Source organism: Macrobrachium rosenbergii, chromosome 7 (genome assembly GCF_040412425.1).
Source record: "Macrobrachium rosenbergii isolate ZJJX-2024 chromosome 7, ASM4041242v1, whole genome shotgun sequence".
Lineage (NCBI taxonomy): Eukaryota > Metazoa > Arthropoda > Malacostraca > Decapoda > Palaemonidae > Macrobrachium > Macrobrachium rosenbergii.
The window spans coordinates 27224107-27296195 of NC_089747.1; the positions used below are offsets into that span (position 1 = coordinate 27224107).

Here is a 72089-nt window from a genome sequence, read left to right on the forward strand (position 1 = left end):
AAATAGCCGGTCTGGACCCCTGGGACGTCACATACCATCTCAAAGAGGCGAGCAAAATACCACCATTCTTCCCACTTTTTATGGGCTTTGGTGAGAAAGACACCCCTTTCTGGATTACGGCAAGTCTAAACGGGGAATTTATCACCAGTAGAGTATTGTTGTGATGCACAGAAAAATATTTGGTAAAGATTGTCTTAATATACATATATATTTAAAGATTGTCTTAATATGCAGAGGTAAGGTATATATATTATCTCACAAAAACACACGAATTCACTACCACAGGTACACACGCATTTCACACACAGCTGCCACAAACATGCAATATAAAAGGTTATCAAATGAGTAGAAACTTAGTTCGCCACACTACAGACTTTTGCGTAAAAGGATGTCATTCATGCATTAGAGAAATGTATATCAGACATAGTAAAGTAATAAATTCTGCGTTAGGCTAGCTTTTAATGTCAAGTTCCCTTAATAGATTAGCCTTCCATTGCTCACATTCCCTTTATAGTTTAACCTTTCATGTTCACCACATGTTCGTTACATAGGTCAGCCTTTTAAATTTACATGCCATAGTAGATTAGTCTTTCAATTCCATATTTCCTCAGTTGGTTAGTCTTTCAGCGTTACGTTCTCGTACTAGGATAGCCTTCCGATTTTACGTTCATAATGGGTAGCCTTTATATTTTAGTATATTAGCTTAAATCGTAGGTCTGACGTTAATCAGTCAATTTGACATTCACTTAGATTATCTTGTTGATATAACGTTGTGTGTTCTTGGGGATTGGCATGGGGTTAGCTTAGCCTCTCAAAACAAATTAGGCTTTTGATCTCACATTCGTTTATTAGCCTTTTAATTTTATGCCCCCGAGTACACTTACAAATTGGCTTCCAATTCAGCTTCTCTTGGTAGGGTAGCCTTTCAATTTTATGTTCCCTTTGTATATTAATCTTTCATGTTCCTGAAGTACATTAGCATTCTGAGTAGTCGTTTCCTCATTAAATTATCCTTTCGATTTACACTCATGAGCCCTTCATAGATTAACCTTCAATTTCTATTTGAAGTTCCTTTGGTAAGTACTCTTTCATTCATGCGTTTAGGGAGTAGACTAACCTTTCAGTTTACGTTCCCATTGTAGACTAGCCTTTGAATCTTTTACTTTTTCATTTCTTCATAATATGCGTGAAGTCATCAAACACATTAGTCTCCTCTTCGTAATACCTCCTGATCTTAACTGAATTTGGCCTAAGTTTTAAAGCCGCTGATTGTTTTAAAAAAGTTATGAAAGACACCGTTACAGTATCTATCTATATCTGTCTTCTCATGGATGTTTTATGATGGTTTGTTTACATCTTAAATCGTTTATTTTGGTCTACATTATTCTAAGTCTCTCTCTCTCTCTCTGAGAATGTTGCTATTAAATTCAGCTTTCACGAATTGGACAGACATTGTGATTACCACGAAATCCCTGGGTAGCAAGATATTTCAAATTACTACAGCAGAGAAATTAATAAAATCTACTTTAAAAGTAATGACATATATCATTGATTGCAGTTCAGAGTTATGATTTTATTTCAGATTTTGGCAATAATGCTATGTTGTATGGCTCTACCTTACCTGTATTGGCACCTGTTGATTGCTAAGTTTACGCCAGTACATTACCTCCAGCATTACGCCCACACATTTGCAGATGCCTTCGAGAATTCTTTAAGAAGATCAGTATTGTTTGAAAGGTAAGTGATATAGTTTCCGTTTTCTTTAAGTGCAAGCAGATGAAAATGATAAAACACTCATCTATTTTGTATTATTCCTATTGTTTGTGCATGCAGTTATTGTTTTGTGAGTGTTTAGCTGTTTCCGTAGATTTTCGCTTGGGTGTTCGTCATCCAGATTCAAATTTCTCTTAAAATGTAAAAAAAAATTTTTTCCAAATGCGAGGTCTTTAACCTTTAGTCAAATTTTTACCAAAAATTAACATAAACATTTTGTGCAATGGAGGCAACAAACAAACCGAACCAAGAGCTTTTTTTAATGTCATGATAACTTTAATGCAGTGCAATTAATAGTTTTCAGCTAAAAATGATTCCCGCATACATAAAAACCTGTAAGATGATGTCGAAAGCATTATCGAACATATAATAAAATTACTTTTCAGCTCGTAGTTTTTTTTTTCTCAGAGGCCAAAACAATTCAAATGTGACGTCAGGTACTGATGTCCCTGGAAGTAATGACTTCCCAAATTCAGAGTACATGAAACAGGATGTCATCATTACACAACCATTAAACAATGCAAGCAAGGACAAAAAAGAAGACAATGGTGCAGTCGATTCAGATAAGACTGGTACTGCTGCAAATGGCAAGAAGAAGGACTCAGCTCGTACTCCGCTGAAGAAAATTCTCATTTGGAATAAGGTACAATCTTTATTTTCTGTTTGTTGAAATATTCCACTCAGAAGACAAAACATGGTGGTTTCCATTTATCTTGGTACGAGTAACTTCGATAGTCAATGTACAATGAATCCCAGGTTTAGACGCGCCGTTAACGGCCAGCCCCACGCATCAATGGCTTCTTTATATGTACATAGGATGAACGTGGGCTTGGTCCGAGGTTCGGGACGGTACTACCAAGATACTGTATATCATTGGGGCCGGGACTTGCAGCAGTCTCGACCCTCTTTATGACCGTAATTTCTGGTGGTTTGAGTTGTTTCTTTTTTCATTTTACTCGTTTTAGTATCAAGAAAATTTTTCACTTCATTTGGGTTATGTGGGTCTCAAGTCTGAGCAGAAGCAGTCAGATGGGAAGATGAGAGCTTGGTATTGGTAGCTTGGCGGCCAAAGAGCGAAAGAGCTCTCGTGGTCTTAGCGGACGGGAAGGAAATCAGGTCAGACACTTTCTGCTTTTTCTGTGATCAGTTATAGTCTTCTTGTTAATGCTCGTATAAAGTTAGAAGTTATTCGGAGTATAATACTATTTGCTGTATATACTTTTGTGAGCCTTGTGAAACAATGTTTCCTTAACGAGTTACAACAGCTGGATTTCTACGCCCATCTAGGTATTTTAAGCTTTAAGAAAAACCTTTAAAGCTTACTCTCTTCAAAAACTTTAATACTATTTCTAGTGTACCAGTATCATAAAAAATAAATGCAATATTGAAGTTATTTTGCCACGGCATCTCATTTAAATGATGTCAAGAACATTGTACTGTTCTGCAATTTCTTGTTTGATATTTTGCAATAGTGAATGTTGAGCTAATTACCGATAGACTGTCATTATTAAACACAGAGAAAAATCAATGTATGGGCACACAATCCGTTTTATATCATTATCCTTATTAACATTGCTGGTGTTGTTAGTGTTACTCGTAATGAGCACGCATCATTATAGAACAATGCCGAAAAGGAAGCCATACATTGCTTAGCAAGCCTGCACATTACAAGGACAAAAATTAAGAAAAAAAGAGCAAAGAGAAAAAAGAGGATAGATAACAGGATTTATATGTAAGTACACCCATGCTCATAAATGACGCAACATGAACCTTTTTATATCATCCAAAATCACAGTCTCAGTGTAACAGTTGCCAAGTAGTACTAAACTTCATTTTTTTATTTCCATTGACATACTTGTTGATAAGTTTGCAGTTTCACAGCTACACTATTTTCCTTATGGTTGTATGAATGAGCTCTTTTATGTATTGGTATAATTCATAATCTATATGACATGATTTTTATTTTTTTTATTGCTTAGCTCAAAGCGCGATGTGATAAGATTAGCAGTCTCATCAGTGCCAGCATGCTTAACTTGCTACTTGAAGTGGTCTTCATAACTACCTCTACAACATATAACAGTAGACCTAATGCGGTTAATGGTCACAACAGATTTTTCAAAATAGGAATCTGAATTACAAAAAAAGTTTCTTTGAATTTTGAATTTTTAGGCTATGTTCAAAGTGCCTTTAGTCGTGAAATGATTTATAAGCGTTACAAAATTAATCTAATGTTTCTTAGATGTAATCTCATTGACTATAGGATTTAGATTTACCTTTAGAGATTACCTGTTCTTTGAAGGTTAAATGATGATGATTCTTAAAACTACGCAACACTTTTTTAGCTGACAAATAATGTTATTTTTTTTGAAATCCTACTGTTTGCTTTTGGTGCATAACTGATTCATTGATAACCTAACTCGAAGTGTAAGAATGTATAGAAAACTTCATACGCTTTCTAGCCAGAAATTATTAATGTAGAAATGTCATTACAAAATATAATGTATTTAAGCAAGTAAAGAAAACTAACAGGCCTAAGCATAGGAACAAAGTCTTGGTAGCAACAAAAATATTATTCCATAGGGAATATTTACCAGTAAACCTTTATCTCTGAAGTGGTTAAGAAATCTAACACAAATAATATAAATTTTAATGAAAATTCTAATATTCCAATAACAACTATAAAATAAGAATTTTCAAAATTATTTCATTATCTCTATACATTGTAGACCTATGTTCCAGCTGGTTCATGTTGCTGCCACTCAAATGGTTACATCACACAGGCCACGCCCACCCGTTGATATTGGTGGATGCATTTTAGCTACAGTAACACTTTTGTAATTATTTCTCTTTTTTTCAGTGTCAAGGGGTAAAAATAACAAAATACGTAGGACTATTTAGAATTTTATAGTTGCAACGGAAGCAATATGAAAATGTTATGAAAAATTTTTTTTTTTTTTTTTTTTACTATATTAACATTTGAACCTAATGTTAATGAAGACTTTTCTTTGTTGAACGCATCGGCACTGAATGACCAAAAGTTTTGGGAGTGTTTCATCGCTGTTTTTCTGAAATTTGGCTACACATAATATTTTCTTACAGTTTTGATATATATGACATATTTCACTCTTATAAAACATATTTTGACCTTATTTTATGAAATACTCGTATTTTTGCATTGAAATAAGAGATAAATATGCAGCATGTTAGTTGCCAGTTAGTGAATTTTGAACGAAATCCTATGCAGTCATGTAGTATTACTTAAGGGCAAGGCTGTACAAATGAAAACGGCTAATCAAGCCTACCAAATTAGCAAAAAATATATGCTTGAATATACACTGGTAGCAAGAATGATTTCAAGACTTACAAAATCAACTGACTGTTTGATTGTCAGTTATTGTGAATCACAACCACCAAGTCATTCAAAGTCCAAACCACACGATTTTAATGTTAAGCAATCTTGTGAGTGACATAAAGCAACTGCATGCAGCTTGCATTAGGAATATAGTTTCTCTTCTGTGCATGAGGATATAGTTCAGATGAGAAAAAAACCTTTGCTTCGAAATTGAATCAGCATAAGCACTTCTACTATGGCTCTCATAGTTTTAAGCCCTAGTTAAAAAAGTTAGTGGTTTGCATATCATTACGATACGCGTCTCCACTCTAGCAGTCCTTCTGACTTTGCTTTGAATCTCCATCTGTATAGGCTTTTCTTTGTCACTGTAAGGCTAAGGTATACAATTTGGAAGGATTCATTATTTAATAAATAATAGATTACTGCATGTTCAAATAAATTGAAAGGACCGAGTGTTCCTTTCCCTTACATACACCTCATAATTCTACATGGGTCGCATTCTTTGTAAACTTTTCTTCATCAGTTCAAGCTATATGTTCAAAAGGATTAACCGTATAATAAATGATATATATTTGATAGCTAATGATGTCAAAAAGATACTTTCTCCCATTACTAATTATCAAATTCCATTGTTTAATAAATTAATATCAGCCTCGCACTGCCCTTAAGAATTTTGGCCTGGGCAGTGGACAAACAGCCTTCCTTCGCTGGGGATGCAAGTATAACGCATGCACAGTAACGAACAAACGCAATTTGTACCGGTATGAAGAACTGGATGCTGTTGTATGGCACCAGCGATCCAAGGACAAAAGTTTTCCTCCCTTACGGTAAGTATCTTCTTCTTCTTTGTCTTCAGCCTTTACCCATCTCTATATGGGTCGCTGTTCCGTGTAAGCCTTCTCCATCTTCTTCTATCTTGTGTATCCTGTTCTCTCAACCCTTTTTCCCGCATGTCATTTGCTATGTTATCTTTCCATCTGAATCTTGGCCTTCCCCTCCTCCTGCTCCCAACCACCTCCATGTCCATGACCCTTCTACGCACACAATCCTCCTCTCTCCTTACAGTAAGTATGAGGTGGGCTTATTGAAATGTTTTGGTAATTAAGCACAGCTGTGTTGCTTGTCAGATATATTGTGATATGAATAGAGGAAGTATTTATTGGTTTATGAGAAGGTTCAAACTAGGTGCAAATGCACTCATATATGCCGGGCTTACATGATACCTGTCTTTTTCAGCTAAGACCAGTTATATTGTGTCAGGAATATATGCTATCGTCTATTTCATTCCATCTGTCCACCCATGAATGTAGGTTTTGGTTTTAGGTAGATGTGGCAATGCATAGCTAGCTTGTGATTGGTTGGAATCAATATTTCTGATATTGTAAGCTAACTGTGATAAAGATGCAACCTATTTCCTAAGTAATACATCTGTTTGTATATACTAGAACCCTCACACTTATATAGATAAAAACATGCCGATTTATATTGGTAATATAATATATATATTATATTACTGATATATATATATATATATATATATATATATATATATATATATATATATATATATATATATATATATATATATATATGCTATTTGGGCATATTTTCTCTCTTATGCAATTGCCATTGATGTCAACGGCATTGTTCACAGTCTTGTCAAGACTTTGAATCAGTCTATACTTCTTTTTCTCTCCAGACAAGCTTCTCAGGAATAAGGAAAAGTTATTCAAGATTCTTTCTATTTACTTCTTGTTTTTCCCCACCTCTTGGCAGCATCGTCAGGACTGGATCACAAATTGACATATGAAGTTTTTATAACTGCATGTGGATTTTTGAATTTCAAAAATGACATCATTGGGTGCTGAATTTCTATTGGCCAGGTCTCATTCTCTTACTGGTGGTCTGGGCGGCAGCACGGGCATTCCTGGTGCTCCAAAGGACGCATCCTACGCCGTGGCTTGCAGCCAAGGGTGTGGCAAGGGTGGGATTCCCATCTCTAGCTGTAGTCTTGATTTGCTTCATTGTCGGTAGTTGTGTCAAGGGGTGTTCCGTCGCTCATGTTTCCCTTCAGATTCTCATGGATATCCTGTGGTTTTCTTGAAGAAGGGAGGATGAAGTCTGTGTTCCTCTATATATTTAATGCAGGTCATTGCTATTTGCAGTCTGTGGAACTGTTCTTCTCTATGCACGATCTCTGTGTTTTCTAATAATTCTTCTGGTGTTGGTTTATGGTCAAAATCGTCTACATAGTATTGAAATATTGCCCCTTGGTTGCGGTGAGCTTGCAATTGCCTGCGCAGAGTGGTGGTGGTGCGACCTATATAGTAATTGCTGAGGGCATGACATATCCCTTCGGTGCACTTAAAACTTGTATACTGTATTGGTTGACTCCCACATTTCTCTACAGGGGGCCATGCTATCTTGCATTACAAGGGTGCTGACTAGGTTTGAGCAACAGTAGACATGTAAGGAAATACTCTTGTCCAGATTCATAAGTGTCGCACCGCTGGTAATTATTCTCTTCATTTCATGGCCTTGACCGCATCCTTGAACTGGCTGTGATATGCGGCTTTGTAATACAATATGATGTTTCTTGATGAGGTAGGTGTCGTCACTGGTGTGCTGACATACACGTCCAAATGTTTTCATATGCAACCTTCTATTAGATTACTGTCGTATCTGTTATTAGTTAGGAGCTGCCTAAGACATTTGAGCTCTGCGTGAATAGCCTTCCGTGAGGAAGAATGCATAATTGCATGTCTCAGGTACACAGCTACCACAGAGCACTTGTAAGTGTCCCAGGCACTCCCCACAGGCATTAAAGCACCGACCCACATTAGTTCCCTTTTGGTACATGGTAGTATTGTACCTGTCTCCTTTCTTCTCCACATTTACATCCAAGGGAAGTCGGCCTTTGACACCATATTCAATAGTGAAGTTTAGGCCAGAGTTCCTCTTCAAGGCATACTGTAGGTGGGTGACTTCTTTGTCAGTGGCAATGAAGATATCGTCTATATATCGGGTATATATCTTCACTTTCAGATGGGAATTGAAGGTTCTTTCCTCAACATTTGCCATGTACATATTGGCATATACGACACCAAGGGGGATCCCATGGTGACACCATCTGCCTGTCAAAAGATGTCACCCATAAGTGAGAGGAGGAGGGCCTCCTTGGTGCAGATTTTGAAAAGACATTGAAGGGCACCTTCTGGTATGTCCAGGGGTGTGGCATCCCAGCGATAGACTTCTTAAAATAATATTAATGGTTTCATCCACTGGCATATTCGTGATCCAGCGATTCGATGGTAGATCTTGGAGACGTAGTATTCAAAATATCAACAAACGCTACTGGGAAACCACTGAGTACCCCTAGGAATGTGGGGAGTGATGATCTCATTCAGAATCTTGCCTATTTCATGAGCTGGAGAGTTAACTTGGATGATTATAGGGCACAACAAGTTGCCAGCCTTAAGGGTCTTGATGGTGCTGTAACAATACCCTGGCCTGTAGTCTCCAATGATCGTGGGCAGTTTCATAGCTCTATTATCAGAATTGATCTTCTTAGTTATCGCAATCAAGTTTGTCTTTAGGCTTTCAGTAGGGGCCTTGGTTAGGGGTTGGATTTTTTATCATCCATTTTATCATCATATTCTCATTTCATGATGACATAGACAGTGGTCTTGTCACCTTTTCTAACGATGATGTCCAGATGTTCTCAGAGCTGGCAGGATGATTCCTTCAGGTTAGGGGCGATGATCTTACTCCAGTAATTTTCCTGTTGGCGTCTGGCTTCCCTGGTTAATGTATCCATCAGAAGGCCTGTCATTTCTGATGGGGCCTTTATTCAACCACATTAATTTCTTCTGGATGATATTGAGTGACCCACTTATGTTGCTGTTTTGACTCCTTCAGGAATTTAGAATCATTCTCGATCGTTGTATCAAACAAATCTTCCTTAAATTCTTCCTGCACAGATTCCTGCTTGTTGGTGGCTGTCTGTAGTCTTCCTTCAGCTTCCCAGAGTCATCCTTGAAAAGTATTACTGAAGACATTCCGCGGGAGATATGCCCGGTATATTTTCTCTCTTTTACAATTTCCATTGAAGCTAATGGCATTGGTCACAGATACTATCGTCTTACCAAGACTTTGAATCAGTCTATACAGGCATCATGGGAAGATCGTCAGGGAACTAAAGGACCTATTCCAATGAGTGAGGGAAGCAGCACTGACTATCCATCCTTCAAAGTGTTACATAGGATCCAGGATGCAGCACCACCAAAGACCAAGTGCAAGTGGGATCATCTCTATGTTTGGCAGAATGCTACAGGAAGTTTGTGAACAAGTATGCAAATTTAGCAGGGCCTTTGTATGATCTAGTGAAGGGACAATTGAACAAGGTGAAATAGAACTAACCTCAACAAAAGTCATTTGATGGACTTGAGCAGGCTTGAGAAAATACACCAATACTACATACACTAGACTTCAATGGGGCTTTCATCGTGAGGATGGATGCATTGAATGAAGGGCTAGGAGGCATCCTGCTGCAAGAGTTTCCTGATGCAATATTTCCAATTGCCTATGCAAGTAGGAAACTCAAGAAGTGCAACTATTGTACCATCAATAATTTTTGCAGCCAAGAGATTCCATCTATACCTGTATGAGGTGGATTTTGTGATACAGACTGACCACAGTTACTGGCACACATTTAACATGGCAAGATTGAATGTCCAAGAATCATGAGGTGGTCCATAGCACTCCAGACCTACAATTTTTAGAGTGGAGAGCATTCTAGGAAAGCTCAACATTGGCAAGGATTACCTCACCAGGCTGAATTCAGAAAATTTAGATAAATTTTCTTAAGTGGTGTGTTGTCACAGCATAATTTATAAGATTATTAGTTTCTTTTCTAAAGTTTCCCCTTGAATACTGATTTCTTGTTGAAGTTCGAGAGTAGTTGATAGTTCTCAATATCATTCTGGAACGATTATCATCTATTGTTAATTTCTTAGCAGCTTTTTTTTTTGTGAACGTTAGCAAGATTTCAATAAGAGTTTATCAGTTTTTTATGCTTAAAAGCCTGTTGATAATGCTTTTCTGAGAGGTTTTATGTAATCTGCTTTTTTTTAGGTTATTTCCAATTGCCTAACTAAGTTCTGCTTAGTGGTAGCACAGAATGTGGGCTTGAATCTTCAAGTGAGATCTGAGAGCAACTACACTTTGTGGCTAAGGACAAGACAGTCAAACAAATAACCAGCAAAGCAAACTGATAGAAGGCAGCCTATCTCACACTCCCTATCTTCTCACAGAAAGATCCTAGAGCTTCATTTAGAGCAACCTATTTTAGTGACAGCTAAGAGCGGGGACCATATCTCAGATGAGGAGCATAAACAAAATCTCAGTCAGACCAGTTCAACAAGGCGCTTGAAGTTTGCAGTGAAATTGCCCTTCCTGTTTGTGAATAAGTTATTTTTTACCTTTTATTCAGTGTTCTATTCACATTATAAAACCAAAAAGGTTACTTCTCACCATGAGCTTATTTACATCACATATTGTGACAGTACATCTCTAAGGTTTGTGCCTGACTAAAGTTGAACATTATGCATAAGGTCTCCTTGAAACATTTCAGTAACTGGAGATCCAGTTCTTATATCCTTTATGCTATTCCATAACATAAAGATGGGCAAGAAAAGTGTTTTGATAGATGTCTCTGTTTTAGGTGACAGTAAACGCTTAGAAAGAGGCAGATTATACGATTAAGACACAATGGGAGATGTGTGATCTGGATATAGGATTGCTGGGGGGTGAGGCAGACTGAATGCTCAGCCTTGGTAGATGTTTGCAGTCTACACACAGACTTGTTTTTTATGTTTTTATGATTTAGTCTAGAAGAGGGCAAAATGGTTATGGGTAAGCGCAGGAAAGTGTGCATATGAGAAATAAGAATGATGGGTTCAGATAGCCTAGTTAATTTGTAAATCAATTAGAAATTAATTGAATTATGTTCTCATGATATGTGACAGGTAACCAAATGAGATTCATGAAATGCCTTTATACACATTATACTGGTTTCCCAATTTATTGATTCTCAGGTGGTTTTGAATGAAGACATTCTCTTATCTACTGCTGTTATGATTTTCACTGTTACTGATACAAGACAGTGATGATTGATCATAACACTAAAACCTCCTATTACTGCAGTTGTTACCTTTCTTAATCACCATTACCACTGTCATCCACTTTACCTTCATCGTCAAGTACAACATAAACCAGTTCTAATGTGCTTATTCCAGATCACCTCATACTCGTTATATCTTCATGAACGCTGAGCCACCTGGACACGTTAAGAGGCTTCAGAAACATAGAAACAAGTTTAACTGGACCCTCACCTACAGGTGGGACTCTGATATCTCCATGCGGTGAGAGAAAATATAGTTTGTTTTTTTTGTGGGAGGAGGGGTGGGGGTGCGGGGACAGGGGAAGAGTTTGCAGATAAGAATGATCATCATGTTGTGGCATCAACGATGAAAATGGTGATGCTAAAGCTGATGATGATTGGGTTGATGGTTTTATGAATATATATGTCCCAATTTTTTCAACTTTACAGCAGTTTTTTCTTAAATATGAGGAAAAATAAGTCACCTTTGTGTCGGTTTGCTAAAATTTATGTTGGTCAGCGAAAATATGAAAAGTCATAAAAATACGAAAATCACCTAAAGCCCAACAAAAAGTACAAAATCACATAAAAATGCATGTTATAGTACATTTAATATACTGTACTTGCATAATAGTAAGTAGTTAAAAAATTCAAAACAAATAAGAACTATGCAGTTGTTGGCATATCCAGCAGTAACTTGATTTGTGTTGTACGAGAAAATTGCCTAAGAACCAATACAAATTTTAAAAATCAAGTAATATTGAGTGTTAAAATACATAAAATACAATGTACATTGTACATTGTATTTTATGTATTTTGTAGCTTAAAACTTGGTAACAAAGAACTATGTAGTTGTTAGCATATCCTATCGTAACTTCCTTTTGTTTACATGATGTTTGGTGCTATATATGAGAATTGTCTAAAGCCAATGAAAAATACAAAATCGCATAAAATTGTAAGTTTAAAATACACAGATATACACTGTAATGTATTAAATCATTTAAAAACTAAAAAATTCTAAACTAGTAACCTATTTGATGATACATGTAGACGAGCCTACCATGACAAATAAGCCAAATTCAACGCCATTTTTGTTGAGTCTCGCCGTGCTGCGAATAGAACTTACCGTACTGCCAAGAGAGATTTCAATAATTCCTTGAAGAGGAAACTTGAAGGAATTACTCAGCCTCATCTGAGGACCCAATTGGCATCATCTATCTTTAAGTAAGGCTTGTCTTCTATTCCACCACTGCTAACAGATGATGGTAGATTGGTTACTGGTCCTGCGGAAAAGGCTGAGCTGTTTCATCAAGCTTTTGAAGCTAAGCAGTCAGCTGAGGATGTCCCTCTCCTTGATACTTGTTATCCTAAACCTATTCTTACAAAATTTGCATTTTGCTCTAGGGATTAAGGAAATTCTGGATAATCTTCATAGCTGGGGTTGAGGAGATCCTGATGGTTTCTTCCCTTTGTTTTTTGAAAAAGTTTCTAGGGTGTTGTCTCCCAAGATAAGTAGATTCTACCGATTTTTATGTCGACGTAGTATCTTTGCGGATAAGCGCAGGCTTGGTAATGCAGTGCTTGTTCCAAAGAGTGGCATATCTGCAAACTGCAGTAATACAGGTCGATCTCTATTCTCCTTGTGCTCTCCAAAGTTGCTGAAAAACTTATTTTCAAGCCACTATATGTGGAATCTAAAGGATTGTTAGCTGATAGTCAATATGCATACTGGAAGTAGTTAGGTACCTGCAATGCTCTTTCAGACTTGACATGCCATTTGCAAGAGAACCCTGATAAGGGTTTCGAGTGCAGAGTAATTCAAATAGATTTTAGTTCTGCTTTCGATTTAGTAAATCACAAGGCACTTATTTATAAACTTCAGAATCTTGGAGTGAGTGGATATGTTTTATTTACTTAAGATTTCCTCACAGGTAGGCAGCAGCGAGTTGCTGTGGATGGGATCTTTAGTGAACCAAGACCTATTGTGTCTGGAGTTCCACAGGGAAGTGTTCTTGGTCCACTGTTATTTTTAGTATATACAAATGATTTGGTTGTTGGCCTGGGAAACTAGATTGTTCAGTATACCGATGATGCAACACTTGTGTGTGTAGTAAAGTCTCCACTTATGAGAAATGAAGCTGCCCTCAGCCTTAATCAGGACATGGATTGGATCACGGAACGGTGTAGTCGGTGGGGTATGAGACTGAACTCCAGTAAAACGAAAACATCATTGATTAACAGATCTTGTACAGATGTCCCACCCCACCCTCCCCTTCAGGTGGATGGAATTTGGCTGAATGAATCTGAAGCTTTAACAATTCTAGGTGTAACTTTTGACTTACATCTTACTTTTGAGAAACATCTAATGACAGTTTCAGCAAATGCCGCACAGAAGTTAAGTATTGCTCGTAAGGCCTCATATATTTACAACAGAGATAAAATCAATGCAACCTGTTTTAGGTCATTTGTACTTCCTTTACTAGAATACTGTTCTCCAGTGCGGATGTCTGCATCTGTCAGTGATTTATCTCTTTTAGACAGAGTGGTTTCTGTTTCCTAACAGTAGCAGAGCTGACTTGGACCATTGACAGATGGTCTCTTGTTTGTCGCTTTTTCATAAGTTGTACTTCAACATAGATCTTTCACATTTACAATTGGTCCCTGATCCCCTTTATCTGCCAAGAGCAACCAGATTCGCTGAACAGCAGCATCAATATGCAGTAAATGTGCCTCACTGTCGAATTTCTCAGTTCCTGAGGTCCTTTATTCCTCACACCATTGGACTGTGGAACAGCCTTCCAGAGGATGACGTGCATTTGGAACTTCAGAAGTTCAAATGAAGGTGCAATGCATTACTACCCTAATACTATTCTCCTTCATTTTAATACATTTTTATCTATTTATTAATTTATTAATTTCTTTTTTCTTTTTCAATAAGTGAGATCTCTTCTTTCTGTATTTGCCTTTACTTCCTCTTCTTCCTAGTGAACACCATATTCTTTGGAAGCTTGAATTTTAAGTCAATGGCCCCTGTGGGCCTCTTCCATATGAATAGCTTTCATCTACTACTGAATAATAATAATAATAATAATAATAATAATAATAATAATAATAATAATAATAATAATAATAATAATAAATACCTGGGAATAATAGAGGGAGAGGATATAAAACACCAAGAGATGAAGGACACGATCAAGAAAGAATATATGCAGACTTAAGGCGATACTCAAGTTAAAACTCAACGCTGGAAACATGACGAAAGCCATAAGAGCATGGGCAGTACCAGTAATCAGATACAGTGCAGGAGTAGTGGGGTGGACGAAGGCTGAACTTTGCAGCATAGACCAGAAAACTAGGAAACACATGACAATGCACAAAGCACTACACCCAAGAGCAAATACAGACAGACTATAATAACATGAAAGGAAGGGGGCAGAGGGCTACTAAGCATAGAGGACTGCGTCAACACCGAGAGCAGAGCACTGGGGCAATATCTGAAAACCAGTGAAGAAGAGTGGCTAAGGAGTGCATGGGAAGAAGGGCTAATAAAAGTAGACGAAGCCCAGAAATATACAGAAACAGGAGAATGAAAAACAGAACAGGAATGGCACAACAAACCACTGCATGGACAGTACATAAGACAGACTAAAGAACTAGCCAGCAATAAAACATGGCAATGGCTACAGAAGGGAGAACTCAAGAAGGAAACAGAAGGAATGCTAATAGCAGCACAAGATCAGGCCCTAAAAGCCAGATATGTCCAAAGAACAACAGATGGAAATAACATCTCATCCATATGCAGGAAGTGCAATATGAAACACGAGACCATAAACCACTTAGCAAGCGAATGTCCGGCGCTTGCACAGAACCAGTACAAAAAGAGGCATGATTCAGTAGCAAAAGCCCTCCACTGGAGCCTGTGCAGAGAACACCAGCTAGCTTGCAGTAATAAGTGGTGTGAACATCAACCTGAGGGAGTGATAGAAAATGATCAGGCAAAGATCCTCTGGGAATATGGTATCAGAACAGATATGGTAATCTATGCCAATAGCCCAGACGCGACATGGATTGAAAAAATCAAGAAGAAAGTATCACTCATTGATGTCACAATACCATGGGACACCAGAGTAGATGAGAAAGAAAGAGAACAATTTATAAGTAGCAAGACCTGAAAATCGAAATAAGAAGGATATTGGGTATGCGGTATGCCAGTGGAAATTGTAAAATAATCATAGGAACGCTAGGCATGATCCCAAGATCCCTGATAAGGAATCTGTAAAAACTAGATGCCGAAGTAGCTCCAGGACTCATGCAGAAGAGTGTACTACTAAAAATAGCGCACATATTGAGAAAAGTGATGGACTCCTAAGGAGGCAAGATGCAACCCGGAACCCCACACTATAAAAAAAACCAGTCGAATATGGATAACTGTGATACACAAAAATAATAATAATAACATTTACGTGATGACCGATGTTCCAGTGTTTAAATACTTGCCATCATTGGAGGTTGTTCGTGTGGTTCAACCGTGTGCACTTGCAGTGAGTCACTGCATATTTTTTTGTGCTTTGCTTGTATAAGTCACTGCATTTTCTCTGTTTTGCTTGCAAACTAAGTTGCTGTGTCTTCTTTGTACTTAATTTGTACCATAACTTCCAAGAAAACTTCTATTGCTAACACTGCTAAGCACCATGGCATTTCGGTGTAGTATAAGGAGGCTGTGTACATGGCCTGAGATGAACAAGTATCAACAGTCGCCCATACCAAAGAGGAGTTTCAACCATGTCAAAGAGGATGTCTGCAATGAAGTGCACCATCATCTACAACTAAAGAAGCAATGTCTATGAGGAAATGGAAAACTTCTTTCTCTGTGGATTGAACAGCAGACTCAATGCATCCCCATAACCCAGATGTTTATTCAGGGAAAGCACTGGTTTTGTTTCAAACCTGAAAAAGAAGCTTCCCGAAGAGTAAGACACTGAACTCAAAGTGGGTTCAGGATCGTTTATGTACTTCAAGCAGTGGCAGTCTTTATAACATGAAGATTCAAAGAGAAAGTGCGTTGACTGACAAAGTAGCAACAACAGATTTTCCAGCATTGTTGGCAGAGATAATTATGGAGAAGGCTATCTTCTGGAACAACTCTGATGAGATGAGACTTCTCTGGACGAGAATGCCAGACTGGTCATTCGTAGCCAAGAAGAGAAGGCTATGTCTGGCTCCAATGCTGGGAGGAAAGTGTTCAGAGATTTCAAGTTTAATCTGCTGCAAGTGTATAATGCCAAAAATCCTCAAGCACTGAAGAACATCACCAAGCCCTAACTCCCAGTTACATGGATGTCAGACCCCAAGGTTACGGCGAGTAAATTTTTGAGGATGGGTTATTCAACCACTTCATACTAGCAATGCAGATAGAGTATGTTGTTAAACAAGGGCATCCCATTAAAGATCCTCCTTGGTTTATGCAATACTCCTGACCACGTGCAAAACATTGATGATTTCCACCCCAACATCAACATTGCTTTTTTCCCCTTCAACACCACCTCTCTCTTGCAGCCAATGGACCAAGGGATCATCGCCATTTTCAAGTCTTGTTATCTTCATTGTAATGCTAAGGAAGGCTGTAGTGATGGAAATGACTGACAATGTCACAATCTGCAACTTCTAGAGGAAATAAGAAATTTATAAGTAGTGCTTGAAATGAAGTTTTGTGCCCAGCTATGATTGGCATAAGGAGGAAACTTTGTCCTCAGTTTGTGAACAAATCCTCAGTAAAGTCGAGTAATGAGCTGCAGATGGATTTGGAGGAGTTTTCATATCTTACTGAGGCAGATATTAAGGATTTGATGGAGCTTCAAGAACAGCATCACCATGAAGAGCGAGAACCAGAGTCACAACATTTCACCACCAAAAGAAAATACACCAGGCCTTTTTGTACCTGGAGAAATGCTTTGCATTCTTTGAGGAGATGAATTCCTACACTGAACCCTTTTCAAAATTTGTGTAGGCAGTTCATGACAATCTTATTCCTTATGGGCTCATTTTATAAGAAAATAAGTGTAAGACTCTTTAGAGCAATCTCTACAACTTCTTGCTTCACACTGAACATCAGCCACAAGAGGCAGAAGAAATGGAAGTGTCCCACCCTCTCCTCCAACCTCCACCTGTGGCCTATCTTTTTTAGCTAAGAATTTTAAGTATTGAAAAGACGTTATAAGCATCGTTATTAATTGTTTATGGACTACTTAGGATTGCCTTTTGGTGAGATGTTTTGAGTATTCTTCACATTAGTATGAAGGAAAAAGTATATTTCTATTAAAGTAGAAAGTATGAAGGAAAAAGTATATTTCTGTCAAAAAGTTATTTGTATTTCTATCTGACGATGCTAATGAAATTGTGGTGTTTAAGACATTTAATTAAAATTAAGTCTTTTTCAACACAAGCCATAAGTTTTGGAACTAATAATTACCAACGTTATGCAAGGTATACTGTATACATTCACATACATACATATATATATAATTTAATCACATACATACATATATATATAATTTAATCACATACATACATATATATATAATTTAAAAGTGAATGTTTGTATATTTGTTTGGATGCTATAAAAATTCGAACCTCTTGACAGACCCAAACAAAATTTTCCAAACGGCCTCTATGTCACCCCAGAAAGGTTTATAACTCAAAATCAAACCCCTACCCTGTGACGGACATACAAACACAGACAAAACAAATTAAATGTTCGTTTTTACGTCACCTTTTCCTTCAGTGCTTTATGGGTTAATTCTTATTTTTCGCCTGACGCTCCACCTTTTCTTCTAGGCGCTGTCAAACGTATGATTAACCTACAACAATAAATCCAAATCCCATATAACATCAATTTTTATCAGAATTTACGTGGATTTTGATAATAATTTATGAGAATTAATATAATTGTTTATTACTTCGACAAAATCAACAATGAAAACCTATACTGGTTTAAATGAGGTTTGGAATTAATTATCAGCAAACAGAGCGGTGAGGAGCAAGAGACAGTAGATAGATGAAACGTTGCCAGTTAACCATATATACATGCCTTCCCGAGTCTATCTCAGCACATTATAAATTTGATCAAAGAACTAAGTAACGTTTTTCACATAATCACAAACATGGAATATGCATGAAAAAACGAAGATTTGTTTTACTCTCCTTGAATTCCCAACACACTTCCCATTGATTTGAACGCGTTATTGCAAAGAACCATCTACACCGAATGAGTCGAATTAAGATTTGTTTTACTCTCCTTGAATTGCCAACACACTTCCCATTGATTTGAACTCATTATTGCAAAAACTGTCTATGCCGTCCATGTGTATATATATATATATATATATATATATATATATATATATATATATATATATATATATATATATATATATATATATATATATATATATATAAACATACTATAAGCAAATACTAGGAAAATTAAAGGCAGAAATTCAGTACCAAACGCTTTCACGTGTCATTTATTCACGCATCGTTGTGGCACCGATGATGCGCGAATAAACAGCACGTGAAAGTGCTTGGTACTGAACTTCTGCATCTCATTTTCCAGTGGCAATTACTTATATACTGAAGTCACATGCATATACTGTGATTTTTTAAGCATATATATACTGTATATATACACAGTATATATATATATATATATATATATATATATATATATATATATATATATATATATATGTTTATATGTAATTCTAAAAATTTACTAGTATCTTAGTTTTGGCAATCGTAGCTATTTAGAGAATAAACAATTTCAGTTTTGCTATTTCCAGAAACGGGAAAAAAGAATTGAACAACATAAACAATGTATAAGATATGCACAGGTGGACAGTGGAGCTTTTGTTCATGTTAGTGAAAAAAAAAAAAAAAGTCATGCACCCAACTTGGCGAAAGCACAAAATGGTATGCTGTAAAGAAACATGATTGAGTCCAGCTTTATGAGACAATTTCTGATGAAATATTGACATCAGTCGAGAGTAAAAACTCGTTCCATTAATTTCAAAGTAATGTGTAAAATGCATAGATTTTAAGGAAAGCAGTTGACATAGACAAGGGCAACAGGTGTGAGCCCATCCGCATAAATAACCAGATTTGTAAATAGCATACTGACCTCAGATGTTAAAGCGTACATATTTTTTTTTTTTTTACACGTCAGGTGTGAATATTTGGTTTCCAACTGTTTGTATGTTCGTTTTATTGTTCCTTTAGAACATATATTGTAAATTTCTACCACAGCCTATCAATCCTGTAAAAGATGCCTTACATATAAAGACTAAAACCTGCCAGGTTTGCAGTATTTAATTTTTCCTGGTGGTACATCTCCATATATATATATATATATATATATATATATATATATATATATATATATATATATATATATATATATAAATAATTATATATATACATACACATACTAGCTGACCAACCCAGCGCTGCCCGGGGAAAGTTCCTCGTTGGGCGAGTCGGTAGAGTTGTCGGCTAGCACTTGCTGGCCCGAGTTCGAGTCTCCGGCCGGCTAATGAAGAATTAGAGGAATTTATTACTGGTGACAGAAATTCATTTCTCGCTATATTGTGGTTCGAATTCCACAATAAGCTGTAGGTCCTGTTGCTACGTAACCAATTGGTTCTTAGCCACGTAAAATAAGTCTAATCCTTCGGGCCAGCTCTAGGAGAACTGTTAATCAGCTCAGTGGTCTGGTAAAACTGAGGTATACTTAACTGTCCGGGGAAACACTGAATAACAACCTATAAACTAACTATCTCTCTCTCTCTCAGGTTCTAATTTAAATTCATTCATTAATATTGTATATGAGTATAGGTCTTTTTTTAATCAGAAACATTTAGACTATACTCTTTCACGCCTTTTTTCTTCTTTCCTATTATTAAGTGAATTGCTGCAGCAGCTAGTCTTCCACCTCCTCATCAGTCAGCGGAATTTATTGGAAATGAAAAGTATTCAATTTTCTCATCGTGTGAATAAAAATTAGATGTTTCCATAATGTACCTATTTTTTGTGATTTTTTGAAAAATAGTAACCAACAGGTGCCACTTACCTACAACTCGTCTGTACATGTTGCCCTTGTTTCACTGCCCTTTGTCATAACACATTTAACACAAATAGTAATGAATTATATTTCAAAAGAAAGGCAATTTGTTTTACTTTTGTGCTGAATAAAAAGAAATTAGGTATCGATGTTTAGCGATTGTTGGTGAATTAAGAAAGTCGCAAGACATTTTCCAATAGGGCTAACTTCAACTCGTGATGCGTATGCTTTAAATTGGTTTTGGGACGTTTTTAACAATGCATAATAAATTATAACTCATTAACTTTACAATAACATCAAATTTATGGACGTAGCATTTGGTATACGGTTACATGGAGCAATAACCAAAAATTACCACTATGCATTTTTGTACAGCAACTTTATCGCGCAAAGCAAAGTTTAGTGAGCACCTAACGATCAATTCGTGCCTCCGGTAATGACATAAGGTATCATAAACAAAAAAATTCCCCTCGCGGAGGAATTTAAGGCAAATGGTTATTTATTGTTTTGAATAAATACACGTTGATAAAAGATAGAAATGAATATATAACATTCTAATAAACAACCTTAAACAAACATTTTATTTACCTAAGTGACGGGAATGCAGCAGTACTTGCAAATTGACTGGTAACTCTTCCAGTCTTGCTGTTCACGGGTTGATGTAGTTGCCAGGTGCCCGTTTCAAATAAAAGTATGTGTGAATCACCGAATTTAATTCGACTTATTCGGTGTAAATTTTTTTTTTTTCAATAATGCATTTAAATCATTGCGAAGTGTTTTGGGAATTCAAGGAGAGTAAAGTGAATCGCAACTCGACTCGTTCAGTGTAGACGGATTTTTGCAATAATGCGTTCAAATCAATGCGAATTATGTTGGCGATTCACGAAGAGTAAAACTAATTGTAATTCGACTTGTTTGGCGTAGATGGGTTTTTGCAATAATGAGTTCAAATCAATGCAAAGTGTTTTGGCAATTCAAGGAGATTAAAATGAATAATAACTCGGCTCGTTCAGCGTAGATGGTTTTTTGCGATAACGCATTCAAATCAATGCCAAGTGTGTTGGTAATTAAAGGAGAGTAAAACAAATCTTAATTCGACTCATTCGGTGTAGATGGTTTTTGCAATAGTGTGTTCAAATCAACGCGAAGTGATTTGGCAATCCAAGGAGGGTAGAGTGAATCGTGACTCGACTCATTTGGTGCTGACGGTTTTTTTGCAATAATACATCCAAATCAGTGCGAAGTGTGTCGGCAATTAAAGGAGAGTAAAGCATATCGTAAACTGACTCGGTGTAGACGGTGTTTTGCAATAATGCGTTCAAATCAATGCGATGTGTGTTGGCGATTCAAGGAGAGTAAAGAGAATTGTGACTCGACTCATTCGGTTCAAGCGGGTTTTTTGCAAAAAATTCGTTCAAGTTAATTCAAAGTGTGTTGGCGATTCAAGGAGAGAAGAGAATCATTACTCTACCCATTCCGTGTAAAAAAAAGTGTGTTGGTGATTCAAGAAGAGTCAAGCGAATTATGATTCACCTCATTCGGTGCAAACAGTTTTTTACAACGAGCTGAAATGAATGCGAAATGCGTTGGTGATTCAAGAAGAGTAAAGCGAATTCTGACTCAACTCATTCGGTGTAGATGGTTTTTTGCAATAATGCGTTTAAATCAATGCAAAGTGTGTTGGCGATTCAAGGAGTCAAGAGAATCGTTACTCGACTCATTCAGTGTAAGCGGTTTTTTGCAATAATGCATTCAAATCAATGTGAAGTGTGTTGGCGATTCAAGAAGAGTAAAGAGAATCATGATTCGACTCATTTTGTGTAAACGATTTTTTGCAATAATGCGTTTAAATCAATGCAAAGTGAGTTGGTGATTCAAGGAGAGTAAAGAGAATCGTGAATGGACTCATTCATTGTTGACCATTTTTTGCAATAATGCGTTCAAATCAATGCCAAGTGTGTTGGCGATTCAGGAGAGTAGAGAATCGTGACTCGACTCATTAGGTGTCGACTGTTTTTTGCAATAATCCGTTCAAATCAATGAGAAGTGTGTTAGGGATTCAAGAAGTGTAAAGAGAATTGTGACTAGGCTCATTCGGTGTAAATGATTTTTGCAATAATGCGTTAAATCAATGCGAAGTGTGTTGGCGATTCAAGGAGAGTAAAGAGAATCGTGACTCGACTCATTCGTTGTAAAGGGTTTTTTGCAGCAATGCGTTCAAACTCAATGTGAAGTGTGTTGCCGATTCAAGGAGAGTAAAGCAAACCATGACTCAACTCATTTGGTGTAAACGGAGCCAAAGTACTTTTTTCATTGCGTTGTTGGTCTTGAATTCTACATTAACCCTAAATTTTCAAGTGGAAGGCAAATATCCTTGAAACTATTCCTATATAGTAGTACAATCAGGATGTTTGTACTACAAGTCTTGTTGGCGCTCTTAATGCATTGTCTAATAATAATTCGGGATATTATAATTTCTTGCCCGCATTCCTAGTCATACCTGTTTCATCAGCAATTAATTCAGAGCTACATATATGTAAAGCACTTAAAAAAAAAAAAGGACGTGAAAACTGATTTTAATGTATTGCTTGACCCGTAAAACATGTACATAGGCAGAAATACCGTTAGGTTTTCTGTACACAATATATTCAACCTATCACTATTTCTATACGTTAAGCAATCCAAAAACGGCAGGATACTATCATTTCGAATTCCACAGTCAATTCTATTGATGGAACCTATTAATGTAATATACCAAAGAGAATATTCACATTTTTATTCCATATTCACATTTTTATATCTGATCATTACTTGGTTGAAAAATGAATTTGGATAGACATGATGAGAGGAACTGGTGAAAATGAGGCTGCATATGTAGTTAAGACTTATGAGTTGGATAAGAATGGAGCTGGGAGAGCATACAGGGGCCTAATGTGTGGATAATGAGCTTGGGATTGAAGGAGTGGAGATGGAAGGCGTAGATAAGGAGTTTGTACAATTCCTTGATTAGGTTAAATGAACAACAGGGAGTTTTTGTGGGTGAAATCATTCAGTCACGTGGAAAAAGTGGACCATGATATGGTGTTGGAAAGAGTTTATAATTCAGAGTCAGAGGGAAGAAAGAGTGGAAGACCTGGGAAAGGATGGATAAGTGTAAAAGGGCTAGAGTGAATACTGGGTAGGGAGTTCGATGCGCTTCCTTATGGGACCTCTGTACAGGTGTATGAAGTGGCTGTACGGAGGACATTTTTCCAAACAGGTGGTGGTTCATCCGCAATTCAGTAGGTAAAATATGAATTTGAAAGTGACTATTATGCTGTTTCTTATATAAAGCCAGTTCCCCCTCCTGTCAGAGGAAACAGTTTGGTGTTGAAAAAAATATATACGTATATTTCTATGAGCATGTGTTCATGTAAGACGCTCAATATATTGCTGGTCGTCCAGTCACCCAAGTTCGGCAACATTGGATCTGCTTGATATTTGGATGGATGTCCATATGGAAATGCCAATGCAGAAGGCACTTAAGCTTGTTAAACGTCTATCAGACAGGCGTTGGGCTGGCAACCTCATCCCAACAGTACTTAACGAAAACTGGAAGGGTAGCACTTCTGGAGCCATAACCTCCTTAGAGAAAAAGGGAGTATGGTAAGAAAAAATATATGTATAAAATAACACATACACACATTTATTTCTTTTTTGAAGGTCCATGGTTTTTTCCTTTATAAAGACTTCCACATGAAACCGAAAACATGAATTACGACCATCACCCATCTTTACCTTTATCTTCTCAATCCTCTTCAGCATCGGACAGGTTCTCCCCAGGAAGAAACCCAAGAATATTTCACTGATCAACTACGCGAAGGGAAAGACCAAAATGGCGGCCTGGTTCGTGTCGAATTGTGGTACAGACAGTGGAAGGAGCCAGTGAGTTCGTTTTTAATACTTTTTTTCTATTATTATTTTAATCATTATTTTTTTACAGTGGTACAAACCGAAAACATTTCATGAATGTCTCATGAAAGGATTCGATTAATGTCTCATGAAATGATTCCCACCGGTGGATTGATAATTATCTCGTCTGGGTACCTCCGATTCTCTCTCTCTCTCTCTCTCTCTCTCTGTAGCCCACAACAGATGATTAACAACTAAATACAAGTTTAACTGCTAGGTTCAAAAGAGGCATACCGGACTTTTAGGAAACTCTCCTATATCGCCCCTCGTTCGGTTTTTGGATCAAGCAGTAGTTACTGTTTGTCACGATGCCCAAGAGAGAAAGAGAGAGAGGAGGGGGGGAAGGGAGAGAGTATTTCACATATAAAACCTTATCATAGCCGGGATGACCAGCAAAAACAGAGGAAAGTGTATGCATAGAGAGAGAGAGAGAGAGAGAGAGAGAGAGAGAGAGAGAGAGAGAGAGAGAGAGAGAGAGAAATTTCTTAGCCTACTTATTAATAACGAAATCGTTAACGAAATACTGAATTTACACTCATGATAAATATTTTATTCTTGAAATGGTGCAGTGTTGGACTGTAACGTCTTACAATGAATTATGTATTCTTAATATCTCGTGTACTAGCTGTAATAAATGGCGGTAGTATCAAACAGGGTCGAAGCGTCATCTTCCGACCTCTGCGGACATTAATCAGTCAGCCCGAAGTTGAGACCAATGCATCATTCCGCATACTTCTTAATGGCCAGTTGTGAGAGAGGCTGGCCCTAGGCTATACGACGGGAAGCTTAAATGAATGTGACTAAACAGAGAATTTTACCATAGTATAGATTATTGTCACTTATTCACGCACAGGTAGCCTAACTCTCATTAATAACCAGTTGACCAGTGTTACTCGCAGTTACAAAGGAGAAAGAGGTTGTATGGCCATACTTTGATCCATATTTTCATAATTTTTCCCGTATTCATAATAAAATCATTGTAAATTTTTGCCGATTTTATAGACTAACATAGTCTAAAAGAAGTAACGAATAAAACAGAAAGCACGAAACCTGGTCAGCCCAGGCTAAGCAACCATTCTTGCTCCCACCCCGCCTGCTTCCCGCACCCCCAAAACTCCTGTATCTAGACCCGGATGAGGTAAAAAAATTCTTAAAATTACTTTTTGGGTAATCCTGCTAACAAATAAACAAACAAACCAAACAAAAACCTCCTCCTTATTGGAGGTGATCTAGTTAAATTGTCTTAAGGTAATATTTGTGCTAAATAAGAAAACGTGGAGTTGGCTAATATGAGAAACAACAGTTTCACTTTCTTTCACTTTGTCTGGTTTTATGTACAGTCCTCCACAGGGCTAATTCCCTCTCTGGCGGGCCCTTGTACGTTTTCAAAATAAGGTGCTTCTTATATTTTATAATTGTCTTTCAGTGTTTTCTTGTCAGTATCGTAGCTCCTGCAGAATTGGAGAGTCTTTAATTCTTTTTTAAATTTGCTATCTTCTTGTATTAAATTGCACAGAATATTATTAGTCAAAGCCATGATCCATATTTTTCACCTTTGACACATGTTCTTTATATACTGTGCACTTATTGTGTAAAGTCACCACATCGGCGCCAGCGTATTGTTTCAGCGGCGCCATTAACTAAGTCTCCGCTGAGCATGTTTTCTTTGGTGACTTCCCATTTTCTTCAAACTCAATTAGTCACGCCTAAAACGTGCCAGGTCACGCATTTTAATCATTTTTACTTTATGTGTATTTATACAAATGTCACACATTGTGTATCACATGTTTCTTCATTCACAGGCATCAAGACTGTATCATATTGTAGTTCTGTAGGTTTTGTATTGTAATTTGTACTCGTTCACTGCATATTATTGTTTATTGTTTCGACCTCAGGTCACAGTCAATTCCATTGTCTCTCGCGGGCCGGAGTCAGTCGGCCGCTATATAAACTGCCTGGATCTGTAATAAAGTAGCAGTAACTTTTACCTGCTCGTTTCTTTGACACCTTACAGTGGTGACCCCGGAGTATCCCGGAGCCATTAGCGGACTGACACGGCGACTTAGTCTTGGCTCCAGGATTTCTCCAAAACGCTCTTAGCGGCCTAAACACGGGCTGTAACCAGCGTTTGAGCGTGCTGACTCTCGTCGGCGTACCCCACCAGCGTCACTAGTGAAACCACACGGCGCACGAAAGTGCGTATTGACGCGGAGTACCCCACCCGGTAAGGGGTCAAAGGAGCGAGCATGGACGCGATATCCTCCTTCATGCAGTTAAACGCGACCCCGCGACTCGGAGGTTTACCTACCTCCCATCACACCCGCGCCGCCCCTGCATCGAGGCCCTCCCGCAACTCCACACCAGCGCCCGAACACACGGCGGCCGGGCAACACAATCGTGGGCCGCCCTCACCGTAAAACTGCCGCCGTTTATGCAGGGGAACCCATCGATGTGGCTGCGCAGGGTGGAGAGCCACATCAGAATCGCGGACCTGACGGACGAAAATCCTACAGGCCGACACAGTGCTCAACGCCCTTCCGGAGGACGTGTACAGAAAACTCATCTTGCGAGTACCAAACACACACCCTCACATACAGCACCACAAAAGTTCCTCCTCGAAGCTTGCTCCCTGCCCATCGCCGAGCGGGCCGCCTGTGCTATCGACCTTGCCATAAACCCATGCCACGACCTCAATTCAAGAGACGCTTGGGCATGGTCGTAGATCTCCTGTCACTACCAGACTTGGGTGGCACAAAGAAGAGGCAGGAGATAAGCCGCGACGGAAATTCTACCTTCGCCAACTCCTCCCGGAGGTACGCAACCAGATCGCTCACCCCTACACCATGCCTATCGAGGACCTCAGAGACGGCGCAACATCTCACAGACTCCGTCAAGGCTTCACAGCGGCTAAAACCGGCCACACAGCCGGTCAGCTCCGTCCAGCCTGAAGAGGACGAGCAGCCCGTCAACGCTTATCGCCAACAGACGTCCACCGAACCACAGCAGATGGAGGTCCCGGGCTTCTGTCGCTACCACAAGTGGTTCGGAAAGGACGCCCGAAACTGCCTGCCGCCCTGCTCGTTCGCCCGTTCAAAAACGGTGGCGGCGCCAGCAGGACAGGCCGCCATGGCAGCCGAAGAACCCAGGGCCTCAAAAACAGTAGGTTTTACGCCCGCGACACCGTCTCGCAGGATGATGCTGGTCGACACAGGGGCCTTTAAATCGGTCTTCCCAGCATCCAGAGAGACCGCAACCAGACACCAGACCAGGCCGCTTTCTGACGGCCGCCAACGGAACCCCATCCTCTCCTACGGCACCAGGCGCCTGTCGATCTCCATCCTGGCCAGAGTTACTCCTGGGACTTCATCGTCGCGGACGTGGGAACCCCAATCCTGGGGCCGATTTTCTGGCGCACTTCGGCCTGCTAGTCGACGTGGGGCACAAGCGCCTCCTCGATACCGACTCCTGCCGGTCTCTCGCGTTAACAGCGGGACCCAGACCCACCATCAGCGCCGTCGCCCCCCACCAGTATGCACACCTACTGTCGGAGTTCCCTGAGGTATTTAAGCCCGAGCTTCGCCAAGTCCCCGGGGCCCCAGCCAAGCACGGCATATACCACCATATAACGACTAAAGGGCCCCCGACACATGCGAAGTTCCGCAGGCTTCCCCCTCAGCGCCTTCAGGAGGCGAAAAAGCATTCGGGAGATGGAGCGGATGGGCATCTGCAGGAAAGCCTCCAGTCCATGGGCTTCCCCCCTCCACATGGTGCAGAAACCGGACGGCTCCTGGAGACCCTGCGGCGACTACAGGCGGCTCAACATTGCAACAGAGCCCGACCACTACCCTCTACCCAACATGCAGGACCTCATGGCCTCCTTTCACGGGGCCAAAATATTCACTAAATTGGACCTTCTTAAATCTTATTTCCAGGTGCCTGTTGCGCCAGAGGACATACCAAAGACAGCCATCATCACGCCCTTCGGGTCCTATGTGTTCGCCTTCTCCACCTTCGGGCTGAGGAACGCCGGGCCACCTTCCAGCGGCTCATGGACAGCATCCTGGGGACATAAAGTTCTGCGTCTGCTACGTCGACGACATTCTCATATTTTCCAGGTCTCACAGCGAACACCAGAGACACATCAGGGCAGTCCTCCAGCGCCTCCAAGAGAACGGCCTCGTTGTCCGTTTTGACAAATGTACCTTCGGCGTCCAGAAAGCAGAATTCCTGGGTCACGAGGTGTCTCCGACAGGCGCCCGCCTCTTACATCGAAAGTAGCAGCCGTAGCCAGGTTCCCGACACCCACCTCCATCAAGGCCGTCCAGGAGTTCCTTGGGATGGTAAACTTCTACAGGCGGTTCATCCCCGGGATCGCGCACACCACGGCCCCCCTGACGCAAGTCCTAAAGGCCAACCGAAGTCCCTGTCTTGGGGACCCAGCCAGCAGCAGGCTTTTTCCCTGACGAAGGCCGCCCTCGCCAAGGCATCCGCCTTGGCACACCAGGATCCCAAATCCCCCCTCCAGCTGACGACAGACGCCAGTAACGTTGCCTGCGGTGCTGTTCTGGAGCAAATCATCAACGGCGCCCCAGCCCATCGCTTCTTCAGCAAGAAGTTCAATCCGCAGAGACCCGCTACAGCACCTTTCGACAGGGAACTCTGCGCGATGTACCGCACAGTTCGGCACTTCAAGTTCCTCCTGGAGGGGACGCCTTCACAATCTTCACAGACCATCAGCCACTGGTTCACACCTTCACGAAGCAGGGGGACGCATGGTCTTCCAGACAGCAGCGCCACCTCTCAGCCATAGCCGAATTTACCTGTTCCGTCAGGTACCTCCCGGCAAGAAAAATCCTGTAGCAGACGCCCTCTCCAGAGTCGAGTTGAACGCAGTGCAGCTTGGTGTAGATTACCAGGACCTTGCCAGAGAACAGGCCGCTGACCAAGAAACCCCAGCATACCGCACCGCCATCACGTCCCTCAGTGGCGGACGTGACCCTCGCCCCGAAGGCCCCAGCCTGCTCTGCGACATCAGCACAGGTCAGCCCCGCCCTTGGTTCCAGCCTCACGCCGCCAGGTATTCGACATAATTCACGGCCTCTCACACCTCCGCAGGACCACGGCCAAACTGCTTTCAAAAGTTCATCTGGCACGGGTGCAAAAGGACGCCACGGCCTGGGCAAAACAGTGCCTGCAGTGTCAGACCAGTAAGGTGGGTCGTCACACGCAGTCGGGGTAGGCGAAGTTCCCACAGCCAGGGCGCCGCCGGCCACATCCACATCGACGTCGTCGGGCCCCCTTCCCCATCAGGCGGATCCAGATACCTCCTGATGGTGGTAGACCGTCGACGAGGTGGCCCGGCCACACCCATGCAAGAAGCCACCGCCAGCGCATGCGCCGAGGCCCTGCTCTCCAGTTGGGTTAGCCGCTCGCGCCCTGGACCACATCACAACCGACAGGGGCCCCGCCTTCCTCTCCGAGTTGTGGTCAGCCCTGGCTCAACTGCTGGGAACCACGCACCACACCACCACAGCGTACAACCCAGCGGCCAACGGCCTGGTCGAACGGTTCCACAGGTCCCTAAAGTCATCCCTCATGGCCCGCTGCACCGCCGAGGACTGGAAACATCAGCTGCCGTGGGTCCTCCTTGGGTTGAGAACCGTCCCCAGAGCCGACGGCACCCCATCTACAGCTGAACAAACCTATGGGGAACCCCTCGTGGTGCCGGGAGAGCTCGTGACGGATGAACGCCACTCCCCATCACTGCAGAGGCTCTGCGACGTGGCCGGCAAGTTCGCCCTTGCAGGCGCCATACATCGACAAAGCAACCACCTTCATGCCGCCACAGCTGTCATCCGCCACCCACGTCTTCGTCAGAGTCGACGCCGTCCGTCCACCACTAACCAAGCCCTACAGGGGACCCTTCCGCGTGCTGGAACGAAACAGCAAGGCGTTCCAGCTGGCACTCCCTGGCAAGGACGACTGCGTTTCAATAGACCGCTTAAAGCCCGCCTTTCTGTCGGAGAGTCCCGACAGCGACGCAGCACCCTTCCGCCCAACCGCACTCCAGCACGCCACTCACCTCGCAGGCGCGCGCCGCCCCAGGAAGGGACCGCCCAACCAGCAGCCTCACAGGCGGGAGACCCCTCCGTTATCTTCAAGGAGCCGCGGCACCCTTCAGCGTCCCAGCAGATACAGGGGATTAGTCAGACGCGTCCCCGCCTTGGGGGGGAGTATTTGTAAAGTCACCACATCGGGCGCCAGCGTAGTGTTTCGGGCGGCGCCATTAACTAAGTCTCCGCTGAGCATGTTTTCTTTGGTGACTTCCCATTTTCTTCAAACTCAATTAGTCACGCCTAAAACGTGCCAGGTCACGCATTTTAATCATTTTTACTTTATGCGTATTTATACAAATGTCACACATTGTGTATCACATGTTTCTTCATTCACAGGCATCAAGACTGTATCCATATTGTAGTTCTGTAGGTTTTGTATTGTAATTTGTACTCGTTCACTGCATATTATTGTTTATTGTTTCGACCTCAGGTCACAGTCAATTCCATTGTCTCTCGCGGGCCGGCGTCAGTCGGCCGCTATATAAACTGCCTGGATCTGTAATAAAGTAGCAGTAACTTTTACCTGCTCGTTTCTTTGACACCTTACAATTGCCATCATATGCTTTATGTTTAGTATCACTATGGGCTTTCTTTACATAATTGTTACACTTGAAGATGATGCTGGCACATTCATTTGATTTGTGATTTTCATCACATCTAGGGCAAGCTTGGTCATTTCTACAATTTGCTGAGCTGTGACCAAATTCTTGACATTTATAGCATTGATAGGGCATGTACCAGTCATATACTTTGCAACGGCTATACAGTGTACACAATTTGTCACCTCTATCATAGACAGCCTTTCGTATTTGTGGTGTGCATTTGATGATATAGTGTTTATATTTGTCATCTTTGGCTATCATTTCCTTTACAATTTTCAGGTCGTCATTTTCAGAAATGAGGCTACCTATCCATGGATTTTTCTTTACAATGTTATCGACAATGTCTTCTTCATCCTTCGGGACATAGACTACTTTTATTTTTGGTTTAAGTTTACCCTTCTCATTTACTGATATATTGTTGATATTCTGAATCTCCATTTTTGCCTTTTCTAAGTTTTTCCTGTCTGGAAATATTTCAAATAAGTGTCCATCTCTTGTTCTTTTAACCTGTTCAACTGGCGCCGTTATTTTACTCATAATCTTTCTCTTTTCATTAGCTGCTGTGCTCTCTTCGTTTGTAGATTTGATCAGAAGCACTTTTTTTGTCTTTAGTGATTCATCATAACTTTTGTCCATGTTCATCATGGTCTTTACATCTTCATCAACATTATCATTTTTGTTTTGGATTTCACCTAAGTTGATAATTACGTCACTAGTTTTCTGAGCCGAATCCTGAATCAACTTTGTTAATATCTCTGTTTTCTTTTATTTCTTCAAGTTCATCTTCAATGACTTTTTTTGTGTGTTCTTTGTTCAGGCCTCTTGCAATTATTACAGATGTACAATATGTTATCACTACGAAGTATGGGTGTGTATCTGACCTTGATACCTGAGCATTCATAATGGAACCATATGTCACATTTCACAGCAAGTTCCTTCCTCATCAACTTCCCCAGAGCAATGTCCGCAGGTTGCTGACACTCTCTCGATTTGGATTGACTCATCCTTCTCCAGTATTTTATTTGGTATTCCATCTTTACGTGCTGCTTCGATAATTATGAGATAATATTCGTACGATAGTTTGATCTTCCCTTTACTTGATTTAATTTCTACAGTATTTACTTTCTCTTTTTCCTTCCTCTTCTTCGTATTCACTTCGAACATTGCGCAAGTCAGGCACTTTTCACAGAGCACTTCACAGACACATCCTACCAGCACGAAAGCTACATCAACGGTGATAAAAAAAAATCAAAATTATTAACAAATGATCCTGGAATGCTCACAAATTTTACTGCATTGGAAAGGATGTGTGAACAACCATCCTGATAAACTCTAATGCTTTATTTACCAAGATGTTTACGAATAAGAAAGTTACATCGATACCCACCATTACTGAAAGGCTCTGCAGATTCTTTAGCTTTCTGGAAAATCTGTTACATATTTTGAATGGGCAGACAACACCAACCCCCTTAATTTTGCTAAGAGAATGGATAATTTATTTTGGGGGGGAAGGAGAGATTTTTGTCATTCTAATGTAGTCGACAAGAAGAAAACAGAAACACAAATTTCATTTAATGAGTCTTCTCATGTTGTTATCAAATGAAATGTGAATGCTGACGCATTTAAATAAGATTAGTATTAATAATCAATTCCCATTATCTTCCTCTCCTTCACCAAGGATTACAAGACAACTACAGAAGTACTTTCCAGTGGATGTCTACGGGAAATGCGGACCTCTGAAATGCCCAAGATTCACCAAAGTTGATTGCTATAAAAAAGCCGAGAGCCGATACAAGTTCTACTTATCTTTCGAGAATTCCCTCTGTAAAGATTACGTCACGGAGAAGTTCTTTAAAATTCTTTTGTAAGTTTTGTAAAACTGGCTTGTTCTCTAGGTAATTTTTGCATTGATATTTGTTCATAGCAAATATTAATATATAAATATAGAAAATAATGAATAAATAAGGAATAATCATAGAAGCTTTTGCTTGCAATACAGATGTCATCATATACATGCATTCACACATATATACATGCACATACATATATATATATATATATATATATATATATATATATATATATATATATATATATATATATACTGTATATATATATATATATATATATATATATATATATATATATATATATATATATATATATATTGATATATATGTGATATATATATATATATATATATATATATATATATATATATATATATATATATATATATATATATATTATATATATACATATATTATACATATACACACACACACACACACACATATATATATATATATATATATATATATATATATATATATATATATATATATATATATATATATATATATATATATATATATATATATATATATATATATATATTGATGTACTCACAGTGAAAAACAAGAAACCACAGAAGAAGAAAGGAAACAGTTCTCAATATGTTCCAACAGTTTTGCCTTCCATCAGGCCTCTTCTGGGGAACTTTATTGATTTATCAATTTAAGGAAAATAGGTTGTCCAGTCTAAAACCTATATAGAATGTACAGATTTCACTAATGTTGGAAGAGTACATGATGAAACTGATTTGATTACTTTCAAATCTCTTTTAATAAAAAAAGACAATCCCAGCTCTAGATGCCAAGTTATGTACACACCTGTTTGTTGTCTAATGGCCATTTATTTGTCTTGCAGCGTTTTAATTTACTTTCATTAATCTTATTCTTTCATTACTATCCCTGGGCTTTAGTGTTTTCAGTGTAATATATATCATGTGAGACTAGGTTTGCATGTAAAGTTGTATCATTACAGCGATCTTGACTTGTTTCAGTCTTAAAAATGCCTATAAACAGACCTCCAAAGGGTATACCACTATGGTCCACAGAAAACCAACAAATCCAGGCAACTCCCTCAACAGCTCAGGCAAATGCCCGCACAGATACAAGAAATCTGTGGTTGATACTTTCGTCCATCGTGCACTCACACACTGTTCCACCAAGGAGACCGAGACGTTGCCACAGGCACTCATAAACAAAGGGTTCTCTAACAGAATGGTAGAGCAACAAACAAGAACCATGATGACAAGTGGCACAGCAATCAAAAATCCACAAAGGAAGAATTTATTTCATGAACCACAGGCACCAAAAACATCCAGAGGACGAAAAAGTCATAATAAAGATCATAAAAGAAAATGTCACTCCCATGATACAAGGCGAAAGAATCCAGGTCATAATTTATTATAAAAAATGTGAAAACAAGCCACCTCAACCCAAAGCATAACCCGGTGCCCCGAGAGATGGATTTGAAAAAAGTAGTGTCATCTACTAGTTCACATGCTCACTGGATGGATGCCACCACTTGCATATTAGATTATAACTACCACATTATCAAAACGTCTCTTGTGTCACCTATAAGAACGCGCCATATTCAACCACTACAACCACGAACACCAGAGAAGATTGAAAAGGTATGAATTATTGATTAATGCTGTAAAGATTATTGATACAGCAACAGACTGCCAACGCCTCCAGTTTCTTGACGCACTGCACATCATGGGAAAAAAGCCCAACATAAATACTGTTAAAGAAGCTGAATTTCTCCTGACAATCATCAGGAGAAGCAACAGAAACCAGCCGGAGCCAAATACCATCAAGGTGGAAAGAGAGAAAGAGAAAGAGATGCAAATATGCCCACACTAGGGCAACCCATTACAACGGTAATACCAGCAGGGGTAACACCAGTAGAAACTCCCCAACCTCTACAATTAAGACACCCAAGGTGGTCGGAATGCTTGTGGGCCTTACATCATAGATCCTCCGAGGTGGAAACTGACCCATAAAAATTCGACCCACCCCAGGCGAAAATTAACCAATGAAAATTCGACCCACCAAGACATCAATCAAGTCTTCCTGTCTACCTTTTAATTTCATACATTCTTTCATCAGATGACCACCTGCATGTGCATCGAAGCGCAAGAATAAAATAAACAACGAAAACAGAATATCTCTCCATGTTCTTTGGAAATTTATTATACCATTTACCTGTAGATGAGAAGAATAAAATTAGAAGAATAGAGACTTTCTATAAGTTTAATGCCACTGAAACAGCAATTGTTTTTAATAACACTGCCCTAAAAGAGGGACTCCTTCCAAATAATAATAATAATAATAATAATAATAATAATAATAATAATAATAATAATAATAATAATAATAATAAACAGTGAGTTCGCAGTAATTTTCTTGTGCTTAACAGCAACAGTCATCAGGTAATGAACTTAAAACACTCAGACTTGTGCCGCCCTGCCAGGGACCAGCCTCCTCACAACTGGCCCATATAGTAGTATCAGTAAGCAGGTTGAAGGTACAATACTGTACCAGGACCTGGGTGTCGTGCTAGTATGTTACGTTTCTAGTGTCAGGACTTGCGTCTTCAATTCTCTCTTATATTACTGTTATTTTTTGTGGTACGGGCACACTAACATAATGATAATATGAGTAAGAGCTTCAATTAATATCAGTTTGCGACTTTCTAAGGTATACAACTGTAGTTCAAAATAACAAGAAAAATGCATAACCAAAAACTCACCTTATTAGACTTCAGTACAGGGCACTCATTCCAAAACAAACTTACAATCCTAAGAGAACAACCTATGAAAAAACAAACTGGTACGTCCCAACAACCACAGCCTATCTCTACCTAAACCACCATTGAATCTCTCCTCCTGACCACGTTTCCTTCACCTATACCAACCCCTACCATCTTTACCATTACAAACCCCCACCCAATCCCCAAGACCACATGCTCCCATGACCTTATGATCAAAAATTGAAAAAAATTAAGTTTTCATAATAAAACTAGTATTGTAATACTTATCTGAACACCTGAATTCGCCTTTAATCCCACTAGCCGGAACAACTCTCAATTACCCATCCCACCAGTGGGAATTTTAACAGCCAGCTCTTGCTTGAGGGTACAAAGAAGTAACATGTGTCCGTAATCATTACTGCTGGCAAGAGGAGATTCTGTGTCCGCCGGAATCTCCTGCACCTCCGGATAAGAATCATGTTCCGCAATGTCCGAACGGTCTAAGATCAATGAAGGAGGAGGAATTGAACGAAGCCTGGACAACAATGAAGAGTCTGCAAGCAGACCACCCTAGCCAGAATGCTGAGCATCCACACCTAATCGGGTACCCGGAACTGAATCCGCATAGTTGAATCCGCCGGGAAGAAGAGAAAGCTGAACCAAGAAAAACCTGAGCTGATTCCCCATTATTACCAAGGGGAAGACGAGTGAGAGTAGCCAAACCCAAATTGCTAAACCCTGGGGGAGGGTGCACAAACAAAACTGCTTGCGGAGGGACAGAAGAATATGAAAAAGGAGGAGGGAGAATGAAAGAGATAGAAGCTACCTTCGGAGTTATCGCCACGGAAAATGCAGGTGATGAAAGCTGCAGATTGCTCAAAGAAGGTACCGCAAGCCCTGCCAAAACCGCAGAGTGCAAACCCGAACTGGAAGCGACAAGCACACCCTGTGAGATATCTGATACTACCGGAACAGCCGCTTGAAGCGGAAGCAAAGGGTTGCGCATACCCGAAGGGATGGAACATGAAAACGCCTGCAGCCAAATTCTGTCGAAACTGCATTTTCACCTGTCCGGAAGCTCCTCCTCCTACCAGAGAAGACTGTACTGAGGAAGGATTGGCAGGAGACAGAGGAATAGCAGATGCCTAAAATAGGTTACCTGAGAAGAGGAAAAGCCAAGAAGGAGGGAAAACAGAAGATGCAGAAGCTGCAGGAAAGACCGGAGCAGAAGAAGAAGAAACCGAAGAGGATACTGAAAAAGGAGCAACAGAGAATGTGGGAGCAGGACATAAAGCGACAGATAACCCAGAAGAAAACTTAGAATGAAAGGACAGAAGGTACACCAAATCCGGCCCCCTCGATAATCCTGAAACATATCCAACAAGAATTCTGGACACTACTCTGTCACATACTCTCCAATGTTAGAGAAACCATTCAAAAAATAACCTCTCACCATAGGTCTGTACCCATTTGCAAGACCCAGCAAATCTGCCTTATATTCCGCCACATCCAATTGCTGGTCCCGCAAACTACTTTTAGAAGCCGAAAGGGCACACCAGAATCTGCCTTATTAGATGGAGGAGTAGAAAACACAGAGAAGGGGGGAAACTACAGTAGAAGATTCATAAACATTCGGAAGTGAGTTAGGAGCTAGAGCAGAAGGATTCTGCACCACCGGAACTGAAACATTGACTCGAGACTGAGCCAGACCGGAAAGAAGCGATGAAGACGAAACTCTTGCCAGGGCACAAAAAACACTCGAACCCGAAACTGGAACCTGTCCAGGAGAACAACTCAGCCGAGGTCGACGTCAAAGCTGAAGGCGCGGTAGAAGGTAAATGAGTCTATGATGACCAATCGAGACCGAGAACCAGCGAGTCCAAATCCAAAAGACGTTCCATGTCGAAGATATCCAGAAAATCCAGGAAAAAAACTGTTAAATACAATCTAGGTCTTCACCAGAAGTCCAAAATACAAAGAGAAGTCGGGCAATAGGATTAAAACCTCGCACTGCAGAAGGATACAACATTCCAGCAGCGCGGACAAATTGCAATTGTCAAAAGTGGGAGTGTCGGTGCATGCCTGTGTCAGCGTTGCCAACCGTTTGTTATGGTAGCTCAAGTGACAAGATTTTACCTGCAGCGTTGGTAACGCTGGCTGTTAAAATTCCCACTAGTGGGATGGGTAATTGAGAGTTGTTCAGGCAAGTGGGATTAAGGGTGAATTCAGGTGCTCAGGGAGTGTAATGCAATATTTTTTTTACTTATTACATTGAAACAACTACATCAAACGAAACACAAAGCCAAGCAGATAACAACAAAAATCTTTGTACAGTACTATTAGCAGAAATCTACTCCAACTCAAAGTTCCTCCTGCAAGCGCTCCAACTCGTAGTCCCTCATTCAGGCAGGAGCATACCTTTTTCTCCCAGGATATCTCCTGTAATCATCATCCCTTTCTTCATTCACCTCCTCCTCACTAAACTCCCCTGAGGAACTGGGCAGCTCAATCCCAAGTAAGTCTAACACATGACGTGGCATACCATCCACAGACACATTATTTTTAGAATTAATTCCAGTTAAGATTCCGTTCTGCCAGTGAGTAGTGCAGCGCACATGGGGAGGCTTGACTGACGCTACTTCTCCCACCTGAACAGGGACAACGTCCTCAGTAACAGTAGCTGTCACTTTCACCAGGTGTCTCCACTCATATTTGTAGATAGCCCTTTGAGGAACACTACTCTCATCCGACCCTTTCCTAGGTGTCATATTGTACCAGAACACAGCTTCTAATGGACTTATGTCTCGCCTTTCGGAGATAGTTTTGATAGTTTTGAGGTGCCTCTCCACAATACCGTTCCCACTTGCTCTATAGGCGGTGCAGAAATATCTCTGAATATTCCATCCATCCAACATCATCTTTAGTACTTCCAACCTGAATACTGTACTATTATCCATAAGAATCTCATCTACAGGACCCCATTCCAGAAAATTTATATCCAATATATCTGCTACTTCCTCTGCACTCTCTTCTCTTCAGACCTCTCCACACCGCAAATCTGCTAGGACCGCAGTCAATTTTTGACAAATATTGTACATTTCTATAATGTGTGACATCTATGGCAAGTCTTCCAATCTCTGTTCATGCTCACACTACCTGCCTCGTGCACCACTGGAGCAGGACCAACTGACTGACACTGCAAACAACTTTTCACAACATCTTTCACCATTGTTTGTCAATTTTGGAGTCTAGTTTCTATGCTAAAAATTAGTCCTATCTACACCCTTATGATGCATGTTGTGCTCCTCTCTCAAATCATTAGTGTTCAGGCAACACACTTCACTGCTCGCCTGGTTCTTTAGTTCATTCAAAAGCCAGCTCTTTTTAACACAGGTCAAGGCACCAGCCTTGTTCTTCACCATACTTAGTAGTGTCACCTTCAATTCTAATCTAAATTCTTCAGTAAGCTCCCTCACAATGCCCAATCATCGCTTTATCATCATCTCTCCTACTTCCTTTGTATGCACCCTCTTATCCTCTGTGATAACAGATTTCATCCACTCAAAAACAGTAGCAGAATCAATCTTAATATCACAAATTTTGAAGGTAAATTGTATTTTTCCTAACTATACAACCCTGGGGCCCTTTACATTAGGAATTACTTTCAGGCATTGGCTGGAAACGGCTGTTAAACTCTTGAGCAAGGTGGTTAGACAGTAACTACCGCCAGGTAGGCAGGAATACCCACCTGCCCGAATGTAAACATACCAGTTTGCCTTTCAGTCCAGGTTCAGATTGAGGGGTGGCATGAGGTGGGCATAGTATGTAATGTAAAGGACCTCAGGTTTGTATAATTAGGAAAAATACAATTTACTTTCAAAAATTGTTATTTGTTCCGACATGATATACAAACCATCGGTCCTTTACATTAGGAAGACTCACTGGTTGGAGGGAGGAATCTGAGTGAGTCTCCTGAACTGACTGGAGTTCTGCACACCTGGGTTACTCCTCCTGGTCAAAAGAGTGAGGAGTACCGTGCCTCTGACATATTGATCAGAGTGTAGGAACTGCAAGATCAAATGTCAGATACTGGACCTTTTCACACGAGTGAGGAAACGTAACTCCTACGAAATAGGCTGGAAGGATCTAGAGTCGGAGGCAGTAAGGAAATGCCAAGATAGGGTTCCCCTATTGCCAGGCTTTCTTTCCTCCCCTTGCTAGAGGAAGGAGCGGAATTACTTCTGTGATTCTATAAGAAAAATAGAATGGGTGCTTGATGTGTAGTCTTACCGCATCAGTGCCAGCTCCAGCACCTATTGGTTCGAGTCCTATTCTCATCCCGAAGGAGGAGAAGTTGGAAGATGGGGAAGGAGGAGGAAGAGAGGCCAGTCACTCTCGGAATCCTTCTCACTTCCAGAACCAACACCTTAGGCAAGATGCTACTTGTCCTCTTGAAGGAGCTGGGTAAGACAACACAACTTGTTGAGCAGCCACCACAGAGCCAAGGAAAAAAGTTCCCAGAGCCTGTGGGCAAGACCGAAGGAAGAAGACAAGAGTGTGGTCTAAGAGACCACGTCTTGCTTCCAGACCGACAGAAACTTCCAGAATGCGAGGGATGGACCAAGCCATCGACTTCATGAGCTCTCGGGTGGAAGGTACCGGTATCGTCGTCGTCAGCTACCGAGTACCTCCTTGATCGCTTCACGAAGTCAGGAGGAAGATGTGTCCTTAGACACTTCTTCCTTGGGAGAGACAGTACTAACGAAAATGTTGACGACATCCAGGTTAGGAATGTCGAGCCTTTCGGAAAGTACCACAGCTCCCTAATAGGACAAAGTAACAAACGATCTGGATCATTGACACAAAGTCCAAGGAGGAAGGGAACAAGAAGGACTCAAACCCGACAGTATATGCCAATGGATTCGGAGTCCACCTACAACATCCGAGAAGGAGTCGAGGTATGATCCCCATCCCTGTCTTCCATCTTCTACGCCAAGGCCAGGGTAAGATGAGAGAGAGTCCTAAGAGGGCATATCTCTATCCGATGACTCTCGTAAGGCACGTGCAGAGCATGGACAGGAACCCTAAACAAGAGTCACATGCCACACAGGGAACAGTTCCCTGGGAAAGCACGACTGAAGAAGCTTCTTGTCCATAGCTAACTCTCGACTGAGGAGAAGAAGGCTACTTCAGATAGAAAACTAGGCCGCAACGGCCTACGTTCTTCACGAATGAAAGGGAGAGAAGCAACCCTCAGCGGAGAAGACAAGGAAGTCCAGACTTGACGAGCGACTCTGACCCGAGAAGAAGTTCTGTCAACGACGCCACCAGCAAAGACGGATCCAGTCCTTGGGACAGTGTTGCAGAGGACTTCAAGGGATATCCAGCTATATCCGTTGCCGCTCGGCAAGAAAGCCTGTGCTTGCAAGGAAAGCTGGAAGTTCTCCCAGTCCTGAACACACAGGGATGTACTGCCTCAAGAACCGGTTCTTGTGTAGCTGCTACATGAGGTTGGGTCAAGCGGAATTCTTCTCGATGCCTCGGCAATCAGGTCGGATGAAGGTGAATTCTTTAAGTATTTGTCTGTAACTTGGGATGAGCAATGCTTGTGAACCCCAAGCGAAATGGACAAATACAGAGGGAATAAAACATAGATATCGAGTTTTCCCCAAAAAGACGGCATGCCTCACCAAAGCGGCCCCTGGTCTGGCATGAAGGAGCGAGAAAAAGCTACCGACTTGTTGCGCAGGGAGGCAACAGAAGTACGGTAGTGATTTCTCAGTCGAGCAGTCTCTGCATGAGTCTTCATGAAGAAAAGCGTGAGCAGCATGTTCCGTCCCGATCACTCAAACTCGAGGCCAGGCTTGCCTACCAATATATTCCCACCAGGAATGCATCTGGTTAATTGAGCTGTCAAGTGTGCAATAGAACAACACTCGAGTACCTGCAAATGTCGAGATGAAACAGGAGGAAAAAACCATTACCTCTTGTTTGTCGACAAATGCCACTACTATGGTTTTGTTGTTCAACGAAACCAGTGAGTGCCGCAAAACTCATCCTGAATTCTCAGACGGCCAAAAGGCTGCCCTGAGCCCAGGACAGTGATGAGAAGGTACTAATCGTCTTGGTCACACACCTTCAAGACGAGGTCTTACTAGTGTGCCTATTCCTCAATCGGTGCATCCGTAATTAGACACAAGATGTGAGGGGAATATGCAAGCATATTCGAAGGTTCCTTCAATCAAGCATTAGCCTAACTCCTTCCTCATACTTCGAAGAGGAAAGAAGGACGGAGGAATGGAAGCAGGCTTCCATTCTCCACCACGGGGAAGCTTCTGCAAGATGACAGGGTACCGAGCCAATTAGCTCTAGCCGGGCAGGCATTTCCCGAATCGGGAGCACGGGAGAGGAGGCGGGATGGAAATTCGATGGAAAGAATTGCCGAGACCTAAGAGAAATGGATACTTCTCCTGAAGGAATCCATTCCCAGGTCTCGGCAATGTCGCTGCCAGTTCCAGAGATTCGATGAGTATCATTTCGTCCAGGCATCAGCAGTTGCAATCTTCTGAAGCCTGGGACTTCTTAGCTAAGGAGTTGAGGGGGGCTGGCTTGAACTCAAGGTCGAGTTGAGATGACTACGACCCAAAGTTCTTCGCCATTGTCCAAAGGACAAGGCAGTGCCCTGGTACGAACCTTAGTTACCGAGGTATCTGGCAAATCTCTGAAAGAGAAAGGCAGAACCAAGTTACGGTTCGTTCCTAAGGGTCGAGCCAAACTCGGGACTTAGGTAACCGGAGATCCAAATTGGGACAAAGTCCTTCTTCTTAGCACCAGAATTCCCCAAAAAAATGCAGTCAGCAAGACCCTCCGAGGCAAGAAGAATTCATATCCTGTCGAGGCAGGGGGGGAAGCTTGGTGTCTCAACCTGAATTAACTCCTTCGAAGAAAAGAATTCATCAGGTTGAGAATGCTCTCGGAAACCAGGACCACGGTGGTCCCCGGCACTCTTGGCCCCTCAGGAACTGCAAGGGTTGTGAGTGATGAAGATTATTCATTGGGGGAGCCACAGTCCTGTCCCGGGGTTCTCCGAAAACACAGGGGCGATCGCAACTTGAAGAGGAAAACCCTCGCTGTTTCTGAAGCGTGAAACTCCTGTACCTCTCCCCTTGGAGGGAGACCTTGACATATCCCATGAAACCCTCCTCGGCTACCTGGTTATACTACGAGAGAATTGGGGGACCGACACCCAAAGCATGCCAGGCAGCCGAACTCCAAAGAAGTTCGTCGGAGCTCTCTCTGTCTGTCTTGCACCTCTCAGAACAACCGAGAGGAGAAGAGAACAGGTGAGGAGAAAGACTATCCCTACCTGTCCTGCTAGTAAGATAAGCAGGAGAGGCGGACCGTGAGCAATAACCAACCGAAAGAGATTACTGCTACACGGAGGAAGAAGAGCATTTGTGCCGTGGAAAAGCGCTTTCCTGGGAAGAGCAAAAAGTTCACTCGAACATAGCTGAGAACCCGAATTGCAAAAAACAGAGTAGGGCCGAGCCGAGCAACAAGAATGAAGCCCGGCCGAGCAACAGAAGCAGCTGACAGGCAGTATCGAGACACCTGGCGTCTTGGCACCCAGACACCTGGGTGTCTCGGCACCCAGACACCCGGGTGCCCTGGCAACCAGATACCTGGGTGTCTCGGCACTTTCTCTCATCCTGTGCCTCTCGTCAGGAGAGCGCTCGTGATTCATAGAATTCGAGCTACCCACGAGACTCCCAAAAATCGGGAGCGGCTACTTTCAGTTACCTAAGAGATCAAAAGAGCCAAGCACAGAACCAGTCTTAGACGCAGACTTCCAAGACTGGCAACGAGGGCGTGGCCTCAAGAGGCTGCGCTCTGGTGGCCCCCGAAACGCAAGATCCCACAGGAGAATGCAAATCGGTTCCCACCGTCGGGCCAACGAGAGAAACTTATCTCCCGGAAGAGAGTCAGTCCCTTATAAGTCCTGCAGGACTCCTGAAGGGAATCTCTTCCCTGCTTCTTCTGATGTTCGAACCAACAGGATCGAGACACCAGGCTGGGAACCCGACCAAACACTGGCAAGCACTCGGGGAGCGCTTGCGGTGCCGGCAGGAAGAGCCGAGACACCTGGGTGCCTTGGCCCTTTCTCTGGCACTGCTCCCGAACTGGGCTGAGGAAAATCTCTCCAGACCAGATTGGGATACTCGATATTCCATAGAATCTCAAGCACTCGGAGCAGCTCACAAACGAGCACTCGGAGCAGCCCCTGTCTTAAAGGCGGAACCTCTAGGACTGGGAATGGGATCGCAAACCGAGGTCTGCGCGCCCACGGCTTTCAAAACACAAAACCCAGGGCTATGCGAATCGGTTTCCTAACCCGAAGGTCGGGAAGAGCCAACGAGAGACCCCCCTGCCTCCTCGGAAGGAGGCAGTCCCTAGACGTCCAAGGGCATCAAGGGGAAGAAACAGCCTTCCTCTCCTTCGGCCAATGGAGGTCTGTACGATTCTCGGGACCCCCTTGGACCTTGGGAGAGGAAGGGAAGACGCAGCAGAAGACGAAATCGAAGATAAGATGAAGAGACGGCGGCTACTTTGACAGGGCGGCTTCCTTCACCTCCACTCCGCATCTTCTACAGGATGGTGGACACGAAACATCGTAACCTCCAGGGCAGTCAGGCAGGAACACAACGGACGCGGCCCAGGACACCCCCACCAGGAGAAGCAGCAGGCATGATCAGGACAGCCGATGCAGGAGCTACGGCAGCAGCTACTGCAAAGGCCAGGAACATCACTTCAACAGGGCGACTTCCTTCATCTTCACGCCGACATCTTCTGCAGGATGGCGGACATCGTAACCTCTGGGGCAGCTGGCAGGAACACAACGGAAGTGGCCCCAGGCACGACCGCCAGGAGAAGCGGCAGGCATGATCAGGACAGCCAATGCAGGAGCTATGGCAGAGGTTCGGAGGGCAGGAACTATTGCAATGGCCAGGAACGTCACTTCCACAAGGGAACTTCCTTCCCCTTCACGCCGACATTTTCTGCAGGATGGCAGACATCGTAACCTCCAGGGCACCTGGCAGGAACACAACAGAAGCAGCCTCGGGCACAACCACTAGGAGAAGTAGCGGGCACGATCAGGACAGCTGATGCAGGAGCTACGTTAGCGGTTTGGAAGGCAGGAGCTGCAACAGACAGAAATGTCACATGAAAGTCACCAGCAGCGACAGGAATGATCAGGGCAGCTGCAGCAGGAGACCAGGAAGAGCAGCCCAGAGACTGTCGTCGAGTTGACAAGAGCATAACATAGGGAACAGCAGGAGCAGATGGACCATAGATACGCCGGAGGCAGTGCAACAGCGTACATGAAGACCAGCAATGACAGCGATCGATCCAAATCGGCGGGAACAGAGTCAGAACGATCCCGACGTGGAAATATGTCATCTAACCAGGTAATGTGGTCGATCCCAAAGCAACAATAAAGGACTGCTTCATGCGAGATATCCTTTGATATATCCAGCCAACTACTGCTGTGCCTGCGATGCTCACTGTCAACCTAAAAGAAAAAGCAAAGATGATTAGTAGAGGGAGACTCCTCTCGTTACAAGGGGAACTGCCCTACGCAGCAGGAGGAGGTAATCTAGAAGAGGTCGTCCGATCGCTCCCCACCCTTGGTCTTTGCCCGACGAGCGAGCGAAGAGGGCTAAGGAGAGAAATCTACTAAAGGGGAGAAGGAAGAACCTACGGGAAGAGAAAAAGGGCAGAGGGGAGGCCACCAAGGGCACCGTGGAAGTGGGCGGAGGGGAGGCCACCAAGGGCGCCGTGGAAGCGGAACTTACCGACGACGGCCGCAACCTCCCACCCGGCCCGTAGTTCTCCAAATGCAGGCGGCGAGTAACACTTAGCATAAGTAGGAGGAAGTAGTGATGCCCCTTATGCACGGAGGGCAGAAGCCCATGAAGGGAACAAACTCTTACGTCCCGATGAATGTAGGGAAGCGAAGATATTACGTCCCAAACTATATCTCTGAATGTACAGGGGTGCCTTCCGTATTTATGTAAAGGGCTGCTGGAAGTGAAGCATTACCACTCGGTTCCGCTTCTCCAATTACGCCCCTGGCTGTCAAACCCAAGACACAGCGCAGGGAATGACGGCTTATGCAAGGTTATCACAAATTGTGGGTTTGTATTAATAAATATCAAACACACGTACAGTATATATAAACAAAAATACAGAAAGATCCCACCAGGATAATAAGAGCTTAACGACAGTCAGGCAGAGGGAACCAAAAACACGTCAGCAACGCATGACGGCCAAAAGCAAACTGGAATGTTTACATCTGGGCAGGAGGGTACTCCCGCCTACCTGGTGGTAGTTACTGCCTAACCACCTTGCTCAAGAGTTTAATGGCCGTTTCCAGCCTACACCTGAAAGTAATTCCTAATGTAAAGGACCGACGGTTTGTATATCGTGTCGGAACAACTCAAATTTCTCTAGTCCCCACTGCTGGGCAAGACTGATGCCCTTTACTACAGCTTCCAACTCAGCCACATCAATATGACTGCTATCATGTTTCTTTCGCAACCAAGCTGCATCCTCAACCATAAAACCACCAATCTCCAACGCAACTCCCAAAGCTAAACTACTCGCACCGCACCAAAGAACCCCATCCTTGGACTGAAAAACATGCCACTGTCCTTGCACTGGATCACCTTCGTTTACCTTCTGGACAACCTCTTTGAGCATCAACACAACATCTGGGTCTATATACTGTCCCATGACCCCACCACCTGCTCGTCGCTTCACATAGGCACAAGCTACTTGCAGCCACTTGGCAATGGGGTAGTGGCCTAATTTTCCACAAATTGAAAACAACTCTCGTCTCAATATCTCATCCAAAATCTTTAGGATGGCATTACCTCTTGCAAAATACCAAAAACCATCTCACTTATATTAAGACTCAAAGCAGCACTTCCAGCCAAAGTCTCAGGTGGTTTAGCATTCAATCCATTCAGTTTTAAGTACGTACCAACTCAGAAGCTGGCACCTGAGTTTCATCAACCAAAATGTCATCGATGTATGAACTTGTAAGGTCTTTTATGTCCTTGCTCCTCCCCAAAACCGTTTTAAAATTTTGCCCATAATTCGAGGAGCAGAATTCAACCCAAATCCCAACCTTGTTAAACAGTAAGTCCGCCCTTTATAATTCAGGAGTGGATGACACCACAGCTTCTTAGCCACTCTAATTTGCAGATATGCCGACTTCAAACCTACAATAGCTACATTACCTTGCATTCTGCAACATTCCCTTAAGGTCTCACCACATACATCAATAACATCATCCCCAGTATGACACTCCACAAACTTGTTCTGCTCTCTAAAGTCCAGCATTGGTCTACCTTTATTTTTAGCTGGTTGCTCAACAGCCATTAAAGGCAAGACCCCATCCTCAATCTGCTTGTCCCACGGGAGCAAAATACCCTCTTCAGTCCATCTATCTACTTCCTTCTCAAACTCCCTTCTCTTTCATTCATCCCATCCTTTATCATAACCACCAATCTTATTCGTCAACTCTTGGACAAACCACTCTACTGTCCATTGACTCCCATCAAATGTTGCCAAAAAACCTTTATCTTCAATTGTAATAACACTGGAATTACCACACTGAGTTATCAGTTATCACTAAACATCTTGCCTTATCAAACATAACTTTGCCCTCAGCCACTGTAACACCCCCCGAACCCCGTGATTGCATTCATGACCAAAATTAAATCAATACTGTCAATTAGTTTCTCAGCCAGTAAAGCAGTTACAGTAACTGCAACATCGCCAATATTCAATTTTACACACGTTTCACCTTTACAATTGATCTCTCTCCCATCAAAGGCAGTCATGACCCTTCCTCCACTAATTTTATCCACTAAATGTGAACCTAAAACTATAGTAGAACACCCTGTGAACACCAAGCCCACCACAGAATACCCATTCACCTCCAATTTAACAAACGGTAACTTCGAATGGGGTGCCCTTACATCTCTGAGGGGGAAGCTATTGGCGCACCAGTTCCCGAATCACACTGAGCTGAAATATGTCCCACCTAATTGCACACAACCAGCTTTACAAGAATTTAAATTAATATTTTGTCGGCCGACTGTAACTAAACTGTAACTGACCTTTGAAGACTAGACGACTTGAATTACCTAACGTGGGGTAGGTGTAAGCCGACATTCCGCAGCGCGCCCACCAACCCCCCTCCATAGCTAATACAGCGAAATTGTAACCAGTAAACACCCCTATGGTTGGTGTTTTTAGGGGTGTTTACTGGTTACAGTTTTGCGTATTAGCTATGGAGGGGGGTGGGGGGCTTGCCTCGGAATGCCGGCTTAGATCTACCCCGCGCTAGGTAATTTAAGTCGTGTAGTCTTCAAAGGTCAATTACAGTTTAGTTACAGTCGGCCGACAAAATATTACTTTAGATTCTTGTAAAGCAAGTAAAATAACATAGGAAAAGTCAATTGCCGTAGTCTAGCTCACCGCGGACAGCCGGCTTAGAATTACCCTGGTGGCTGCTGCAACGATGTACTGATGTGACTAGGCATAGGCATACCACCCACATTGATAACCTCACTATGCGTTCCAACCCATCCCCCTTAAACCCAGCTAACCCTGCCAACCTTCTTAATTAACTTGCAAAAACATCTACCTACTCCCCCATCATCCCTGAATTAGTCGACTTCCCAAATGCTACAAAAGCCCCATCTGAAAAGGCTTCTTTCAATAATTCTTCTATCTTGTCACTATCACTTTGGTCATCTTCCATTTCCATATACAAAATACAAAGCCAATGCATCACCTTCCAAAAGCAATGGAATAAATGCAGCCACATCATTCACTTTCTGAAGCCTAACGACCAATTTTACCTTTTTTAACCAAGCAATTCCATCTTCGCCATTACCCTAGGCTAATGAGCTTAATCATCTCAGTTGAGATTTTAGTAATCATCTTCTTAACCAAAACTGCTGCCTAGATAGCTCGTAGTTCAAAATAGTAAGGGAAAGGCATAACCCAAAAACTCACACCATTAGACTTCAGTACAGGTACTGTTCCGAAACAATAGACTGGGACGTCCTAACCGTACTAACAACCACAACCGACATGGACTCTCTTTCCTGACAGCGCTTCCTTCACCTGTACCAACCCCTTCCCATCTTTACCTTTAGAAACCCCCACCCAATCGCAAGACCACAACAACACACAATACTAGTGTACACAGAAGCCGATGTCATTTTGACAGAACAACCGTTAGATATCCTCCGGTAGAACACTGTACCCAAAGTGTACGACAACAGTTACAGCGATATCGTATTAATAACAACAACAACAACAACCACAATATAATAATAATAATAATGGTTAACATCCACAGATACAATATGGTACCTGTGGTGTACGGGGGAGCCGATTATAAAGCCATCGCTCCTGAGAAGTCATATATCAATGTGCGGGATTTTCCCAACATCAAGGAGCTGGCAAAGCATCTACTTTATCTCAATAATAACGACACAGCTTACAATGAATACTTCTGGTAAGTAGCAGCGGTATGGAGAGGAGATGTGATTTCTAATTATTTTGTGTTGATGGATGGTGTAAGATTAGGTCATAATGACTTTCAAAGGTGATTAGAAGGTACAAATAGTTGAGACGGGCGGTGTGGTGGGGGTTGCTGGCTTAAGATACTAATCTACTGAGTATTAGAATGCTGATGCTTATTTTCTTAGCATTTCAGTAATATTCTACAAACAGCTGCAGTATAATGATCCATTTTTACTAAGCAATTGTCCCTACTCATAAAAACTAATCTCTCGCAATATATTTGTGATAATAGTTGGTGATTTTCATGGAATACACTGTTAAAAAATATAATCATCAGTATTGTACAAAAAGGCTGCAAAACCATTCATTTTGCTTCCCAGAAATGATTGCTGACATCTTTATTTTCCTTTAGCATTAAGCCATTAATTTGAAATCAAAGTAGACATTTATTCATTTCATATCATTACATTTGATATTCAACACAACTTTTCCTATTAGGTGGAAAAAGCATTATGACGTTCTCGCAGTTGGCGATAGCAAAAACTTAGCCTGGTGCGACCTGTGCGAGAAGCTCCACACGGACACCAAAACCCGCGTCTACCCCGACATGCGCAAGTGGTTCATCGGAAAGGCCAGATGTCCCACGACTAAGAACAAAAGTATCAGAAATTTTGTCAATGGCTTGTGATAACGGAATGTCATCAATCGGCCCAAGAAGTTAATTAATGATGAACTTCTAAATTCAGTTCATGATTGCCGTTTCATTGAATCTATATTCCGTGCAGGTATATAGTTAAGAATAAATACTTTATCATTACCATTTCTATAGAGGTTAGTCTTCTTGAAACCAGATTTCTAGCGAAGAATTGCATTCGGTTTATATTTGAAAAGAAGCACAATACAGGGGTGTCTCATTTTCAAGTTCCGAATGCCACGCAAAACTGCTAGCATCAGAAACGCTTCTCTTTTGCTCCTTTAATGCCGTATTCCTTCCCCTCCTTTTCTTGTTGTTGATTGTGCCATGGAATTATCATTAATCAAAAAAGTTCATGTTATGGAACGTATAAGATTTATGCGCGTCCATAGACATGAATAAATGACATTTAAATTTTTCTATTTGTCTGCCACATTTATCTCATCTCATATAAACAGACTTCGGTGCGTATGTGTGGGCTTAGAGGAAACTCTTAATTGATGAAGAAGCTAAGTTTCATGCTAAAAGAGCGAAACATGGCATTGCATCTTTTATTTAAGTATGATATAGATACAGTATGTGTATCTGGAGTTTTATTTAAGTATTTATACTCATAGGCCTTAGTAAATCTATAAAAGTAATACAAGAATGAGAGAGAGAGAGAGAGAGAGAGAATTCAAGCAACAACGACGATCTTCCTAATATCATGATTTTGAAGAGCACAAGTGATGCAATATGTATTTATCAGGCCCGTGAGAAAATTCATTTATACATATTTAAAAGAAAGATTATTTTTACAAATCTATGGAGATCTTAGACTTACAAATAATTAAACTTTAGAGAGATTTTTCCGTTTTGAGAATATTATGGAATTAAGACGCCTCTTCCTGTTCAGCTGTTGTTTTAAAGATTAGGGAATAATGGAAAGATCATAGATATCATTACTTTAAAAGTTGACGTTCGAAAATGTTTCCCAGCAAAATTCGAACTTAGTGTATTTTCAATTAGAGAACCAACTACGTTTATTACATACTACGGTGTTTAAGATAGACTGCATTCAACTTTGCTAGTTCAAGATCATTAGACTTACATGATTGTTTCACATTTTATTTAGAAACCCTTTTTGGCGTCTAAAACCCTGCACATATTACGATCTGGATGCATATGGATATTTTAAATGTAAGTACAACACGCTTGTGCATAACTGCCTTTGAGCATAATGCTAACGGCATCAGCAATATCACAAAATCTATAAATTTAAAAACCTACAGTTTAGAAGGTTCTTTCTTAAGGTCTACAGTCGACAGACTAGACATCTTTTATGTGGACCTCGCTAAGACTACAATGGGATAGATGCAGCCATGCAGCCGAATCCAGAAGCACGTACGCTGCGTCGGCGTCGGTGATTTCCGGAGAAGCTGGAATTACCGTCTGCTCTAGGAGCAAGAGCCCGTGTCAACACAAGGCTTGCTTAATTTCAAACAAGCTGGGAGTTTTGAGAGGATATCATGTTCCCGAATTCACGGGAAAGATACACCACACGTGTATTAAGTGGAGATATACGGTGAACATTAGGCTACAGTCTACGTAAATATTTATTTTTCTAACTTTCCATCCCAAACCATATATGGATTTAATGACTTTTCCGGCATCATGATTTCAGCTCGGACTTAAGGAAGAAAGGTAGCCTAACTAAAACTGTAGGTCGTAGAACGGTTCTGATCACTTGCCTGTGTAGAATGCACGGAAGAGTTAATTGTCTAAATCTTATGCAATATATGTTTTCCTTGTAGTTTTCTCGTATCCCTTCTAACAACAACTAATTTTAAATATCTCACGCTCTGCCGGAGCGGGAAATCAGGCAGGGAGTGGAAAATAACACACTGGACAGTTTTGTATTTCTTTACTGTGACCTCTTGCGATATCAACTGCGAGAGAAACTGTTGAGAAAAAAGTTTTAGAAAACATTGTGGTGACAATGAGTTTTATAACAAATTTAGGAAAAGAATTAAAGAACTGTGGAAAGAAGTCTTACTAAGAAATTGTCTCTATAAATATTTGTTTCGTTGTGGAAAATACCTACAGAAAAAAGATTCTAACAAATATTAATTTGTTTACTGCCGTGAACAATGAATGCAGTGAAAAATTTGTGCGAGACAATTTTGTTGTGAAATATTGTCGATGAGAAAATTATTTAATCGGCCTTGGACTGGTAATGGGAAGCTCTCTGTCAATTTAAATTTTGGGAAGATGCGCTCTCTTGTATAACTTGCTCATAATAAAACTCGCAACATTCTGTCGAGTTCTGCTCATTGGTTTTGTTAGCCATACAGCAACTGTCCGACCGACCCTATGATTAGACCGGTCTAACCCACCGGGGCATTTGCCCAGTAAGGCGGATGACAATAGTTCATTCGTGCACTTGTGGCTTGGTAAATTATTTTGTATGTACTGTTATTGTTATACAAGCGTAGTAGCCAGCGCTAAAATAAGTTTCATGCAAAATGTATGATAATGAACACAAGCCTGTATAAATAAATTACTTATGTATAGGAGGCGTTTAGATGGCAATAAAGATTCTCTTGATATAATATCATATCTCTTTTCATGCAATTACTTTTATTCTGCTCATTCTAAGTTGGAACAGAACGAAGGCCATGAGTAATAATGATTTAGGCGTTAGAGGGAATATTGTAGATTAATACATACTAAAACATGAATAAATTGAATAAATTGAATGAAAACTACATTTCAAACAATTTCACTATCGAAATTTTTAAGGAAAAATATTCGAAGAGCATAATTGCGGTACTGCTGTTTAGGTCACTCCTGTATCCAGCTGACATTGAAATTTTCAAACTTTCCAAGACATGAGTGATGGATTTCAGGCTCTCTACTTAAGGCTGGTACCTGCACAACAGTGTTAATCACATAATAAAAAATTCTACACATAACTGGCTCAAGATTTATTCAAGATATATATATCTATTGTGAATACATATATTTTTCTGTCCAAAATTTAACTTTAAAAATTTTGGTTTCGATTAATTCTCCTTTTAATATCGGAACAGTAAAAAAAAGTAGTGAACACTTATACTGGTTTAAAAATACAACAATAATAATAATAATAATAATAATAATAATAATAATAATAATAATAATAATAATAATAATTTTGCATTATGCACAAAGTACGCTTGATTTTAGACTGAAGAAATTAGTCTTGTAAGTCCGTCGAATAAGCGCTTCCTATTAAAAGCATAATTTGTAACAGTAATTAGCAACTTTTTTTACAATTCGGAAGGTTGCATATAACTATACTGTATCGACAGCGCTCCTGTTGCTCTTTTACATTGCGGTGTTCTCTTCGTCTGCTCTTGCGCGCTGTTTATTTTGTTTGGTTTTGAGTGGTTTATATCATGTTCAAAATTTATAGCTGCTGCCGTATATCCTGCAGGTGCCATATCCTTCAACAGATATAGTTTTCTGAAGACAATATAAACTTCTACGAAGAAGGCTGCCAAAAACCTGTCTATACAAGATAACATTCAAGTAGAGGTAATGGGAAACTTCAGTACTGGAGTCCTGAAAATAGAAAGGGGAAATATTAATTGTTACAAAGGTATAATATCTAGAGTGTTAACAAGTCTTTTAACACCAGCATAACAACTTTGCATTATTTAACATCCTGATTAAACTCCTTAGTAGATCAGTCTTTCTGGACAGCGATGACCCACTTAAGACATGCTTATGCATTCTTGGGCAGGTCGACATCAACCTTGCAGCCTTGCCAACTCAGATGAACAAGGAAAAAAAACTTTTTTTTTTCTTGATTTCGCAAGATGATTTTATTCAGAGGTTTAGCTGGTGCTAATGAAAAAAATAGTTGTTCCAACGAGAGTCCAAACCATCATCACATATGTAAGAATATATCAGCTCCCAGTTTGACTCGGTCAACCTGCAGTACATTAACCCTGCTAGCGCCATCCATTACCATATTTGCGCTGTTTCCATCCAGTCTAGGTTTCCGGTTCTTCTTCCTTTTTCTGCTTACTCATAACTTCTGTTAAATGTATGTTTTTTGTCCAAAAGAACGCTCTCGATCTTGTGTTTACGTTTGTTAAAATGTACGTTTAGCGTCTAAAAGAACGCTCCCTATTTGTTTACATTGTATCAATAATGTGGAAATTTAAGTAGATTTACTGAGTATTGATAAACTTTACTATATATGACAATTGTGGAGTGTGTTTAATCAGGTATATATGTGTTTGTGTTGTAAAACAATTGTTTTTTGCCCCTTTATGAGGGTGACGCCTTTTGAAGTTCCCCATTCCCTGTATGTGTCGTATTTATGCCCGTTCTTTTCAGAGTTTCTTGCTATTTTTATATTGAAGTTGTAAATTGATGTACCAATTGTGTTTTGTATCTTGTTTGTACCGTTATTGTGAATTTTTGAGTGAACTGGGAATTATAAAAAAGAACTGTGGAACCTGTTACGTTCTCCCCAAGCTGTTTGAATTTTGAATTTTTTGTGAGAGGAAATAAAGATTGAAGGAAGCGCGTGTTTCTCTCTCTCCCGTGGGAAAGTTTGAGTATTGAGGAGATAATGTCTCACGATGAGGAGCCAGAGGCCCCAAATAACCCACATGGTGCCCAGACCCGGGATCAGAAGAAAGTGACGAAGATTTTCCCGGATTTCCTGACATTTTGATGAAACTGAGAAGTCTTAGATTGAAGAAAGTCGGAGCTGAAGCATGGCTGCGTTGTGCTGCGAGAAAATTAAGTGGAGTTCTACAAGGCCAACCAAGCTGGCATGAGCTGACTAGCCTAGTGGACGAATTCGACCACCGTAAGTCTAAGTGGGTTGAACTAGATGATGCGGTGCAAGACTTGATCGAAAATCCGGAAGAAGTCAAAAGGTTAGTCTATGAAGCCGACGATTTCCTCAGTGAGGTAGGCCAAACACGCATTGCTGCTGCAGAAGTTTTAGAAAGGTTAGGCAATGGCAGACTTGTGAACTTGAATAGTAGGGCTACTGAAGGCAGTATAATTTCTGCAAGTGAGCCTAGTAGTGAAGCACATAGTGTGAAATTGCCTAGGCTTGAGTTATTAAAATTTGGCGGGAAAATAACAGAGTGGATGCCATTCTGGGATCAGTTTGAGGCTATTGTTGATGACAAGCCTATGCCTCCTGTTAACAAATTTATGTACCTGCGCTCTGTGTTGGAGGGCGGGCGAGAAGAGTTATACAGGGTCTGGCTCAGACGGCAGCTAATTATAAATCAGCATGTGAACTGTTAAAAGAGAGGTATGCCAAACCAAACAAGATAATTTCCGCCCACATTCAGGACCTAATGCAGCTTGCGTTGTCAAGGAGATCAAATGCGACAATCAACTCTTGGCGTTGGGAAGTTGCAAGACGACGTGATAGCCCATGTTCGCAGTTTGGAGGCTCTTGGGGTAGGAGGGGACCAATATGGGCTGGTATTGGCGCCCATGATCTTGTCCCTGCTCCCCACGAGATTAGACTGGAGTGGTCTCAGAAGTCAACAAGAGGAAGGAGACCTTAAAGGGCTGCTGGAATTCCTACAATGAGAAGTTGAGGGGCGAGAAAGGGCTGAGGCCCTTCAGGGGCTGAACCATCGAAAGACTGAGGATCCTGGCGTGGAAAAAAGGCAGAAAAAGCTCATCCAGGGTTCTGCCTCAGCCCTTCAAACTTCATCAGAAGAGAGTGCCTCTAAGCAACAGTGTGCATTCTGTGGAAAGCTGCATCCTAGTGATAAGTGTTTTGGTATAATGAAGCTCTCTCTTCATGAAAGAGAAGAAGCCATTCGTGGAAAGCGGCTGTGTCTTAAGTGTTTATCTCCTGGCCATTATGCAAGGGGTTGCTGGGCCAGATGTTCAAAGTGCAAGGGTGGCCATCACCACGCACTTATTTGTCGAGGTCCGAAGCGATAACCCTGTAACAGCTAGTGAGAAAACCCCTGAAGGAGAAAAGGTGCGGGGGGAGAGTGAATCTGTTACACATGTGGGAGTGGCTCCTTGTGAGTCAAGGGCTAGGGCTATTAAGCAGTGTTGTGTATTACAAACAGCAAAGATAAAGGTTGTAGGCTATCAGGGTATAATCTCTGCAACTGTAATGTTTGATACAGGATCGGATCGATCCTACATTTCCAAGGACTTGGTCAAAAGGGTCAGGCCCAAGTGGCTGACCTCTGAGTATTATCATTTTCTGCCTTTGGGAGGTAAGGCCTCCAAGGCAGATTTGTGTAACATTTATGAAGTGATGAGTTTAGGGGCTAATAACCACAATTACAGCTTTAAGGTAGCTGAGATTAATGTAATTTGTCCCCCTTTATGTAGACCAAGGTGGATCCCAAGTGCTTAGAGCCTTTTTGCGCATCTTAACCTAGCTGATGAGTATGGATCCAACCGAAAGATACAGGTGGATATGTTGATTGGATTAGATTTGTATTGGAAGCTGATGCTCCCTAACAAAATTGTGTGTCATGAAGGGCTTGTAGCCCAGGAGACTGTTTTTGGTTGGGTTTTGTCTGGATCCTCAATTAGGTCCAAAGATAACTGTGATGTAGGTGTGCAACTGTTAACATTTTCTAATTTTCAGGAAGATAGCTTGAGTAACTTTTGGGATTTAGAATCTGTAGGTATTCAAGCCCAGGAACCACGTTCTGACGCTATTAAGCCTGACCTATTCTGGTGCAATTTGAGAAATTGGTAAGTTACAAGGAAGGCCATTATGAGGTGGCCCTTCCTGAAATCAGAGTCTGTAAAAGTTAAAGTTACTTGATAACAAACACCATGCCTTGAGAAGATTGGATAATCTGAGTCGTAAGTTAGATAGGGACCCTGGTCTGCAGGAACAATATTATACAGTGTTTGAAGAGTATGAAAAGGAAGGTATTATAGAAGAGATCCCACCCCATCAGTTGGAGGGTGGGTGCCCAGTGTTCTATTTGCCTCATAGACCTGTGGTGCGGGAGGTGAGTATCTCCACCAAAAATCAGGCCTGTGTTTGATGGGTCAGCTCGTGGCAGTAATGGTGTGTCCCTAAATCACTGTTTAGAAAGTGGTCCTTCCTTAAACCCAGATTTAGTAGAAGTTCTACTGAGGTTTAGAAGATGGAAGGTGGCATTAACTGCTGATATTACCAGGGCTTTCCTTCAAATTAAGGTGAGGAGGGAGGACCGTGATGTTCACAGGTTTTTGTTGAAGAAAAAGGATATTGTAAAACATTTCCGTTTTGTAAGAGTACCCTTTGGAAATAAGAGTAGTCCCTTTTGTTGAATGCCACTTTGAAATTTCATTTAAAGAAAATACCCTCCCTCAGAGGTGGTTTCTGAATTGCTTGAGAATCTGTATGTTGATGACTGGCTTTCTGGGGCTGATAGCCCTGCTGAGGCCTGTGCAAGATTTGATGAAGCCTGTGGTATGTTGAAGAAAGCTGGTATGTCCCTATCAAAGTGTACTTCTAATTATAAAACCTTGCCCATGACAGAGGATTCTATTATAGAAGGTGTAAAGGTGTTAGGCTTACAATGGGATTCCTCCTCGGACTGTTTTACATTTAAGGTAGAGAATGTAGATCCCTTTGGGAATATTGTTTGTACTAAAAGAAATGTGTTAAGCCTAATTGCTCGATGTTTTGACCCCTTGGGGTTCATATGTCCCTTTGTTATGCATGCAAAAATGCTATTTCAAGAAATCTGGAGATTAGGTCTAGATTGGGATGAACCATTACCTGAGGCTATGCAAGGCAGAGTTAAGTTGTGGGTAGTAGGACTTTCTGTACTTGAATCATTGAGAATTAATCGTTACTTATTTTCAGAATTGTCCTGGAGAGATCTCCCTGCTATTGAACTTCATGCCTTTGGTGATGCGTCGGAAAGGGGGTACAGTGCTTGTGTGTATGTGAGAGTGCCAGAAAAGGGTAATTTCAAGGTAACATTGATTGCTGCTAGAGGTAAGGTAGCCCCTATAAAGAAAGTTTCCCTCCCTAGGCTAGAATTACTTGGTGCCTTATTGTGTGCTAGACTGGTCGTTTGTTAAGATGTGATGTTGTGATGTCTGCGGAGAACTGGCGGCTGGTCCCTTTATTTTGTGTTGATTTCCCCTCCAAGAAGTTGTATATTCTTCTTTTTACTTGTGCTGTTGTCAGAGCTGTCCACCTAGAGCTTACAGAGTCTCTCTCAGGTTACTGATTGCAATTTGGCAATTCGTCGGTTTCTGACGGCTAGACGTGGTGTACCTTCTGTGTTCTACTCTGACAATGCTAAAACCTTTTTGAGTGCCTCCAACCTGTTGAAACAACATTATGGCCCCATGGCCCCCCAATGGAAGTTTATTGTACCTAATGCGCCTTGGTGGGGAGGCTGGTGGGAACGCCTCATTAGATCAGTGAAGGTTGAGTTGAGAAAGACGTTGGGCACTAAGACATTGTCTAGGAGTGAATTAGAAACCACTCTTCATGAGGTGGAGGCATGTATCAATTCTAGACCCTTGACATTTGTAGGTGAAGAACCTGATGTTGCTAATCCCCTTACTCCATCACATTTTCTTATTGGTCGTTCAGCAGGTTTTCAGGTGGAACTGGCAGATGACTCTGCCTCAGGTGTGACCTCAAAGGATTTGTGTGTGAGAGAGGCTGTGCGTCTGAGTCAGTTGGAGAAATTCTGGAACATCTGGCAATCCAGTACCTTAGAAACCTGCCTTGCATGGTAAAGGGGTTCAAAGCTAATTGTAATTTAACAAGGGTTTCTGTTGTAATAGTAAAGGAAGAAAGAGCGCCTGGGCTGCTGTGGCCACTTGGAGTTATTACTGAGTTGTACCCTGGAAAGGATGGAATGGTGAGAAGTGCCAAGGTTAAAACTAAACGTGGATTTGTAACTAGACCTGTTCAAAACCTATACAATTTAGAGATTTCAGATATCAGTGAGGAAAGTGTTTGTAATTCCCTGATGAAATAATAAAGGAAAATCCAGTTGTAGGGGATCCCATGGACCCAGTTGAATCAATCACTGAGTCTACTGTAGGTAAAACCCGAAGGGGGAGATCTGTTAAAGTACCTGTTAAACTTGACTTGTAATTTTCAGGTTATGAGATTGTAGTGGAGGTTCTTATGATGGTAGGAGTGTTGAGACACTCCTATGGTGGGGAGGATGTTAAATGTATGTTTTTTGTCCAAAAGAACGCTCTCGATCTTGTGTTTACGTTTGTTAAAATGTATGTTTAGCGTCTAAAAGAACGCTCCCTATTTGTTTACATTGTATCAATAATGTGGAAATTTAAGTAGATTTACTGAGTATTGATAAACTTTACTTATATGACAATTGTGGGGTGTGTTTAATCAGGTATATATGTGTTTGTGTTGTAAAACAATTATTGTTTTTCCCCCTTTATGAGGGTGACGCCTTTTGAAGTTCCCCATTCCCTGTGCTGTGTCGTATTTATGCCCGTTCTTTTCAGAGTTTCTTGCTATTTTTATATTGAAGTTGTAAATTGATGTACCAATTGTGTTTTGTATCTTGTTTGTACCGTTATTGTGAATTTTTGAGTGAACTGGGAATTATAAAAAAGAACTGTGTAACCTGTTACGTTCTCCCCAAGCTGTTTGAATTTTGAATTTTTTGTGAGAGGAAATAAAGATTGAAGGAAGCGCGTGTTTCTCTCTCTCCCGTGGGAAAGTTTGAGTATTGAGGAGATAATGTCTCACGATGAGGGGCCAGAGGCCCCAAATAACCCACAACTTCAAAGCCTTCTCTTGTGTCACTACTGACAATATTAGATCAGAGCATACCATAGCTTTGTAATAATTTTTTCAGTCTCTCTTTCACACACTTGACGTTATTTGAAGCCATTCAGTAGGTTTTCTCTCTCTCTCTCTCTCTCTCTCTCTCTCTCTCTCTGTGATAGGAAGTGAGAAAACGCACGACAGGACGTCTTCTCCTGTCGAATGCCTGGGAAAGATTGGAAAGTAAACAATTATGGAAACTATATAACATCTAATTTCATGATAGAATAATTGTTAAAATACGTGTTTAACAGTTTAGCAACTAGATATAAAATGGATAGTATCTTTTGAGATTAGATATAGAAAACAACCATATAAAGTACATATTGTGACTTTTTGAGGTGGCTCAATGACTGTTTAAAAACTTTTAATATGTATAAGTATTCTGAAATGTAGAAGTGATACATAACATCAAAAGATTGATTAATTAGTGTCTAACAGACAACATGCAAGGTTAGTATGCTTTCCTCGAATATAGAAATCAGTACCTCAACCAACCTTACTTGAATGCAGTACGTTCGTAGGACTTGAATCATTTTTTGGTTTTCATGCGCCTCAAGGGCATTGTTGAACTGACTGGGTGCCATGTGACAACACTTGTGTTCTTGTATCATTTGCTGATAAAATTTGTGTTGAATAGGCGATCTTTTTGCATTGGGTGAATCTTGATATGCTGTATACTTAGGTCTGAATTGTAGATGAACTACGATATGGATGAATAGCTACTACGAATGTTTTACCCATCATCGAGAGAGTGAAAAAGAGTATCAGTTACAGAGGCTTTCTTTTTTTGACTTCGCATTCAAAACTGAGACTCTCTACTTTTAAGAAGAGCTAGTTGAAGGGAACTGAATTAACACAACGAAAAAGCAAATGGAATGAATGACTGTAAGACATGAAATGTGAAGTTCTCACATACTCCTCCCTACAAAATAGTGCAATACCACTGCATGATGAAACGTAACATCCCAAAATAACGTACAAAATAAATTAATATACTGTAACAGAAAATATCAAGTTAAGAATATCAATTATTTAAATCTGCACACCACTTGCCCATTTTGCTTTTGCAAGCAGTGTTGGCAGCTTTTACTGGAAAAGCCCTAATATCAGCAAAATTAGCTACCTGATCAGGTCAAACAGAATTGGAACGCAGACTCAAAATATGGGTGAGTATTTCCCGCACATTCATGTTCTATGACATCATCAGATAGCCTACATCACTCACATCTCCCTTCTCCACGTCTCTGTGATTATGGATGAGAGAAGCTCCATGTGATGCAAAGGGTTTATTGACTATGATACCATCACCTCTCTTGAGTTTTCCACTTCTTACTCGATGACCTACTTCATGACCTACGACAAGCTCTAAAACATGACCTAATAACTAATAAGGCCTAGTTGTGATGAGCATCCTAACACAACAGCAGCACCTGCACTGATTTGATTCTCCCAGTTTCTTTGATGGAGATCTTTGCAGTTTTCTCTCAGATTAAAAGATTATTCTCATACCACAATTCTCTAAAGTAATAAAAAAAATCTCATCTCTAGCAGATGAGGTTAGTATAAAAGATTCCCTCGAGGAAGGCGGTTTATTCCGCAAGTGCTGTTCTTCTGGTAGCCTTAATAACAAATGGGAATTACCACTACATTTGAGGAAACAGTTGAGAGTTACTACTTCTAAATTATTTTCATATGAACGTAATGTTAAAAATCTAGAGTTAATTACTGGATGAATATCACCAATGACTGTTAACAATTCGAACTACGTAAGTTTAGACCTGCCAACTGTCTTATAAAGACAACTCTTGAGTCTGACGAGTCTCTACCCAGTTTCACCTACCCAGATACTGTGATGTGCTGAATATCGTAACTTTGGAAATGTTCCTTGGATTCATCACAAACCAAAGCTTGCTCTAAGATTTGAAAACTAGTTACAAATGACTTAGCACTGTAACTGTTAACATGCGTCTGTTTACCATAAAGATTAACAGATCCTAAAAAGGGCTAGCACAAAACTTGCTCGTTTGACATTTGGTGAACAGTTCGTGTGTCCTAACATTTAAACATGTGAATATCATCTCCCTTGACATACAGAAGGCCTATTAAGTCTATTCCAGTATGCTGAATGGGTTTAATGAAACTGACCGTGTTTGGGCAAATTTGTCATTTTGGGTTAGTGAAATGCAAAACTGTTGAATTTCCTGAATGTCATACAAAAGCTCTTAAACCCTCTTGGTCTAACAGTATTTAAGGTGGCCTTTTATCCTGGTGGCAACTACAGTAAGTAGCCACAAGCTGAGTGGTATCCGGGCCCACCACCTCTGTTATCCGAGGTACCATGAGAGATTCCCCTGGGGCGCAATTTTCTATGTCAGCCGCATGTCGAGAGCTATCACCAGGCCGTGGAAGCCAAGGTCTATAGATTAAAGCACTGGCGCTCCACGCCTGGAGACTCTCCAGCGTCTCCTACGAGCGAGAGGCTTTTTTTTTGCCGTACAGCAAAGGAGATGTCTGGATACCTTCGGAAACCCTCAGTGACTGTGTAGGCTACCATGGGAAATGGGCAATCATCTGCAACTGGTATTGTCAACGAAGTATCCCTCCAATCAAGGTAATGCTTCAGCAGGTAGCGGAATTTCTTGAGTTTGTGAGAATAATCCATTTAAAATGTGAAATATATCTCACATCAGCACAGGTGAAAAAATGAGAGACTGGTAGTAGGTTCTGACTGCTTACAGCTATATTCTAAGCCACTGACACACTCACACACACACACACACGCACACACACACATATACAGCATATATATATATATATATATATATATATATATATATATATATATATATATATATATATATATATAAACATTAAACTTATGAATGTCGCTTAATATCTAATTTGCACTACTTCGGGAATATAACTGAAAGGGAATTATAAGTGATAAATGGATTGATGGCTCAGTGGTTTTGAATGTCGACTGGAAGTCGATGGCGAGGACTGTCCAGTGTTCGAATGACTTAGGTACCAGTCCGTTTATCACTTATAATTCTCCTTTGGTGATATTCCCGAAGCAGCGCGAATTGGATATTAAGCGGTATTTGTAGCTTAATGTTTGTATATAAATTATGGTGATGTGATAAAATTCACATACACATATATACACATACATACATACATATACACTGTATATATGTGTGTATGTATATATAAACACATTCACACACATGTGTAAATAGATTTATATATACAGTATATATATATATATATATATATATATATATATATATATATATATATATATATATATATATATATATATATATATATATATATATATATATATATATATATACACATGCACACACACACACACACAAAACACTGATCAGACGCACAAGGTGTTTATTCACAAGATGAAGTAGATTAAGGACCAGAATACGATGAGATTCCCATTTTGTTTTATTCCTACGTTTCGTGACAACAACGCCACATCTTCAGGGATTTTCTACAAAATAAAATATATGTTAACATAAAATGAGAGCTGAATGTGAGATCCAATAGATGAAAAAGCTAAAACAATTTAATGTAAAATTACAACTCACAGATTTCAATTACACACACACACTTGACTAAAACTGAGACTAAAAGTACAACAAAATTATAAATGATTAAAAGAGCATTAAAAATATCTCGGCAAAATTATAAAAAGAACGCCCACACATACAGCCAAAAGTAAAATGTATATATTCATAAAATTACAGCCGAAAACATCTCCAAAGGTAAAAATACACTAAAAGTAAACAACGTCAAGAGGCACAAAGAATGACAGAAATTTAGGCAAAAATAACGGGACAGTGGAAGAAAAGTTGTTTAGAGTCGGAACTCGTAATTTGATGTTTAACATTTCCAAAATCAACAGTTTGTTGAGTTCCTTTGTTTGGCCCGTAATTCCAAAACCTTCCTATTTGATGGTGGTTTTACATTTAGTAATGTGATTCCCTATATAAGAAGTTTCTGGGTTAGATAGCTCACACCCACTTCCATGACTACTGCCCCGATGAGAATTAGCCCTCACCCGAGATATTTTTAATGTTCTTTTAATTATTTATAGTTTTGTTGTACTTTTGGTCTCAGTTTTAGTCAAGTGTGCGTGTAATTTAAGTCTTTGAGTTGTAATTTTACATTAAATTGTTTTAGCTTCTTCACCTATTGGGTCCCATAATCAGCTCTTATTTTATGTTAACAAATATTTTATTTTGTAGAAAATCCTGAAGATGTGGCGATGTTGTCACGAAACGTGGAATAAAAACAATATGGGAATCTCATCATATTCGTCCCTTAATTTACTTCATTGTATGTATATATATATATATATATATATATATATATATATATATATATATATATATATATATATATATATATATATACAAATTTTATAAAAACGTGCATATATAATTACAGGTAACTATATATAAAACTTTATATATAAATATATCTATATATACATATATATAAATGTATATATACATAAATAAATTTATATATATGCATGTAGTCCAGCCACCATGAGTACATGAAAACCCTAACTTTGGCCTTTTATAACTCTGGAAATATTCAACCGACCTGGATGAAACTCTGGCTTTAGAGGTTTCTCACTGAGGTCTCTAATCGTGCCAAATTTAATCGAAATCCATTCAGCCGTTCCGGAGAGCCAGATATCGATTTTTGGCATTCAAGAGAATGTGGTAGGGTGGGTGGGTGGGTGGGTGAGCGACCTAACATATCTGTGGGCAATATGTAACGGTAAAAGATACAGCCGTGATACTTAGTTTTTCTGAAAGCTCGTATTCTGGAGTTTTTTCTTTATGAAATTTTAAAGTTACTGTATGCCATACAAATTGGCCACCGAAATTCAAATTTCCTGATGCTCAGGTACGGACTGCTCACAACGTTAGAAGAGACGCCGTTTTCTTAATGTGTATGAATAGCAAGTGGTATTAGGAGAAGCTAGCTGATTTACTGCCAATTCACTTAATTAAAAATTATTACACACGTTGAATTTACCTACGTGGCTTTGGTTTTCGCGATTGTTGACCTAGCCTAAATAAAAAGCCTCAATTAGACAAGAGGATGAAAACCGTAGCTTCAGATTGTGTTTTAGAAGAAATCCAAATGGGATGAACAATTTCCGACTTTTTGGTTCCCAAGATGGCGGGTAGCCTACTTCAAAACGGCGGAATCCGTGTCCTCACTTTCGCTCATAACATAGTCAAGTAGCACCTCAAATTGAAGGTAATTCAACAAAGAATGTAGCAGATACATCAGTTCTACATTTTATTCATTTCGGTAGGTACTAAACGCATTTTAGACTGATCAGTACTTCTACCTCAATGCGTTCTTTCATTCAGATATAATAAACATCAAAATGAGGTTCAAAACAAACTTGTTATTGAAAACTAGCTTTCCAAACACATTTAACATCAAGCACAAGGAAATTAAATTGAAATAATAATGTTTGTATGCTAATCACTATCATGAGATCACAAACCATTGCTCATTTAGCACTTTTGCCTTAAACAATCCTTATATACAAAGCAGGAGCAAAAAGCCTCAGTGATATGCAATACACTGTTGAAAAACTAATGTACCTTAGACTAAAATAACTAGAAACATAAGCCAAAAGTAAAAAAAAAAAATGTCACCACCTAGCTACTTGATATTCATATTTATGCTGGAAAGAAAATAAACACTCATGTCAAATATTGACATTTTTTAACACCGAAAGGAAAATCAAAACACCATAAACAGAAAAAAGGTAATATTTATTTTGCCATCGTCCTTCACTTCTCTTCGACTGATGTATTTGCATGAGAAATTGTCAGAACAAATGTTCCACTTGGAGAATACAACACAGAAATGCAGATACATAGATCCATTTGCAAAAATAAATAAATAAAAAAATAAAAAATAAAAAAGGCAAACAAACACATACAGAAACCAATAAAGTAAAAATCTGCATTCTAATGTCAAAGATTACCTCTGCCGTAATGTTCTGTTATCTTTTTGTGCCTTACACTCAGATAACCGATCATTCTGTGCTTGTTACTGCTTGACAGCACGTACACAGGGAATATACGTAAAAATAAGTCGACTGTACACACAATAAAAAGATATAATGGAATGCTACAAGCATGGCTATTGGGAAATATATGCTCTGTGTTTTTATAACATAACATTATCATCTTAGGTCTTTGACTTCGTGCCACTGCTGATAATAAAGAGCAGTGGGAGACACTAGTCATGCCTTCTTTTCAGGGAAGATGTTTTTCTTCACTCCAACTGAAGTTCCAGTGAACCTGGGTTTCTGCTGTAGTCTTTGCACAAGCATGCTTTGGTGCATGCCAGAAACAGACGTGTGCATTGGCAACGTCTAATTGCACAGCATTTATCTCTTGAGGAACACCCACACGAGGTCAGCTCCAAGCAGTCAGCAGTTGCAGGATCTGTGGTGAGAAGTTTTGGCTTCAGATAAAGAGTGTCAGCGTCTGTTCTTTTGGACTTCCAACCACTCTCCTGAAAAGATGGCAACTTCTGAAGGGCTTCGTTTGCTCTTTTCCAGATCAGTGTTTGGAAATGTGCATGTCTAATGTGCAGCTGGAGGGCGTCTTTGGTTGGGGGTATGTTCTCCAGTGTCTTTTTGGCTCTGTGAACCATTGCACATCGCACTTGGTGGATTGATTGGCTCTGTGTGCTTGAGTCTTACGATTTAGAAAGTGTTCAGCTGCATCTAACACTTGCTGGGCTGGGTAATCCTCGGCACTAAGTCCCTCAAGCAGGTTTGAGTCTGACAAAAACATTCCATGCAGTCTGTTTTCCAATAAGGTACAATTAATCATGCTATTCTATTTAACATATTTTGAAACTTCCTAAGCTGTATCTTAGGTAGATTGTGCTAGCAGGTTCATCAGCTAACACATCTTACACAGACACATTGGCAAACAAATTCACAAGTTTTCTAATAGAACACTTATCAATATACTTTTTAATAAATGCCATATTTTTATGACGATGGCCTTTAACCCTTACAACTTTATTGATTTGAGTACTGAGAGAGAAATTACAGTCCAACGGCACACTAAAGTCTTGAACTTCTCAACATTCAGAACTGGATTACTGTATAATATATTCAGCCGAATATCACCAAGACTTCCAATGTTACTTTTCTTTCCCGTCGAATTAGATTATCACAATTCAATGGACTGGAGATCCTTTGAAAAATATCTTCTAAACTATTATGAGTTTTTTTTTCTTCTTTTTTGCGAGATGCGGCCTTGCACCGTGTCTTCTTTGACGGAGTGCCATGGATAAAGTAAACGTATAAAAAGATAAAGGGGATAGGCAAAGGGAAAGTATGAATAATGTGGAATAGGAAATGCCTGGGAAAGGAAAAGAGGGAAACAGCAGCTACTGCTAGTAAACTTTTCGGCTCAAGGGTAGATAAGGAAGAGAGGGAACACTAGATGATGCTGATCTTTTTGGCTCAGGGGTAGATAACCAGTTTTATTAATTTTTCTATAGAAAATGAATCAAAAGAGGACTTTAATCAGGCTTCACTCAAGATATAAAATAATTTTACCCACCATTAGTCGAGCCGAGTCGATTAACAATACAATACATTATACGGAAGTTGACTGTGTGATGTTTTTCTCCCCGGAGACTTATCTAGCGTGTATGCATTATAAGTATAGCCGCTAGAATATCTAAGCTTCTATGCCAAGTCGTAAACCCCTAAAATACCCAGAAGATAGTTTCAAATCCTCTGTAAATCAGCTGGTAACAGCAAGTCCTATATACCTATAGCTAGGAAAACTTTTTTAAGCTCGATAAGTACCACTAACATACGAGTCAAACGTTAATTTTTTTTGCATTTTAAAAGCTTAGTAATTGTGTTAAAATTATGGTTTCTTACATTTATTTTTCAATTTTAATCTTAAAAAAATATGAAAAAATAGGAATATTGACAATAAAATATGCCTAAAGTAGTATTTAAATGTCTAGTAAGACAAATTTGTCATTGTGAAACGACAATTCTATATTTCGATACGATGCTTCGTGATAGTCATCGAGCACCTAAGGACTAGAACTCCTAAGTTTGTTTATGTCAAAACTTTGTGACTTAAACCTTAAGTAAGAAATGGCGTGAGACGATGACCATTTCTACCATGGATAACCAGACTGAAACGATCGAAGAAATTGATATTAAAGAAATCGAATTTTTAGAGGTAAGCTCAGTGATCGAAAGTTTATGGAGTTTTTTTTTTAAACTAAACATTGTTGTTTTGGAGAGTTTTTCAATAGGCCTATGAAAATCATGAATTGATGGGCGATTTCAATAAAGCAGTGTTGTAAAAAGGAATATTTCACATTACACTGTAATCGCATTCCTGAGTGGAAAATTTGATTTTTCTGTTTTGACTTGCATTTTGAATGTTTCTGGTGTTCATGTTAGCTAATGACATTTGACCCCCTCCCCTTCTTATATTCGACAGTTATGGGGGGCCATAGTGGAAAACAGGGTTTTTGTGTGGGACAAAACACAAAACGAGTGGAATTCAATTATCTGTTTAACCTGACAAAGGGGGCTGGGTCTTTACCTGACCTGGTGGCATTGCCCCCTTATGGACCGCCACTAAGTTAACCAAGGGCACTGTAGGCTAAATTAAGATAATTAATATGGTTGCGACATGAAGTAACCACACCTATCCTGATGTAACCTAGGTGCTAGGTTCTCCCCAGGCTGGGAGGGCAAAGCCCCTGGAGTCCCCCATGTAACCTAACCTAAGGTGTCGGGGTCCTTACACTGCCCCCCAACTACATAACCTAGGTTGCCAGGTCCTGACTTACCTGTTATGTGTAGTGTTGGGGTGACTTCCTATTGTAGAAATAGTTGATTGGAGAATGGTAATTTCATTCGTGGGAGAATAGTCGAATTGACTAGTTCGTTTGGTTCTTACTTTTTGTCCCCATTTTTTGGTGTTCGTTTATGGGCGGAAAGTAAACTGAATGATTGCCGTTTGTTAATATTAAATGTAAATTCTTAACTTTCCCCTTTTTGTATTCTGGTTGAATTAATTAATTTAATGTTAAATGTATTCCTTATAAGGAAACAGTTTTGTTTTCCCGTCTTTATTTTTCAACGGTGTTCTAGTGTTTCGAACAAAGTGAAAGAAAACGGAGTTGTTGAAGGTTTTGGTCCGACAAGGAGTCTTCAGTCTTGCGGTACCAGTCGGACAAAAGAACGGGTGTTCTTTCGCATAAAAAGTGAATTTAAGAATTTTAAAATTCGAAGAACATGTAAAGAAATTGATCTAGAAGACGGTGCAGGTAAGTTGAGAGATAAAGACTTCCCTAAAATTGATCTGAGTTATATAATTCTAACACTATTGTGCGATGTCACTCGAAAAACTTAGGTAAACCTTGGTTAAGGTATGGTTTGTTTAAGTTTTTAAAGTGACATCACACAATAGGTAGGTCATCCCAGCACTGCACTACACATAGTCTTACTGTAATCACAGTTGGAACTAGCAGAAGTGTCATGGGGATGTTAGAACAAATCCTGGTATTATTTAATACCACAGCTTGATGTTGGTTTTGGAGGGATAGAACTATAGTATAACTCCACACAGCTTACTACCTTGGAAATTGAGTGTTTCTATAGTATTTTGGTTGCTTATCAAAAGTTTACCGTTAATTTTGGCGGTCGACTGTAATTAACCTCAGAACTGATGTGTTATTTTATGCTCGCCATCCTGGAATGCTATCGCGCTTGGGCAGTGTTATAGTGGAACTTTTGGTGAAAAGTGGAATTTCCTTCACCAGGGGGTCCAGGGTCCAGAGCCCCCTGCTAAGTAACACAGCCTGCTAGGTTAGGTAAGGTTAGTATAATTCCTTATATAATAGGTTTCCTTAGCCAATCCCTTCTTGAACATATGGCTGTCATATGCTTTGTTTATGCTTGGAACTATTCCAGAGTTGCCATCATAACAATAACGTGTCCGTTCTCTCTCCCTGTGTTTTACACCACCTAGGATACCCCGTTTTATATGTAACTTACTGTAACTATATAGCTATTAGTTTCTAACTATCGCAGGAGTTTAAAATTTGAAATTCGCGGTAACACGCTATTGTTTTGGTATAGTTAACTAGACCCCGTCTACTTTCAGGGAAGAATAGCTATAACAGTGCTGGAGAGCTCAATTTGTTTCTGCTGGTCAATGACTGATCATCAGTTGGTTGAGCAGCTCTGATTTGAATTTCGCCAGATGGTTGTACCGTTCGCCCGTGTTGAAGTATTCATTCGTGTTGGTAGCGTGCTAATGATTATTAGCTTGGCTAGTTACTTATTCAGACTTTTGACTTTTCTTGACTTAGTATATCGGATTCTAGTTTGTCTGGTGTTACAGCAAAGGCTGTAACACCAGACTTACTTCTGCTAGGTATAACTCACAAACTTTGTGTTGCCATTGTAGAGGGCAGATTTGCTCGTTGGAACTTGAATGTGATAAATGCAAAGACTGGAATCAGGGGAAATGGAAAGTGTTAAATTAGATGCACATCTTGATAAACTGCAGAAAGGCAGACAGAGAAAGACAGCTGCTAGAGCCGAAGCCAGGGGTTTAACCAGCCATTTCTCTACTCCGAAATCAGATGTTGCTATTCATACTGTGCCTTCTAAGCCTGTGACTGCTTTCTCTCCTATCACCAGCCATCCAACTTTTCCTCCAACTCCGTTACCTGGCTCCCATTCTTCCGAACCAGATGCCATTGCCACCCTCAAAGCCAGGATAGACCAAAAGTTTCGTCTTCTTGTTAACACTGCAGCCCAGATCGGGTCTTCTGTTAAGGCCCTTATTGACCAAGTGAGCATGATTAGCGTCAGTGCAAGTGCAGTATCAGTGCAGGAAGTGACTACTCATCCCACCAATGCTCCTAGACAAAGGTCAATGTCAATCCCCCAAACCTGGGAGGAGGCAAACTGGAGGTCTAAGGGAGGTCGGTGGTTTACCCACGGTTAGTTGTCCCATCAACCGAGCCTGTTGATCGTGCCCAGGACTCGGCAGACAGCCGCTGGAAAGGCGTCCATACGGAAGTGCATGCTCTGTCTTCCAGTGACTCAGACTCTAGTGTGGACAGAGGATGTAAGCGCTTTTCGACAGTGTCTAGGCCATTGAAAAGGTATGTTCCTTCCGCTGAGTGCACACCCCCGCTTCCTCGTAAGCTTTCCAGGGAGCAAGAGCATAGTCCTCTTCCCTTCCACAGTTTTTGGCAGAGTCCCGAGCATGCTGCGCATGACACTTTTGTGACGGAGCACCATTATTTGGCGCTGAAGCGGTCTTCCTCTTCAAAGAAGCAGTCCGAGCGCCCAGCGGCCGAGTGCCCAGTTTCTTAACATCCAGTGTTCAAGCGATCTGTGTCGAAGCGCCCAGTCTCCGAGCGTATAGTGTCGGATCACCCAGTGTCCAAGCAACCAGTTTATGAGAGCACAGTGTCTGAGCGCCAAGTTTCAGAGCGCACAGTGTCCGACCGTAGAGTGTCCGAGCGTCCAGTGTTCCAAACACTCAGTGTTGTCCGAGTGCCCTATGTTCGTATGCCCAGTTTCTGAGCACCAAGTGTCAGAGTTTTCACAAGTGTCAAAGTGTTCTCTAGTGCGCGAACATTCTCCTGTATTCGTGCGCACATCTGTGTCGGAACACTCTGTGCCAGTACCCAAGCGTTGGGTGCCAACCCCTGCCGTCACAGATCCTTCATTGGTGCCTATCCAACGACAGTTGGATAGCATCCTAGTCCTTTTGCAGAAACAGCCTTCTGCTATGCAGGATCAACCGGACTTGGCCCCTTCTTCTATTTAGTCCAACAAAGAAGCAGACGAAGAAGCCATGGAACAAGAGCATCCTATGTCAGCGTATGCAGCACTCTTAAAGTACTTCCTCTTCAGCTACCCAACTTTCTTCTCTCCAAGGGCCCCATTGTCTCCAGGCTCTGCCTTTACGGTAGAGTCTGCCATACTACTGAAGATGGTCCTTTTCTCCTCCTCTAGGAAGGTATTAGCTGGCATTGACAGTTGGTTAGCAGAGAAGAGGGAGCTTGGTAAGGCAGTTTTCAGCACACCTCCCTCTTGCTTATCATCAAGGAGGTATTTGTCTCATTCCAGTGGGGAAGCTCCTTCTCTGGGAGTTGTGCCTCCTCCCAAGGGGACTTCTCCAGCCTTGTTGACTCAGCGTGGAGATCTGCTTTTA

The 72089-nt window shown here is 40.8% G+C and overlaps 1 protein-coding gene and 2 long non-coding RNA genes across 3 annotated transcripts in view; 2 read left to right on the forward strand and 1 right to left on the reverse strand.

Moving 5' to 3' along the window:
- Positions 1 to 5680: 5680 nt before the first annotated feature.
- Positions 5681 to 32936, forward strand: LOC136840248 (uncharacterized). The gene is made up of 4 exons (XR_010853566.1): positions 5681 to 5952; positions 11422 to 11547; positions 24205 to 24327; positions 32751 to 32936. It is a non-coding gene; the product is annotated as an uncharacterized lncRNA (long non-coding RNA).
- A 20186-nt stretch (positions 32937 to 53122) lies between these two features.
- On the reverse strand, positions 53123 to 59352 carry LOC136840247 (uncharacterized). The gene is made up of 2 exons (XR_010853565.1): positions 59060 to 59352; positions 53123 to 53561 (listed from the first exon to the last, which is right to left on the reverse strand). It is a non-coding gene; the product is annotated as an uncharacterized lncRNA (long non-coding RNA).
- An 8542-nt stretch (positions 59353 to 67894) lies between these two features.
- Positions 67895 to 72089, forward strand: part of LOC136840252 (mitogen-activated protein kinase kinase kinase 7-like) — a 388562-nt gene continuing 384367 nt past the window's right edge. The window contains 1 exon segment of the mRNA XM_067106882.1: positions 67895 to 68075. Within this exon segment, the coding sequence (XP_066962983.1) occupies positions 68001 to 68075 (75 nt within the window). The 5' untranslated portion in view covers positions 67895 to 68000.